The sequence below is a fragment of the Puntigrus tetrazona genome, chromosome 7, assembly GCF_018831695.1.
Source record: "Puntigrus tetrazona isolate hp1 chromosome 7, ASM1883169v1, whole genome shotgun sequence".
NCBI classification, from domain to species: Eukaryota; Metazoa; Chordata; class Actinopteri; order Cypriniformes; family Cyprinidae; genus Puntigrus; species Puntigrus tetrazona.
This window is the reverse complement of record NC_056705.1, coordinates 11,518,474-11,579,421: the sequence shown is the minus strand read 5'-3', so window position 1 is coordinate 11,579,421 and position 60,948 is coordinate 11,518,474. Positions and strand designations below refer to the sequence as shown.

General features: G+C 37.5%; 1 protein-coding gene across 1 annotated transcript; it reads right to left on the bottom strand.

The window, feature by feature from the left end:
* Nucleotides 1-1,028: 1,028 nt before the first annotated feature.
* Nucleotides 1,029-49,439, bottom strand: mpped2a (metallophosphoesterase domain containing 2a). The gene is given in 8 exon segments (XM_043245844.1): nt 1,029-2,290; nt 3,824-3,937; nt 5,003-5,118; nt 27,232-27,457; nt 35,015-35,074; nt 35,077-35,195; nt 45,838-46,098; nt 48,364-49,439. Coding segments are annotated over 7 exon segments (882 nt in total). The 5' UTR covers nt 45,966-46,098; nt 48,364-49,439; the 3' UTR covers nt 1,029-2,171.
* Between the last annotated feature and the right edge of the window lie 11,509 nt (nt 49,440-60,948).

The window sequence follows — 60,948 nt, the reverse complement described above, 5'->3', positions numbered from 1 at the left end:
AGGGTTATACTAATATGATTATGTGGATTATGCCAACGAGCTGGTCTGGGGCTATATTTCATGCTCTCGTTTGGGGGAAGTGTTAATTGGTTTGGAGCCTTTGATGTGACTGCTGGTAAGCTGGATGGGGGAGGGTGAATATGAGACTGTGGAAAAGTGTGTTTTTGTGGCCTTGGAGGGATTCAGATTGACGAAAAGAGATCCCACTTTGACTCCAAGGCCAGAGCGCTGCTGGTTTCCTTTCTCTTAACGTACCGCTGGCTCATGTGTATCTCAAATTGGATTACAAAGAGATAAATGTGAATGAGTTTTCTGTGAACGTGAAAACTTACATTCACCGGAGGTCTTTTTAGGAGACGACCGCTTGGATCTTTTGAGGTTTCGTATTGAGGAATGTGGTTGAATTATATCTCGGAGACATTAAATGACAAATAACCTCTGACCTCAATTGAAAAAAGATGCAGAGGGCAGTATGTATAGTTGACTCAGGAAAAAGGCAAATCAAAGATATGAAAATGTGAAAAATGCATTAAAAGAATGTTAGAGTTCTTTCGATTGCATTCATTTATATTTAAATATTTAAATTCTGAGCTACTGGATTTTGAGCATAGTTTCCAAGGTATTACTCCAATTTGCTCTTTTAGGTAAAATGAAAATAAATAAAGTGATGAATGCAATAAAAACAGACCTGTTTAGCTGTTCGTTTGACTATTGCAGTCTGGTATAATTATTTGCTCAGAGACAAAAAGTGACTGACCAATTACGTTTCTGAGACTCTATACATAAAAAAATAAATAAATATTATATATATATATATATATATATATATATATATATATATATATATATATATATATAAAATATATTCTATAAAGTATTAATACTCCAAATACTGAAAGCACCACTAATACTAGAAATAAAAATTTCAGACAAATTTCAAAAATCACAAAATCCCCTTCAAAGACTTTATTACTTTCTAACAAGCCACAGCTGTATAGCTAGACTATAAGAATGAACCAAACAAAATGTTTAGAAGTAAAAATCTTGCAATTTTATTTGCATATAAAGGCAGCTAAATATATCACAATGAAACCTGAAGAAAAAATAAAGAGAGAGAAGAAACGTATCTAAACCTTTCCAGGAATGAGACTGTAACCGAAAAAAGAAAAGCTGAGAGGCATTTACAGTGGCAAGAGTTGAAACAATTATTGGCATAATTTTTTTTTTGTGCTAGCAAGACTGCATTTACACAGTGCAAAATTACAAAAAAAAAAAAGGAGAAAAACAAAAACTATCATACGCAAGATACCAAAGGACAACTAAACCTGGTTTCAGCAGGTTCAAAGAAAAAAAAACAAAAACAACCTTTGAGATTGTACATTAAAATAATTTCAACTCGATTACTCGTTTATTGTATGGAACAATACGCCGTAAAGTAGGCAACACTGAATGAGCTTCAGAGGAACATTTCATAAAAACAGAAAAGAGCATGTGTGCGACTGACGCACTTTAAGTCATCACTTACAGGCAAAATGATATTCTTCAAGAGGCTTAGAACAAACACAATTTTAGTTAGAGATTTTACAGCTTACACACATACATATAGATATACTCATATTTTAAGACATTTTCCAATTTCTATGCAGACTGAGGCGCTCCAGAATATACATGAGTTAAAATGCATCCATGTCTTCCCTGCGCTTGTAAGAAAGTGTTCTTTGAATGCAAAAAAAAGAAAAGAAAAAAAAAGAAATCCCCTTAGTTTTGGATAAAAAAAACCCAATAAATATGACGCTTTCTCTTGGCTAGCAGAAAGAAGGGGCTCCAGCCGGGGGAACTTAAAGCTAGTTTAAGGCATTATCCCTGTCAGCTAAAAGAAAGCTTAATTATCCTGAAAAAAAAAGAATATACAAACTGAACAATGGCGTCCCATACCAACATACTGACAAAAAAAAAAGAGACAATTTTACAAATTCACAAAGCTTATTATCTTACAGATTTAATCAGATCTTTTCATAAGATTGTTCACCACTTCTGTACGAGACGACTGCATGACCCCCGTCCGTCATAGGAAACTTCCCGGCCGTTCGAAAAGAAACATTCAACTATTTTTTTCTTTCAAAATACTGTTAGAAAACATAAGGAGAATACGGCCGACGTTGGCGGGAGTCTCAAGAGCTGGGGGGGTTCGGGAGGTCGAACACGATGGGGGGGTTTGTGGGCTGAAAGCTGACTGTACAGGTAGAGGCGTTGATGAATGTTGTGTACCCATCGGTCATAATGCCGTAACCTGGAGGAAACCAGAGAGAGTTCACGTACCAAACTTTTTAAACCCGTGTCTTTTCTTTAGTTAAACACGCATTGCACTTTTAAATGATGCACAAAAGATCAAAAGCATTATTTAAGTATCTGAAACTCACCAAAACTACAGTAAAAATGGTTCTTTCGCAGAATTTTATTACGGTTTAATCTAACCGTTTAATATTTTAATGTGTACTTCATTACCGTGAAGCAAAGCTGAATTTTCAGCATCGCTGCCGTTTCATGTCAGCGTCACATGACCCTTCAGAAATCAATGTGATATGCTGAATTAATGCTCAAAAAACGTTTCTTATTAATAATGTAAAAATTTTAAATAATTAATAATTAGCTTGTGGAAACTAAGATTTGCTTGGCTTTTCAGGAATGTCTGATGAGGAATGTCAAAAGAACAGCATTTATTTGCAGAAAAGAATCTTTCATAAAATTATTGATGCCTTTACTGTCACTTTTGATCTGTTTTAGTATGTTCTAAATAAAAGTATTAATTTCCACCAAAAATATATAACTGACACAAAACCTGTGAATGTTTTCTATTATTAAATGTTATTTAATTTCACACTTTTCAAGAATATATGTGTGTGTGTGTGTGTGTGTGTGTATGAATGAGCATTTTAAATAATCTATATTCACAAAAGGGAACTATGCGACTCTGTGTGTGTGTGTGTGTGTGTGTGTGTGTTTGTGTGAGTGTGTGTGCGTGTGCATACAAACACACTGAGTAAACAAAATAAAGCGCACAAGGTCTTTCCTCAAGTGGAGCACTTGTCCAAATTAGCCCCTGGGCTCAGAAACCCTTCTCTGTCTTAAACATGTTTAATTAAAAATATAATAATAATGAAAAGCCCCGAAAGCTGGAGGGAGGAAGCGAGAGGATGCAGCACATCTGGTGAACAGAGTCTGAAGCTGAACCCAAAGGCAGATCTCTCTGATCCCTCTTCCCTCAGCCCTGGCTTCAACTTGTAGCCAAATCTGGTGTTAAAACTCAACCCATATCCGTATATATTTATACCCTAGACTGCTTATTGGGTTTATGTTTGTGCTGATGCAGCTAATGTTGTTCTGAGACTCTAAATCTCTAAAGGATGGAACAAGCTGTTACAAATACTTTATTATTCGAAACCGATTTCTCAAATGAACACTGTTCTTTTGAACTTTCCGTTGAAAAAATGTATCATAGCTTACACAAAAATATTAACCAGCACAACCGTTTTCATTGATAATAATAAGAAATGCTTTCTTGATCAACAAATCAGCATATTAGAATAATTTGTTCATTGGTAATGATGCTGATAATTCAGCTTTATCACCGAAGGATGAAAACATTACAGGATAGAATTAGAAAATATTCAAATAGAATACAATTATTTTTAAACTATAACAATATTTCACAGTATTGCTGTTTTTACCTTTTGATCAAATGAATGCTTGGTGACCATAAAACCCCTTGGATTATGGAGATCATTGTAGTGCACAGTGACCCATGTCTTTTTTTTTTACTCACCTTCATGAATTCCCCCGAAGACGTGGAGCTTGGGCCGGACTCTCCTCTGGACTGTATTTAACAGCTCAACACAACCAACTCTTTGCAGCTCCTTCGGTACCCAGTCCCTAAAACCTACACACACACACACACACACACACACACACACACACACACACACACACACACACACAATAAATCAGTTCAGAGGAAAAACATGACTCGTGTTAAACTATTTTTCCTTTTGAAACATCAGGATAATGAGTGAGAAAACAGCTCCGAGGCATTTTACAAATGTGTTTACTATCATTACTATACTATTATAGGTTTTATAAATATTTTGAATTTATTTATTTATTTTTATTAAAAATATTTTGTAATATAGACTTTGGCAATAGTCAAATGTACAGCTAAACAGATCTGTTTTTACTTTATTCACCTGCTTATTTTTTTTTTTTGTAATTTTTATTGGTTTTCTTTTTAATATGTTTTCAAGGGTTTTTTTTTGCAATAATAGTCTTAATAATAACATCAGATTTTAGTTAAAAATTGTATTCATTTAGTTGGAAGGTTATTTATTTTTGTTATTACTATTACTGTTGATTCTATATAGTTGATATAGTTTTGGAGTTGTTTTAGTAAAGCAAACTAAACAAAAATAAGAAATGTTTCAACTAGCTGCAATCAAACTTTTTCTTAATATTTCATTTGATTTCAGGTCCTTTTAATTTCAAACAATGAAATCGTATTTTTGTGGTTCTTAGATTTTGAGTTAATGTTAGCTAATATATATATATATATATATATATATATATATATATATATATATATATATATATATATATTTTTTTTTTTTTATATTGCTCTGAGGCTACATTTTAGTTAATGTTTTGGTGACTTTGTCGCATAATTTTGTCTTATTTATTAGTTTTTGTGCGTGTGTATGCGTGCATGTATAAATACGTGTAGATAGTTTTACTTTTAACAACTTCAACCCGACTGAAAAACCTGAAACATTGCTCCGAGGACAGATATTACTTAATGCATGCCAGAAATGTCACTCTTTCCTTCTCGTATAACTTCGTATGACGGGTTTCTTGACAAGCATGACAACAGGCTTCACGCAAACGCCATTTAATGTATTCCGGAGAATCTGAATAATTGGATGGAACTCCATTAGGATTGGTTAATTGAACTCACCGAGGGGCGGCCCATGGGTCATGAGAATATCGATGCCCTCTGGGATGAGGTTCCACTTATCGAGCAGGGACTGTCCCCTGGGCAGGTTAAAACCCCAGCCATTAAACCACGGCGTCCTGCGGGGGAGACACAGAAAAACACATTCATAAGCACCGCGCATGCATCCGTCCACGCGGCGGGACAGAGACGTTTAAAATGACAGCTGACGGCAGATGTGGAGAAACAATCTCAACCTGTCAAAGTGATCTTCTTTCCTCCATCCATCCCTGGAGGAAGCTTCAAAGTGTGAAATGAGAAGGGCTTCGCTGCAGGCTGCCATAATAAATGCAAATGCTGCGGGAGATGCAGCCGCAGAGAGCAAACAGCCCCCCCCCCCTCCTATCGCTGCTATAGATTGATAGCTCAAATAAAGCCACGGGGTTAATGTAGGTACGACGCCCAAATGAAATAATGTGAAAAACGAGCGCGCGCTCGTATGCGGCCGTATTTATGCGTCTATATGTTTGTGTCAAGCTGAGGGCCCGATGGTGATGAAGAATTGAGCGTCCATTTGTCCCGGGTCTGGTGAAAAACACTAATCGCTGTCTGTGGAAATCACCAAAACAGAAAGTCTAGCACTCTTTATAGAAAATTACAGACGGCGCTGGGCACGTTTTCTGACGAAAAGCTTTTAGCAAAGCCAAAAAAGCGCTGCACATTTGGGCTGGCAGTATGATTAGGGATGCAGGTAAACTGATGGAGATTGTGCTGTAGTTTTTTTTCTTCTTTTTTAACCGTAATAGATATATTTATGCAGATACTGCACAACTATCTTCATGTTATTTGTATGTGATGGCAACACAGAAATGTGGAGCAATGTGAAAAAATATTTTACTAAAAAAAACAACCTATATTAATTTAAATATTATAATATTATATTATAACACATATATTATATGTAAATAAACAATATGTGTATTTTATAGATATTTCTTACATATTTATACACATGCACACTTACAAACAGTTAATTAATACAACTGTAATATTTTTATGAATATATTTTAAATGTTTTATATTTATATGTGTTTTCTGTGTATATTTATTATTTATAATGTGTAAATACATACACATACAATATATAAGTACAAGTATTTACATGTCTATATTTATACTCGCATAATGTATATTAAAAATATATACAATATAGAAATATAATTTTTTCCCCATAAATATTTACATGCATGTGTGTGTATTTATATATACATAATAAATATATACAGATAGATATAGTATGCATTAAAAACCAAAAAACATTTTGGAAGTGATTAATCGTTTGAAAGCACTAGTATATTATAAACATACAAATTAAGATAATGTCTATGTGTGTGTTTGTATATATGTAACACACACACACACACACACACACACACACACACATATATATACATACATATGGAATCAATATGTTATTGATATATGCATGTAAATACATCAATTGCCTCAAAATATGTGTACTTCACACACACATCTAACATCACATGTTTTATATTTACATATAATCATAACACCTCGTGATGTATAATGTAAATTCTTGTTAATCCAAGGTATTTTATAAGCAATATTTTATAAGGAAATTTTACGATTGTAAACAAGTTCACAATTTTACAAGAGAGCCTCAGAACAGGAAAGACAGGTGCCATTTCCGACTTATTTAGCTGCAGCGTTTTTCGTATTGAATTTGACCGGAGGGGGGTGAGAATCGGGGCTCAGAAACGTCAATAAGGTTTGTTACAGTCAGAGGCCTCCACAGCGACAGCCACGAATGATTATCGAACAGCGTTCGGGCAGAGGGGAGACCTGACACATATAAAACGCTTCCTGCAGTCGTTCAATCTCTACAGGAAGACAAAAATTACAGAGTGGGGAGAAAGAGAGAGAGAATACACAGAGGTCTTAAGGTGTTGTTTCTTTAACGAGGAACCCAACTCCGCAACAAAGTGAACAGATTTATACAAATTTGTCAAGAAACGTGTAGGAAAACGAGTACGTTAAGCTGACAAGGCTGTATTGCGTTTCATCCCCGTGGTGAGGATAAGCAGAAATGTGTCTAGAGGGGGGGGGGGTACAACTCTTAAACGGCTCTGACTTGACATAACTCATAGCGAACCAGGCCGTTCTGCGCTGCAGCGGCAATTTGTCACAGAGACGCTGCACAAAATGGAGCTTTCGTGAAAAAAAAGCTCCCGCAATATTGTCTTTTAAAAACGAGAAAAAGAACGAGACGCGGCGAGGAGCAGATAGTGCGGCGTAAATCCAACCCGTATCTCATGACCCGAGCGTATTTCAACTAATCTTCTCAAATAAATATATTGTACAGAAAACGCAACGTTCGTTCATATCACGCGGTGAATGGTAGGAATGCTAAGGTACGGACACCGGAAGTTCAGTCTGCACAATGGCCCAATTGTTAAAGTCCGTGAATGAAATACACCTTCCATGCGAGTGCATTTGTTAACCTCCATAAAGATTAATGACATCCCGGTCATATAAAGGAAAGCTTGTTTCCTCTAAGGACCCAAGCACATAGGTCTTATTATACTGTATAGAGGTGTGTGTTGTGTGTGTGTGAGATGAGAGGACGGGATGTGATCCGGCTACACCGACGCAGCAGATTAGATAGTCCTCTCCCTGATCTACCATCTGCCAAATGTCAGTTTTGATGCGCGCAGACCAAAGCTATTCCGCTATTTTTCCATTGTGCTCAAAATATACTGGAGATTTGAGCTCAAATCAAAGTCGCAAATCAAGTTCAGATCTAATAATGTATAAATAAAGAACTAAAACGAAATGATAGACGTTTTAACAAATTAAAAGTTTTATGATGTAAAATGATGAAACAATCAAGTATTTGTCACGCTGTTCTCTACATCTGTTTGTTATAAAACCATAATGATACGTATAATATTGTTAAGACTATTTAATCTTTAAAATATAATATCAAAATTGCAGCATTAAGATGTAGATATCTTGCTACACTTTGACTATTGACAAAAAAAACAAAACAAAAAAAACACCCACCCACCGACACACATATATATACACATTAACAATATATTATACTAATATATAAATTCTGTAGAAATAGCTACAATAATTATGCAGCTACAATAATTTATTCGTTATTTTCTATTCTTTTCCTAACAATTCTATGGATTCTTAAGCATACTATATATATATATATATATATATATATATATATATATATATATATATATATATATATATAGCTTAATATTAACACAATGGCTTTTAAATCAAGTATTATTTATATTATTCCTATTTTGTTTAAAACAAAAAAGTATGCTCAAGAATCCATATAATCGGTAGAAAAAAAGAATAGAAAATAATGAATAAATTATTATAGCTGCACAATTATTGTAGCCATTTCTACAGAATTTATATATTAGTATAATGCCACATTAATGATGATTTCAAACTTTTAAAGTTTCAATTATCAGTACAGCGTTCAATGAAGCATTCATGAGTGTACTTTAAAATGATTTTGTATTGCAAAAAAGAAATTACGCGTCAACTTCAATGGATATTACTTGCAACGCGGGCCACATTTAAATACTGATTGAGACTGAGATGAAATATAGTACTGAAACAGGTGTGAACCTGCCCTGTTTACACAACAAGCGGAGCGAATACGGTCAGTATGATTAACTTCCAGGTTTACTAAAACTGACAGTGTTCTTCAAAAATGAACCAGTATTTCATATATAAATGTTAGCACTTTAGCGCCGTGAGAAGGTCATTTAATGCGCCATATTTTGTCCTTGTCCGTTCTCAGATGGCTTTCCGTCAACCCCAGTGAGCTCGATCATCACACACAGCCTCTCTGTCCCCTCATATACTGCCCTGTGTTCATGTGTGATGAACGGATGGAGTATTACTAGCTCCAGCTGTCAGGCAGCAGGACATTACACACCGAGCAATGCAAAGGTCAGAGGCCTGCGAATATAATAGACAAAACAAACACAGAGAGAGAGAGGGGGAGCGAGATAACATTAAACTCTCAATACACAGAGCTCCTCTGACCCGCGGCACAGCGCCACGGAGCAAAATCACAGACTTCCTGAATGTTTACCTCCTCCACCATTACAAAGGAAAGTCCATAGAGCTTATGAACACAAACACTCCACCCACACTCAGCACGAGCTCGCGCTTGAACCGGTTACACTATTAAAAAGTCCACCAGGGTTTGAGGTCTGACCCTGCCGTGGCCTAAGAAACGGCGCTGTTTAAACGACGTCTGCCGCCGGAATGAGAAAATAGTCGCGGTTTGCCGAAGCCGAGCCCGTGCGTTTCAGGCGTAATGCTTTGATTCTCGCGTTCGAGGCGAGACGTTCGTTTTTGTGGATTATAGCGTGTTATGAAAGGGTCGAGTTCAGGTCAGGGGTGAAATCTGCCTTCCTCTCGTGCTGTAAGAGAATCTGATGTTATTCAGAGATAGACCTGGAGGTGAATGTGGGAGAATGTGTATTCACTCGATGCGTGCAGGTTCACGTGGCTTTTGTTCGGCCGCGTGGAGCGCTGCGATAAGATCAGAAACCTAAGTGTGATATACATCTGAGACACCATTAATCTGCTCTACAATGGAAGAGCATCCAGGAGGGAATACCGGTGGAAGAAAGAAGAGACGTGTGTGAGAAAGAGAGAATGAGATGAAGAACTGCTGGAGGTAGACAAAAGGGAAGAGAGAACTAAAGCAAGGGAGAAATGAATGAGAGAAGATTAATGATGAATGAAAGTAGGAGGGAAGCATGAAGCAAAAGGTCGAAGAAAGGGAGGAAAGGGGAAGAATGACAGAAAGGGAAGGTGGGAAAGGTGCCAGGATGAGTGGGGGAATGAAGGAACGGAAGAAAACGAAGGAATGAGGAGGAAAAGGACAGAAGCATGGAGTAGGAAGAATGCACACAAGAGGGAAAGTAAGAAAAGAGGGAAGATGGGTAGAAAAGAGGGATTGTAGGAAGGAAGGAAGAAGATACTAAGGTAAAGAAAAGTGAACGAACAGGAATGAAGAGGGAAAGGAGAGAAGAAGGGAGGAAGAAGCACAAAAAAGTAGGGATTGATGGGAATTTACAATGAAGAGAAATTAGAGAGGTGGAAGAAAGGGAAGGAAACAGAAAAGAAAGAAAAGTATGGAAGAATCAAAAAAAAGGAAGTGTAGCGATTAAGAGAAAAGAAAAATCAAAACGAAGGAAGGAAGGAAGGAAGGAAATAAGGAAGAAACTCACAGAGGAAGGAAGGGAAAAGACAGGTGACAGGTGATAGAAAGAAAGGATGAAGGAGTACAAGAAAGAGAGAAAATGAGGAGTGGGAAGAAAGGAAGACAAAGAATAAAATGAATGTTGAATTAAAACTTACAATGAAGAGAAATTAAGAGAGGTGGAAGAAAGGAAGGAAACAGAAAAGAAGAAAAGTATGGAAGAATCAAAAAAAGGAAGGAATGTTGAAAAATGTGGCAGTGATAGTGGAGCGAATGAAAGAACAGAACAGAAAAAGAAAGAAATAATGAGAGGCGGGAAGAAGAACAAGAAAGTTGATGAATGGCTGAATGAAGTACGAAATCAAAGAAGCTGAAAAAATTAAGAAGGGAAGTATGGAAGGAAGAAGGAAAAGGAAGGGAAAAACAAAACGGAATGCTGGGAGGAAGGAGATATAGAAAGAAAGAAAAACTGAAGAGATAAGAGACGGCGAGAGAGAGAGAGAAATAAAGAAAGAAAGAAAGAAAGAAAAGGTGCAGGGTCACTGGAGAAGTCAATTAAGAAAGAAAAAAGGATGGACAGAAAAAAGGATGGGAAGAAAGGATGAACATGGGATATAAAACCAAAAGCAAGGAAGATATAATTGAAAGGAAGGAAGGAGGGAACAGACATCGCAGAAGGAGGTAGGAGCAGAGGGAAAAGAGCGAGAGGAAAGTAAAGAAAGGAAGGAAGCAGGGAAGGAAGGAAAGGAAAAAGGGGGAAAAGTGTGTAAGCACTGAGAGCTGCAGGAAGTGTGAGGAAGTGAAAGACGGGTGATCATGTGACAGTGATCCAGCACAGAGCAGCACACTACAGTCCCCAGAGACCGAGTCCGGTGACCGCTCCATTCATCTGCTCCCTCACCTCACTGTCACTGCAGCACACAGGTCACCTAAACACCCGCCTAATTGATTCGCCTGTCAGACACAATGAAGGGTTGGATGTTAATAGGGGTTTTATTTGTCCCGAGGGGGGCCGACCCGACTGCCACAGGACAGTATATTTATCTATCCCCTCACACGTGTAATGCTCGGTTTCAAAGTGCTCATCTCCAGTTTATCAAGCACCCCGAGTCCCGCCGTAATGATACCCAACGCTCCGAGCCCTGATAAATGACCTCTAGGCCCAAGGCCGCTCGCAGGTTAACATAGGGGAGGAGACGAGGGCCGGTAAACAGGGGGTTTGTCTCTGTTTGGAACGCTGATATTGACCCGAGCTGGACTGTAACGGATGGATGTGGGCAGAGGGCGAGAGAACGACCCAGTTTATAGGGGTCCTGGAGGACAACAGGAGTAAAGAAGGAGAGATGCTTAACTGTGCGGCAATGAGACAGTGCTGTCCTCAGGGAGAGGACACCAAATAATAAACCCTAAACATAAATCCTCTCTATTTAAAATATTATTAACACTGTAATTAAAACAGCATCTTTTGATATTGCCCTGGGGTCTATAAAATTTTGTATATATAAATATATAAATATATATGTATATAAAAATAAATGTATATATGTATATATAAATAAAATGTATATATATATATATATATATATATATATATATATATATATATATATATATATATATATATATATATATATACACACACACACACACACATATATATATATATATATATATATATATATATATATATATATATATATATATATATATATATAAATATATAAATATATATATATATATATATATTTATTAATAGTTTTTTAAAGTACAGTATATATACACACACACACATATATTTTATATTAATATTTATTTATTAATTATGTTACCATTTATAAACTCTGCCCACCATACGGCTGAACTCAAGACACATTGGATCACACCTGTATTTTTGAGCTGCTGAATTGTGATTGGATCACCCGAGACGGATGTTAATACCAGGTGCAATCACAGTCTTTGTAACATGATCTCCAAATTCAACGTGTTTTGCAAAACAGTGTTGACTACATGTCTCAACATTTTGGAAATGAAAGGTACATCAGGGATGAAAGGTAAAAACACGGTTACAGGGGGGAGGGAAATTGAACAGGTGAAGAACGCAGGAACTGAACACCCGCATTTTTGACTCTGAATATACCGGTTGTGGGTTTTCAGGAGAAGTGAAAGAAAAAACAGCCCCAGACACGACTCAGCTGTAGTTTTCACCAAAAAAAAAAAAAAAAAAAGTGCCTCATTAAAACGCATCCGACACATATGCACGTGTGTGCGGACACACACACACACACACACACACACACACACACACACACACACACACACACACACACACACACACACACGTCCCCCGAGAGCTCCTCCTGCAGAGCGCCATGAAGGATTAAAGCAGGCATCAAAGGGCACGGTGTGCCAGTGAAATATTCAGCAGTCTCTGCGGGAAGAGGGAGCTCCGGTGCATGTGTGTCTTGCACACGCACACAAAAGTCAAAGCCGAGGGATTCAGTACCTGAACCCTGTACAGAGAAAGTGTCAGACACATATTAAATATTTAACCAGCTCAACAGCGCTGGAAATGACTTCACACTACGCATATGAGCTCCACAGCTGAGGTGAGAGACGTGAAAAACCTCACGAGGAGATAAAAAGGTCTAGGAACTTCAGCGGAATTATTGGAGTAATTAATGATCATTCAGCAGGGAAAACATTTTGTTCTGCGCGGAATATAAAAAGAGTTCAAGACCAGGCAGCAAATAATTTCTCAGCGAACCTCACGGAGTCACAAAAAAAAAAAAAAAAAAAAAAAAGTTGAAAAAAGGTTCTGCACACCTCTGCCATAAGGTTTCAAATGTTTGCTTTTTTCCCCCCAATAATAATTATTCACAATATTAATGATATACAGACCTTTTTCAAGTATTTAACAAATTACAGGAGTGCATTTCCACTTTTTTTGTTTTTAAATATTTGTAATTTTTCATTGAATATATTTTCATGAAAACTAGTTTCGTCTCGTCACTTCTTCAGTTTCGTTTACCATAAGTGAAAGTTTAGAAAAAAAACACAATATTATATATTAAAAAAATAGTAATAAAAAGAAAAAAAACCCTCACATTACTTCAATTAATTTCTTGTTAAGTTTTAATTTAAATTAGCATAAATTTGAGGCAGTTTAGCAAAGACTACCATGACTAACATACATTTTATAAATGATATTTATCCTTTTTTTTTGCTGCATTTAAGTAATTATTTTTCCCCCATTAAGGTAATGAGAATTTGAGCGGAAAGTGAAAAAAAATCATGAAAAAAAAAAAAACAATGTCACAAAGGCAAAAATTCTCAATGGCCCTTTGCAATATATAATCTTATTTTTGCCTTTTGATTTCGGGCTGAAATACGACCCTGGCCTATTTTTGACAGATTTAGCGAGTAAGAGACGCTTACATCAATATTCACAAGGACACAAAAGATCAACCATCTACAGCGGAGTTATTCGAATAATTAATGTTCATCCAGGAAGGAAAACATATTGTGCAGTGCAATATAAAGAACAGTTCAAGAGCACCCGGGGTAGATAAATGTCTCGACGTGACAGAGAGAACATGTGTGTGTGCGTGTGAATACACAGACTGTGTGTTTTTCGGGTCACATAACAAAGAGCAAGTGTGCTCTTTCCAAGCCCGTACGCTTCCATCTTGCTCCTTTTCGTCCCTCTTGGCAGGTATAAAAAGCCTCGCGGAAAAGAAAATGAAGACCTGTGCATTCACACATCAACGCAGGACGACGTGACTTTGAAATATGGATCATTTCAGGAAGCCAAAGAGTAATGAGAGCCCTCTCTGATAGACAGATGGAGAGACACAGTTAGCCCCATTCACCCACCTCAACCCTATTCACACACTAAAGCCCTTTCACACACACAAAAGAGCCACAGAGACCCCGGACTACGCTCTGTTTAACTAAAGGAGGGCCAGAGGTGCGGTAAGGTTACCTGACCCATCACACATGATACGCAGGCACAGAAAAATAAGGTGAAGGAGCAGGGTGGAGATCTGGAGCGTCTTACAAATTTGATAATGGTCAAAGTTTACTACGTGAAACTTTTAGCGGTGCGATTTACAGTAAACTTACAATATAAGAACAAAAGCCCTGGAGCAATCTGGGGTCAAATGTCACGCGTCTTTTACAAAAAAAATAAAAAAATTAAAAAAACCACACACACATGACCGAAAAGCATTGCTTGCTAAACAGGACTGTCCTGTACAAAAAAAGGAATGTATTCTTTTAACTTATTTTGAAAATAATGTCATGGTTTTCATATAAATATGAAGTAGTGCGACTGTTTTTAAAATTGATAATAATGTGCTAGAAATTGAGTTTTGCATCACAGGAATCGATTACATTTTAAAATAGATCAAACAGAAAAAAGAGAAACAAAAGTGCATAATTTAATAATAAAAAAAAGTTATATATAGTTAGTGTTGTCAACCAATTATTCATTATTAAATCGCAAGCAAAATAAAAGTTTTTATTTACATAATATATGTTTATGTACTGTATATATTAATTATATATAAGAGCACACATGTATTTATAAAACTACATATTATATAATATATTGCAATATAATATATTATAATATAATAATTTGTGCATGTACAGTAATCCTGAAATCAAGAAATGTCATTAGAATAAACCTTTGGTACATTTTACTGTATTAGTATGCCATGCAACCCTAATTCACTTACATTTAAATTTATAAATGTCACAAAAACATTCACTGAATGTTGTTTTACATTCAACAGGGAACGTTTTAGGAGACACCTTGCAAATATTTTCCCTAACATTTTTTCCATCACGTGCACATCTAACAGACGCCTGTTCTGTGTACGTGTGCGATCATAGCTACGGTATGGAGACTACGCTTACTATGCTAAATCTTGTGTGGGTTAGTAGCACATCGGTGTTTCAATGGTTGCAGGGTTGAAACTTGCCAAACGAGGTTATAACATTTTATAGACTGTAGATGTTAAATCAACAGCATAAAGAAGTAAGAGTAACCGCTGTCTGATTCTCTCCAGAGCTATGCTTAAGCGTGATGCATTTTACAGAGATGCTTCTCTATGTACCCGTTTCAAATATTCAGAAGAAAAACATTCGCTTGTCCTTCAAAGAGAAAAGAGATATATAATAAAGATGTGAAACGCTGGAAGCCACCCAAAAGGATCACTCTCAGATATAAAATCTTGATGTTTTAATGAAGATCTTGAATCTGAGGTGAACGTAAATCTTCAGAAGCAGGTAAAGGTCTCCTTCTCATTCCTATGGGCTGAATGCATTGTTCCAATCACGGAAAGGTTTCGGGGAGACTTTGGAAAGAGCCCAATAGAAATCCCTATTTTCATTCTCCTACTGTAAGCCAAAGATCAAAAAGAGGAGGATGAAAAAAAAGATTACAGAGGAAGATGAGAAAGAGAGCGGCTCACAGGCTGTACCAATTAGCGTTTTGGCATCTGTTTCCCTTTATCGACCTGAGCTTGTGTACTCTACCTCCTTCACCATACCAGTGAGTTACTGTTCAGAGCGGATTCAGAAACCCGAACAAACCTACGCCGCTGAAAAACACAAAGATATTTTTCCCGAGGAAGTTCAGAGGGCTGACAGAACATAAGAGAAAAGACAAAAAAAGACCATGTTTGTTCAACTAGCTTAATTGCAACTGCGTTTATAATAGAAAATGTGGTTATTTATAATGCTTAGAAACTCTATTTAAACTTGAAGAGAGAAAGAGACGAACAGAGCAACTCAATCCCAATTTGCTTGCTTGTCTTAGTTGCTACACGAGCGTTCAGGAATTTCAGTGCATTTTTGAAAAAAAGGAATTAATGAGAATTAAAAAGAACGCACTGATTTGTTCAAACGTGACCGTGAATACATTTGTAATGCTACATTTTTTTTTAAATCAAAAAATCCTGCAAAAATGCATAACGGCTTTCACAACATGCCATCACATGAATATATTACAGAGAGATTTTTGAGTTTTTATAACCGATACCAATATAGATTTAATTATACTTTCAATTATTATCTTTTAACCATCTTAACAGCCCATAAAGTTTATTCGAATCATATAGTATATCAGATCATGGAAAATGCTTAAATATCGGTAAAACCAATTACCGGACAACAGATAGGCCTACTGTTTTCATTGTATTTTTGACCACATAAATGCAATCTTGTGCATCTTTTTCAAGAAACAAATACCTTACGGACCCCAAAGCTCTAAAAACACAATATGTAAGATTTTTGTAATAAAATATCCAACAACCACCTGCACATTTTATGCATTTATACGTTTTCTAATGATGCAACATCCACACTATCCTCGGGTTTCTGCCTATGAATACTATGGCAACACAAAAAAACCAACTGAGACGACAAGGTATTGGAACAAACACAAAAATAAAAGTACAATAAATATTGGCGTGGTGTTTCCAAAATGGAGAGAGCCTTGTGAAAACCTTGAACTAAAGAGACTCCACCATCAAGTGCGTTTTGACAGACAGGTAAGTAAATATATATTATTTATTGTGCAAGTAATAGTCATGTACAGGTGATTATGTGATTAAATAGATACGAATGAGCTTTAGTTTCCGCATTATTGTACATATTGTGCCTTTAGAAGACAGTAACCTTTTTTTTTTATTGTAGTATAAATATTAATATTTTACTTTAAGAAACGACTGGCTAAAATGTCTGCAGAAATTCTACCAGAAGCACAGAACGTGAATGCTAACATACCATTTTAAATGCATCATGATTTGAAATGCTCTAATTATTATCTATTTCTACTATGCTGTCTTTAGTCATATATTACCGATTATGCCCAGTACAAAAGAAAAACTGTAAAACTGTAGACCTGGGCATTTAGGAGAATTCATGGCAGAAATGTACTGCTCAATTTATAATTTTGTTTTTAGTAAAACTCAGTGGGAAATGTAATTTAGTTAATTTCATTTAGTCGAGCTAAACGAGTCATGCTCTCAAGGCACACTTTATCGCTACTCTTTATCATGCGCACAGACTAAATGGTCAACATTCACAACTACTTATCGTGATCAATAACTGTGATCTTTAATTGACAAGCATCCTCTTTGGAAACTTTTGCGAAAAGAAAGACTACATCTTCACAGCGATGTTGATGCGCACTCATTCTACCATGACTTGAACACACCAACAGATAAAGCATCAATTAAACGCCTAATGTGCGTCTTTCACTCTTCATTCTGTTGTATTAGCACCACCACTAAAAGCTAGCGCTAAAAGCTTCCCCGTCTTCAGCAGGAAGCGAGAAAGAAACACAAAATTGCCATTTTTCTGACCAAAATCACTCCTTAACTCTTAAGTAGGATCTTGAAGGAAGGCAGCGCTATTCACACACAGGTCTCCATTCAGTCTGCCAGAAGAAGTAGCTGCTGGGAGGGAAGAGATTAGAATCAGCTGCAGCCTGAGAGGAGGGTGGGCGACACCGCGATCCACTGAGCTGTGCACCTTATATCGCTTGTAAGGAGTCTAGGGCAAAGGTTTTAGTAGTCAACAGGAAAAGGAGGTAAGTGAATAAATGCCCATGTGAGTGAGAAAGAAAGCCAGGGTGATAAAGGCTATTGTCTTAACCTTTCTATATTGGGTGTTGCCGGGGTCAAAGAGAATAGGAACTTACAATGGACAGGATGTCATATAAACGGGCAGTTTGTTTTTTTTGTTTTTTTTTCCTTCTGAGCCTCGTGGATATGAGCAAAAGTAGCAAGAACAAGTGAAACAAGCATACGCAGTTAAAAAAAACAAAAAAAAAAAGTTTTTCCACACAGTGAGGAATTTCCGTCTCTCTCTCCTATATATATATATATATATATATATATATATATATATATATATATATATATATATATATATATATATATATATATATATAGATTAGAAATCATACAGAAACGATGCTTACAAAATAGGGAAAAGAAAGAGCTGGCCAATGATTACTTGCAATTAACTGTATCCACACACACACACAAAACAATATGCATACATATATACACACACACACATAAATATAATTAATATATATTATAAAAAAATTACTTTATTATCTGTCTTGTTTTGCCGCTGTCAGTCAGTTTGTACTGTGGAAGCTTGCATCATCAAAACAAATTTGAAAAAGATTAGATTACTTATCCACAGAAAAAGCTAAGTAAGGCATTACTGTTCATTTTTATGCAATTTCAATAGTTTTGTGTGCGCCGGTGCATTCACTTTCAGTTTTTCCTGATTCACAAAGAAACCAAGACTAAAAATCAATCGAATGTAGAAATATATCTATACAAAGCTAATTAGTTAAATTAGTAAACTAATTTAAATGCAATACTGATGATGTAATTAGTAATTGTAATGAACTACTTTTTAAAGTAACTACTTTTTAAAGCAATAAAGCTCGTTCTGATTCTGATATGTATTAAATGAAGTGTTTCACACGGCTTAAATGTAATGCCATCCACATACCTAAATCCACGAACTTACCTCAGGACCATTGCTACTCAAAAAAAACGCCACTGAAATCTAATAAACATAATGAACGGGTGAGTCATGCGAGGTCACGACAGTGCGTGGCGTCTCGTGTTTGCATTGTGCATGTAAATCCCTGGTGTGTGCGGCCAACAACGGCCCGGCCAACAGCAGAACCACTATGTTGCTTGTTTCACGGGTAATTAGATTCATGCAACTGTCCTAGTTCTCATTATAGCTAATTCTCTCTCTCTCTCTCTCTCTGGCTGCTTGGACCCAAGACTGATGGATTGAGGGGGGCTGCGGTGTGGTATGTAACTCGTGGCCCGGTGCGGGGAAGGTTAGCGCTTAACATATGTGCGTACACGTAAACAAACACCGGCTCGGTTTGACGTCCTGTCAGCGCAGAGCTCCGTCTTTCTAATCGCAGATCATCGATGTCTGCCATATGTTCCCCTTCACCTTTTCAGAACGATGCTAAGCAGCTCTTTGCAACATTTATGCGGTTTAAACTGGAAGAAAGAAGGCGGGAGACGTAGAAACGCGTTTTTTAAGAACAATTAGCAGAGCGCGGCTACACGATGACCTCTGACACGAAAGGAGAAAAGAGTCATTCAAAGCCGAGAGGGGGCCGTCACCCGCCCGCCGCTGTGGGTCTGTCTGTCTGACGGTCATGGCCGAGGGTCTGTGGAACATACCCAGACATGGGCCGCTAATTAATGTTGACAAGCCGCCACTCCCTCCGGTCAAGGGTCACCTTGCAATCACTGACAAGTGCAGGTAGTGTCTGCCCCTGGAAAGACGACACAAAGATTCCCAGACGACCTCCTCCGAGCCTCCCTCTCCTGTTGGGCCGCTCCTCCCCCTCCTCCAGCACTCGCAGTGATTTCAACCCCCATAACCGCCCCCCATCTCCTCCTTCCACAGAGGGCGAAGTGGTTTTGTTCTTTCACTCTGCGTCTTAAACACGCAGAGCGGACTCCATCCCATTCATGCACTCAATGAAAGGAGGAAGTACAAAAAAGGGGATATAAAGAAAAGTATGTGTGTGATATATTTGAATACGGTGTAAATACGTTCCCCTTATACGACTACAATTATCAGCAGATCTCCAAACTTAAATTCAATGACTTATTTTTAACTATTTATTTTATATCTCTAGCAAATAAGGAGCTGTAGACACCGATGACATGCCTGAGCTCTCTTAATGACGTCTTTCCAGGGTTAAAACGCTACTTGCGCAATAGGGGTGAGATGTGATTCATGTATATTTTGCGTTAAAAGTACTAAACTCTGCAAGCCTCCCAGAACTGATGCGTTAACTAGAGAACTAGTACATGTGGTGATATGTCGCACCACATCAAAGAGCGTCAAAACAACATTTATTGCAAAAATCAATCAATCTCTCTAATAATATATAAAAATAAAAAATTTGTGACCACAAACGCATGAAAATGTATTTACAAAAGAAAAGAAATATGATGGAAATGGAAATAGTTCTATTCGGGTTTTACAGACGTTTAAAGGGAGTCAGAGAGCGGGAGACCTAATGGAAAACAACCAACTAACACAGAATTAATAAAGATTATAATTTGGCACAAAAAAAAAACCCTCAAGTAAGCGCATTTCCAGCAAATCCTAATTATCCCTGAAGAAAACCAAACAGTAAGACCCATTTATTGGTGGCTAAATAATTAATGCATGAAGAAATACAAACAAACAAATGCAAAGCCCGATTCTGAAACGTGCCTGACCAGACGCTGGTGGATAAATGTGTATGTGGAGGTATAATGGGTAAAACCTTCTTTTGTGGACAACTTAAAGGTAAATATAATCATAAATAAAGTAAAAAAAATGACGTATTTAGTCATTACAGTTAGCTTTCTGTGAAACTATAGTCATCTGTCTGTCTGTCTGTCTGTGTGTGTGTGTGTGTGTGTGTGTGTATGTGTGTGTGTATGTATGTGTGTGTGTATGTATGTGTGTGTGTGTGTGTGTGTGTGTGTGTGTGTGTGTGTGTGTGTGTGTGTGTGTGGTGTGTGACGGGAGGATCTCAAACAGTAGCTGCTGTCACGACCCTTCGCCCGACGGAGAGAATGTGACGGAGGAGTAACCGCGGAGAGCAGGGGGTCGGATGATGAGCCAATGATGGAAGAATGGAGTGTGGAGCGTATACGTGAGAAGGGCTGCGGGAGGTTTTTGAGGGGGAGCTCTGCATCCCGTCACACTCCGTGGGGCAAAGGTGATGACAAATGCGCCATTTAAAACTCACTCAGTCAACCGAGCGACTCAGCCTGGGAAAGCCATTCACGCACACACACACACACAGATATAGAAACCCTCCCCCTCAGCCTGTAGGCTCCATAAAGTCTGTATGAAGTCCGACTGCCTAAATCCCCCAGTATCAGTAACCTGACTACATTATGAGCCCCGCTTTAAGCCCACGGCTCAGTCGGGGAACCGTAGAGCGCTGGGACTGCAAGTCCAACACCTGGTGCCACCATTTCAAAGTTCCCTAAACTAAAATTACCAAATCACTGGGGACACATAACCCTCGCACCTTCTCATTTCAACAGTTCGCTCACAGTAGGAGCCCAAAATCTGAGCACAAAGCCAGTGGACCTGCTATAGTCGCTGTTAGTGTACAGCAGAATGTGAAGCTAAATATATTATTAAACCTTGATGTGTAGCTCATTCTGGGACATTCATGATATGGACGTGGATTGCAACTGAAATCAGGATTTTTATGTAATGGAAAACAAAACAGGTTAAAAGTGGAGGGATGGGAGTCAAGTAGGACCGAGTATGTTTTATGATGTTTTAATTGATGTTTAGTTTTCTGATAATATAATCAGTTAAAATGTGCTAAAAAGTAATAGTTTTAATAATAATTATTATTACTAAATAAAATAAAGAACAAATACTATATAAATGTGATATTATAAACATTACTACTGTCATTTTCTCTGTAACATAATAATATTAATGTAATTAAAAAATAAAAAAATTAAGTTTTTTTTTACAGTACAACTAGTGCAACTATAAAAATTCAACAATATTTATTAGTGCTGTAAAACGATTAAATCACCACCAAAATAAAAGTTTTCGCTTGCATAATATAAGCATGTGTACTCTGTATATGTATTGTTATATTATAAATACAAACCCATGCATGCATTTCCGAAAAAATGTATAAATATAAAAATGCATATACATGTAAATATTTTCAAAATACGTTGTTTGGGTGCAAATGCAAATTTAGTTTAAGATTAAGAACGACTTTTCTTAGTGTGAAGAATATTTAAAATTAAAAAATCAGATAAAACCTTTTTTTCCCACTATAAAAAAACTTCTATTCTAAGTTCTATGGATGCCAATAAAAAAAATTCTTAAGCGTGTATGATGATTCTGGTAAAGACAAACTGTTGTAAGGGTTAGGGTCCTGCTCAACTGTCAGTTTGTGAAATTACGATGAAGCTACAATATGCAAGGAATGTCAGTATGCTTAAAATAACGGGATTGGATGTCTCGAATTCAATATTTTCCAGCAGTTATCACACGCATGCAATAATCTGGAAGTGCTAGAGAGAAGCGATCATTTCTCTCTGGTTCTGTGAGGTCTTTTTCCACACGCTATCAATCACTTCATGCTCAGATAAGGGCTGAGGGAGACAGATATTATGAACGGCTCAGGATTACTCTCACAGCATTTAAGAACAGTGGAAGAGGATAAGTGTCTGTGAGCGAGTGTAAGAGAGAGCGCCGGAGCAAGTGCCTGTGGACGGAGGGGGATTTTCACATTATCGTACAGAACTGGACGTGGGCTGAGGGCGCTGGGCCAACACAAACGAGAGAAGAGCCTGGCGCCTGCACCACCAGCCCGCTTGAGCCACAGAGAAATATTTACCCAACACAGCCAAACTCTCACAGCATCCAGACGAGCGCTGAATACACTCGAGTAAATTCATTCAAGATCAGGATCATAGCTATCTAGCTATTTTGTCTATTTTTGCTGCACATCTACCTCTAACATTGGCTTCATGAGATTTTCTGAATTTTTTTTAATATATATTCAGTATATTTATATTGATTAATTATTAATAATAAAGTGTAAATAAACTAAATAACTAAAATAAAAATCTTTAAAATAAAAGAAAATTTTACAATACGTGAAAACAGTAAAAATATTTATTAGGATATACTTGCCATGTCAACATATTCTCAAAAAAAAAAAAATATGACATAATAAATGGTATATATATATATATATATATATATATATATATATATATATATATATATATATATATATATATATATATATATATATATATATGCGTATATATAAAGCAATTAATATTTACATATATACACTCAAAAAATTATTTGCCAATTACCATCATAACTTTGAACATAACTTTTGAAGGAATAAGCAACGATGAAGACCACTTTTTTTTTATAAACTGCAAAATCGGTCATAGCTTGGCATCTTCCAGGCAAATATTTATTGTGCCCACAAAAACATGCTTGAAATATTCTTCTGAAGTTTAAAGGGATTGAATCTCATAAGAGAGTATAAGAGTATGCCTTAACCCCTGGGGAGTGGCGCTGGTCTTACGCCCAGATTGACTAGCAGAAGGGCTCACCCCATCTGAACTGCATCACGTGACCAGACGGGTCAGGCCTTCGGGGAGATTACTGCAAGCATGGAGCTTTAAAAAGCCAGACAGACACCCCCAACCTTCTCCTTAAAACCCAAACCTGAGTACCACGACCCCTCACACGACTGAAGCCATTCATCAATCCTTCAAACTCCATAAACACCAGCGGCTTGGTAAACGTTTGTTCTGAAATGGCTTAAAGTTAAATTCTACCCGAAAATGGAAGCGTTTAGAGTTTCTTAGGTTTCAATTTGCATACTAAAGTCACCAGCATCTAAACATAAGGATCTTCAAAAGCCCATGCATGTGTCAGCTGCTGAGTCTTTTTTTATCTCACTTCGTTTTTCTTGTCCTTTCATTTCAAAGGGTTTTATCGTGTTGTGTGAGTTTGTTTGTGGAAGTGGCTCTCTGAGGTCAGGCCAGGGTCTGATCTCGTGGAGCAGACAAAAGCACCAGGATGTTCCTGAACAAAAGGCCACTTCCTGAAAGATGTCTGGGTACTCTGTCGCTATGCAAACAGTAGCTGGCAAAAAAACGACAGCATTTAAACCTTTATCGTTAGATCTGTATTCGGTACTTAGCTATAATAAGTATATAAAAGTCAAGTACACTTTGGTTCAAACGTTGGTAAGAGATTATTTTTTATATCACTGACCGATAGATTGAATGAAAAAATGGAGTAATGTGTGTTAAAATCTCAGCTTTGCTATAAAATGAATACATTTCATTTTGAGATGTATTGAAACAGAAATCAGCTATTTTAAATTGTAATAATATTTGACAATACTCCTGTTTTTACTATACTTTGTTATTTGATGTTTTTGTGTAGCCTTGATGTTTTCTTTCAAAGACATTTGATAAACCTTATCGACCCCAAACTTTTAAAATGGTAGCTTACCACCTTTTCTGAAATATGCATTTTCAAAGACTTTTAAAGAGTAGGGCTGCTAACTTCGACATCTCAACACGCGTCACCCTGGACTGAAGACAAGTGCGTTTAACGTTGGTACATGTCAAACTGATCATTTCAAGTGGCTGATATAGAAGAATTAGCCTGGAAAGCTGGTCTAGTGTTGAGATGCACGTTCTGGCCTAGACGTTCTTGACCTATGGACTGTTTCACGCTCTTTGTTGATGATAAATTCATATCAGTCAAACGCACTCAAACTCACAAGCAGATATACATAGTTCATCATCGAGAAAAAAAGTATTAAAAAAATAAATTAACATGATAGGACTAATCTATATTAATTGTGAAATGAAATGGAATTTTATATGGTATGATTTTATTTTCAGTAAAATGGCTAAAATTTTTATTTTAATTTATATAGAATTATAAAAAAAATACAAAAATTCTTAAAATTAAAGTGCGATCTAAAAATATCAAAGCTAATTCAAATAAATAATACCAAAGTATCATTGATTTGCTAATAAAACGTTCATGAAAGGAACTGTGTGAAGATCATTCCAAATATCTTGGGAAAAATATATGTTTGGGATGAAATGGAAGTTACATTAATAACTTTTTTTGGTGGACTAAGTAAGCAATATTACTTAACACATATGCAATATGTATTTCTATAACATGATGCATATCTGATTTTCACTATATGAACAAAACTAAAAAATAAATTTTGTTATTCAAAATTTCAACGCTATTTAAACTTAATGCTTACTAAGTAAATGTTATTGCTTGTATAAAAATAATGATTTTTATTAAACAAACAAGAGGAAAAGATGCTGAAAACAGTCAGCTGCGCATCTTATTTTTTGGTGAACAGACTTGATGCAGAGCTACAATACATAAAATCCTCTTTTTTTAATATCTCAGTGACCATTTCAAGTAAAAAAAGAAGATCCTGGTGTGAAGAGGAGTTTGATTCCCAGAGCGTGTCTGCGCATGATGTGTTCCCATCAGTACAGCCACCGCCATGTCTATCTGCATCACCGCTTTCTGATTTCTTTATGCATTTCTCCTCTTTTTCTGACACTCGTCCTCTCGCCGTCTCGGCCCTTCCTCTGTCACCGTTTGTCTCCTCGTCTCAAAGTGTGCCATTACTGTCTCCATCTGTCCATCAAGATAGCTTTATGGATATCTTTCTTTTCTTTCAGACCTCTTTCTCTCCGTTTTCACTCTCGGGAATGAGTCAGCAGCGCTCGAGGCGAACGGTCGGTCTGCCGTCACCATATTCAGCGAGCGGCTTGACTTATGTTACACATTCGGTGGTGTGACAATATGGTAATACAAATTAGCCGGCTTCTTGAATTTCTTGGCCAGATGAGGCACATGCCACACCAAGGCCACCCAAATGCTTTAATAGCGGGACCTAACGCTGTCGGTCAGACTGACCACCCCACGGCCATCTGTGTGTGTGTCGAGTTATCAGTATCCACCCGCCGGGCCCCTCCTCCCCGTTTCCCACAAGACCCCACGCTGTCACAACAGACATTTAGCGGCTTTCACGCTAAAGGGCCACGGGGGGTTTCCTTCCTTCCTTCCTTGTCCACTTCCTCCCTCTGTTTTCCGCTTCCCCGCTGTCTGTTTCTCTACATTTTGCGGGATGCCCTCTACAACGCCCTCTTTAACTTCATTTCGCCGCTAATTATAGAGAAAAACAAGAGGTGAATCTCACAATGGCTCTTAAGAGGAGAAAAAACACACAGGAAAACAGAGTCTGAGGGGCAGGACTTAAAAATAGAAAATGCCAGGAAGCATTAAAGATGTTGTGCGGGATAATTATAGTTCAGGGCCATTTTATCTTTTTAGATGGATGCTAGGAAAACAGGAAGTAGGGCAGAGGTGCAGCTAAATGGGCTGCCCAATAGAGCGCGAGGCGAGCCGTTCCCACAGCGGCGCTAGAAAAACACGCAGGTTCCAAGAGGATCAGAGCATCCGAGGAAACTCAAACACACACGGGGATGGGGTATGGGAATGACGCGGAGGTGCTTTCTCAGGCCGCTCGCTCACTAGTGCGCGGTGGCACAGAAATGACATCACCAGAGCTTTATGAAAGCTACTTCAGAATCTCATAATTAAAGTATTTTAACTATTAACTTTATAACAAGATTTAGATTACATTAAGATTTCTATTTAAAATTCAACTTGTTCTTTTGGGAAAAAAAAGTAGTCCACAAAAATATTAAATGGCGCGCAACTGTTTTCAAACCTGATGTTGACAAGAAATGTTTAAATGAGCATATGATTTTTTTGAAGGGTCATGTGACAGTAAAGACTGGAGTAATTATGCTGAAAATTCAGCTTTGCCATCGCATTAAAAAACCCCACAAACAAATCAATTGTAACTGTTTTATAAATTGCAGCCTTGATAAAAAACTTCTCTTTTAGACAGCTTTTCCCATATAGATGTGTGTGTATAGATCAGCTGTTTTTTAAAGTTATTCTCTAACCTTGTCAAAATAACCCAAATGCAGAATCAGACCATAATAACTAAATCGAATACCAATGGAATCAAACTCTGTGCTCCACTATTACCCATTGAGAAATAGTCACATTACAGAAGTTAATGGTGTTATGAACGCCGTCGTGTTTTAAAGCAAATCTGCAAAATCTAGTCTGTTAACGTATGCCCATCTAGTCTATTGTAAATGCAAACCTGGAAAAAGACTAAATCATTGAAGCAAATTCTTTTAGTCGGTTAAAAGAGAAAACACTCTGACCATCGAATGACAATATGCAATTCCAATGAAAGTCAATGATCTTAAAATGTAAAAACACACACAAAAAGAAAAATGCACGAGGAACTTACCATGGTGCACCATATATTCGAAAGCCCTTGACGGTGACGTCAGAGTCCTGCAGGTAAACACAGTTTGTCAGGAGAGACTGAACATTGTCAAAGTCCTCGGGTTTCAACTTGGACACGGAGGGAAAGCGATAGTAATCCTGCTTGACCAGCTCCGTCATGAAATCCTTATCGAAGGTCAGCTCGTGATTCCCAGCGATCACCACTTTAAACTCGTACGGCAGGCTGCCTGCAACGCCACAGAAAAACACACACATTAAAACAGAACAGATTTCCATATTCAACAAATAATGGCAGCTGACGTGCCGACTTAGAAGAACTGTGACAATAAGTTGACATTTTTACAATAGTACACTGCATGCTAAACATCAGATATCTTATGGGCGGACGCTAGTTTGCATTCACCGCTGGCAGACATATTCTCGCCAATGGAAATGGGGCCGGTCACATCTGAATTTATCACAAAAAATACTCTGTTGCAGTTCACGTGAGGTCACTGCGATCCCGAGGAAAAGTCTGATAATGAAAAACAGGACTCTGCCAGTAGAAACAGGCCATTTAACAAAACATACACCAAAGCGTCTTTCTGTACGTCTCTATTCAGGCTACTGTCTATTCGCAAAAAACTTCATGGCTGGATATCGACTACAACAACCTAAAGCTAAAACTTTTTAGAAAGACTTTCGGTCAAGGATAAAAGTACTGTCTGTGTCTTTCAATCCACTATGGCCTTTTATTTCCCCTTCTAAAGAAAGTGCACTAAAACTCGACGGCCATCAAATGTTTATTAAAGTCACGGCCACCTCTTTTCCTTTTTCTCTTCCTTACTTTAGCCTCCATCGTCACAGCAAAGCTCTTTTGTGCTGGTGCATCAGGATAATGCAACAGGGGAAGTTGTTCTTCACAGAACCCACACAAAAAGAGCGACTCTCTCTATATATGCCAATCCTTAGACAGGAAAACACACAGACCGTCTCTCAGTGGATTGCATAACGCATATGGAACGCCTCAAATGCGGAGTGAGTTAGAGAACAAAACAAATCACAATTTTTCACCTACCAAAACAGATGAAACGAGGCTCTTTTCAAAGCAAAATGGGACTAAAAACGAAAAAGCAAAGACATAATAAAAGTCAAAATCTGGTGTGATCAGAAGCTCTATTAAATATGTCTGAAGGTGTTTTTTCCAGGCCATTATTTGTTCTCTTTTATAAAAGAGAACAGTGGGAAATAGCCAGTTTAATAAAGGCTATTCACAATTTGAATTGGAAGTGTGTCTTTTTGGGAAAACAATAAAAACCAATTAAATCTTGAACTGTAAAGGCATCAGAAAGGAGCAAAACGCTTGACCGAAAGTGTGAAGAAAATAAAAAGATAACCCGATTTAAAAGTAAACACTTTCCCAGCAGTTTAATTTACTTTCTTGGTCCGAACGTGCGCTCGGCACTATATAGACTGGGATATATCATAAATCCCAGTCTAATCTAATAACAGGAGCCCATCTCTCAGCTCCGCGGGCCGCAGTCAGCCAAACGCCATCACGGATCCATTTACATGGAGCTTTCCCGTCGCACAAAACCGAATCACAAACCCCCGGTGGACGAGCTTCGTGCCAGCCTCTCTATGGCGGAAAAAGGCCTAGAATGCAATTACCTCCCCACCGACTGCATCTTCTGCGTCCCCGCAGGGATTTTTACAACATTTTATTGCCATCAAAATGTATTTTTCGAAGAGGACTGCGGATATAAACTCTGTTTATTACTTTGAAGAAGCTACGGAGGAATATATATGGGAAGGTATGCGGCGTATGGGAAAGCGCTTACAGTCAAGGAGATTTGGGTTTAGCCCTCCGTGTTTGAGTCTGATTTACATCAGAGGACCGACGCGGGCCACGGTTTGGCAATCGCTGTGCGTAATGAATGTAAATCAAATTAGTGAAAATAAACTACACACCGTAAACATCTGAAACTGAAGGATGACTAGTAGGGAACATGTGTATTTTGTTGAAAACAGTGCGGCGCAATCACATTCGTCAAGTTTTTCCAACCGCTGCGCCAAAAAAAAAAAAAAAAAAAAAAACATGTGGGATTTGATGAATAGAATTAAAAACAAAGAGCACATGGCACCAGAAACCCCGACAGCACAAATCACCCAACGCTCAATCATAAATTAAAGCAATAGTTCGGCCAAAAACGTTTTTTCCATACTAGTATGACGTCATTTCTTCTTTCATGTTAACGCAAAAGATTTATTATTATTTTTTTTTGGATTTCGTATAAATCAAAAAAATTGGGGGTGCCACTTTCCAAAAAAAGGTCAAAAAGCATTACAAACGTATCACAAAAATGGTCTGCGTGACAATCTTCTTTGTGAATGAAACCGTACGTAAGATAAGAACTCCAAGTAAGATATTTACAATAAATCGATTTATTTGATTCGCAATACCTGTTTGAAAGATTTGTTTTCATGAATCTGGCCAATCCACAAAACAATGTACGACAGGTAAAAGATTTAGTAGAGATAAATGACATTTTAATTTGGTGCCACAGTTCTGCTATTTTGCATATTTAGATTTTTAGTAATCAATCTACAATCATTAAAGATTGTAGATTGATTGCATTATTACAGGTTGTATAAATGCATTTTTAAAATTATAAATAAATAATTATTTGACAAAAATGTAATGTTCTTGAGAGAAACGCCAATGGGTGATCTACGAGCCAAATGTTTACACTATATCGCTTCAGTTGGTGCACAATACCTGTATGAATGATTCATTCATAAATCTAAATGATTTGATTCAAGTTTTCAATATTCTCTGCGGTTATCATGTCACTCGAGAAGAAGATTTTTAGCAAATAAGAACTCCACTTAAGGCAAGTTTCATGCATCACACGGACAAATTTAAGACAGTTTAATGGGTTTTTTATGTCCTTTAAGAGTCCTATTGTAAAGAGCAGGATATTCTTAAAAAATAAACCTTTCCTGTTTAATACAAGAGCATAAGTCACACAGGTTTGCAATGACATGAGAGTAAGTGAATAATAACCGGCATATCATTTTAAGCCAAGGTATCCATTTAAAAAAAAACCATGCAAATATTTTCCACCCTCACAACATTGCAAAACAAAGGAACAAAGCTAATCTATTGGACATTGGAGTTATCGGCTGTCCTGCATTGATCAAAGAAATAACCAGTGAACTCAGACAAACGAAGTCAAGACCCAGAAAAGCTCCTTATTTATGGTGCACAGATCCATGTTTGCATCCGTGAATCCCGCATGGAGAAGTACAGGTCAGATCTCACGGGCAAGATATCGAGCAGAACTGAACTTTAGCAAAGAAACCTCATTCCCACCGAACGATTCCTGTGAATCGACCCCACTTATCAACAAAAACCATGATCAATGACAACGATTAGCGGCTGGGCTTTCTGTGCCAGAAAAACAAACAAAAGTGAGCTTCGCCGAAAATGCATAGTGAATGAGGCGAATGCAAAAGAGAGAGAGGAAGAGGAACGAAACAACCGGCAGTATTTAAAAGGTCTAAAATAAACAACACCAATTGCAAGCTTAATTTATGGAGGCCTTTTATGTTTTTTTTTCTCCTGTATCATTTAGCCCCTACTGCTAAAGAACAAAGGAGCGACCTTGGAAAGAAACGCAAGCATTTATGTTGCGGAACTCTCCAGAAAATATAACCGGAATGCTTTGGCTCCGACAATGAAAACACAAAGATCCTTTTTCCCGAAGATCCACTTCAGCTTTCTCATAGAGTTCGTCGAATGCTTATATAAACTTCTCAATCATCGAGTCGTGTTCGAGGGAATGATTTGTTTTAAACTGACTAAACTCTTCTCTCCAAACATGCTTTTTGACAGAAGACAGCTTTCAGCCATCATGAGACTACCTATCAGCGCCCAGCTGTGTGTTTACAATAAAAAGCGATGATGTGAAAAATAATTTCATCGTCAGGTTTCCTTTGGGACGTGAATAATAAGAAAGTCGGAGCGTTCTCTGGCCACCAGGCACTTCAAAAAGCTGCCGGGGTGTCACATGCCAGACACAAAAAAAGGGTGGCGTCGAGTACATTGATAGATTGAGGGATGGAAAGATTGCTGACAGCTCTCTCCGTTTCTTCTCTTCTGAAGCACTATTTCAACCGTGTGACACGGGAGTATGCATGGATGGAATGACGAAGGTGCGAAGGACAAACTAAGAGCCTGCCACATCAAAAATCAGGCTCCTGCAAAAACAAGTGTCACAGAAACTACTGTGTAGTTAAATACTTGTTATTGAAATGACCGTATATTGCTATTGGTCGGTCATCTATTCTATAAGCTATAAAGTAATTATAAGGACAACGTAAATTAAAAATGAAACAGAAATACCAATTACATAAAACCAAAAAACTGCAATGAAAACACTGACATGAATCCCAGAATTAAAACGAACCAATTCAATGAAATCACACCGCTCAAACAAGTCAGGCTGCAAAAACGCTGAGCAAAAATCTCTCTAAAAACTGCTGAAGAGTAGCTGAGATGAAAAAAATAGAGGACAGTTTATGCAAATGTTTAGTTTTACGGCTACTGTGGCATCTATGCTATTTTCACAGTGTTTAAAACCTGTGTACTTGTGTACTCGCAATAAAATTAGATGCAAAAAATTAACTACTGTCATGCAAACATGCAAATAAAGAAAAACTAAATTTAAATAAACTGGATTGAGGTCCACGTGAAATGAAAATTTGCAACCAATTTCCAAAATTTCCACATTTTGAAGCACTTCTGAGAGAAACAGAATTCTGAATGAGGAAAATAAAGGCCGTGGCTTGTTTTATTTTTCTACCAGGAATTGATTGGATGTAATAAAGTAGGCGTTTTATTCTTACAGTTGGAGGGGCGTGGTTAATGATGTCACGCTCATGCCCAAGCCGTCTAACTGACATCATCAGAGAAGGCCTGTCATTTTAGAGGGGAGGAGCATTTTCAGAGTTTGATTAAAGATTATGTTAATTTTTAATTTCACGCGAACTTTAAACTTTAAAAGGAGTTCTGTGCGCTAAATAATAAATACTGATTAAACGATGCATTGAAAACAATGACAATAATACTACCAGTTCTGGTCACCCCATGGCCATAAAGCAATTATGAACAACATAGAGTTTGTATAGTTGAAAGAGTCGGTATTCATGTACTTGCGACAGTAATCGCAATACAGCACAACACAAAAATGTTTCGAAATGCTAATGTTAATACTTTTTACTTATATTTAGTTCTACTCTAACACTGAATATTGCTTGTGGCGCACGGCTTATGTAGAGAGGCCACATGGCATGGATACACATACAAACAGTATGACAATACACCAGATTCGCTGGTCTGAAGGTCAGCAGTGTGAGCGGCTTCATGGGTCAGTGTGATCTCTTTATGACTGCGTCAGATGCCAACATCCCAAACCCTCGGCCTGGGACTCCCTGGCGCCAACAGAGCTCTGGATGTCAGAGTCGGCAAGCGTTTGATTTAATCACACGTGTTTTGATCCATACCTCAACCAAAGTACAGGATCAAACAGGACTTGAGGTGCAGGATTTACTACATACATGATCGGACCAATACAGAAATTTCTTAAACTGCATTACTAACAACAGAATTGTCAAAAAATAAAAAATAAAAAATAAATAAAAATATGGACATGAACTATATTTTTAATAGTTAGGTTAGTATTAATTATTATTAATTAGTATTTAATCTTTATTTCTTTCAGTCAAGGTCAGCAAACAAAATACCCTATGAAAGAAATATATGAACAAAATACACATATATTGTTAACAAAATAGCATAAAAAGGCTAAATATAAACTCAAATAACCCTCAGTTCAAATACCAAGAACTTTATGACTTTCTAACTGAAATGACAACACATTAAAAGCCAAGCCTTATGCAAATTACAAACTCTGTGCATGCTAACATACACGGCATAACAGATTGTGTGTGTGTGTGTGTGTGTGTGTGTGTGTGTGTGTGTGTTTGTGTTATACTCACACTGTACTACAGCTCAAACTAATGAGAGCACGTCACGCATCAAGGGCTTCCAAACAGATATATTAACAAGAGTTATGGAAGTCAGGACTGATGTTTCAATCTCAAATCTATCAATCCCTGACGGTCATGTGCTGCAAGCAGACTATGATCTGGGGCTCTTTGTCATAAACGAACTATACTTTTTTTGTCTGGAAATGTACTTTTTTTAATAGCTACTGACAACTGGTTATCAAATATACTGCTAATATACTCCTAAAACCTAACATTTAATACCAATTTGTGTAAAATGTTAACAAAACCTTTATTCTTTCCTCTAGATAAAACAAGCAAAAAAAAGCTGACAATTGTGATATTCGAAATTTTCAGCTTTCTCTTCATCTGTATTCTACATATTTTTTCTCAGAGGATTGTTCCTACACATAAAATCATGTTGAATTTAACCCTACATAAATAAGCATAATTAGCTGCTAATGAAGTTCCATTGCTCCCCTATGAATCTGTAATTAGAATGTCTTGTAGAAAATACTAAATAATTCTTACGCCATGTCTACACCAGATAAAAAGACAAAAATAGATCTCACCGATAATAAGCAGAGCTCTCTAGACTGAAAATGTTTCTCCTGCCGCATTATTATTTTATTTTAATTGGATTTATTTACTAATACAAACATTTTTAATCATTCAATCTGTGCATTTAAACGACTTATTTCTGTTAAATCAAAGCCACATTTAAATGTTGCTATTCTCTTGTCTACTAATTGAGACTTCTGTCATACACATAGCATTGTAAAAATTACAAAAAAAGGATAAAATCTAAGGATTCTGGATTATTAATATGCATTAATCAATCATTTGATTAATACAGTAGCACTACCATTCGAAAGTCTGGAGTTAAGTTTTATAAAAAAAGATTAAAAGAGGCAAATTACACTGAATTTACGATAAATTTATTTGATCAAAAATAGACTAAGAACAGTAATAATGTGTAAAAAGTATTTTGAAAAGCCATTTTCAATTTAAAGCTTTCTTTAAAATATAAATTATTCCTCATTACTCCGGCCTTCAGTGTCACATGATGTTTCAGAAATCAATATAATATGCTGATTTGCTGCTTAGAACAAAAAAAAGAAGGAAAAAACATTTTTTTTAGATATATAGTCAATGATAAAAATAAAGGAACATTTTTGTGAAAACCCTGAATTTCTGGATCAATAGAGAATTCATCAGAACAGAACAGCATTTTTTCTTAGAAATCTTTTCTAGCAAAACCTTTACTTTAACTTTTAATCTGCCCTTGCTGAACAAAGTATTGATTAAAAAAAAAAAATCTTACTGACCACAAACTTTTGAACGCTTAGATAAGCACATTTGGTTTTAGAAGAGAAATACTTCCATACATCCGAATCCAAAGTTACAAAAGTTCAGGAAAAATTAAACCACAATTCCAAAATCCCAAAGCCAGCATAAAAAAAAAATCTGTCAAAATGACTCGGAGTACCCAGAATTCCTCGCTGAACAGAAAAAAATAAAATCAGAAATGACACTCAAAGCCCGCTGAACACCTTCTGTTATTATAACAGATGCTGTAAGGAGAAACCCAGCCTCTCTTGACCATTAGCTTCAGTCACTAAAACCTGTCACCACCACTTCACACGTCACTAAACTCCACGTGTGTGTGTGTGTGTGTGTGAGGGTCAGCTGTGATGCAAGGGGTTAAACGGTGGTTAATCGCAGCTCTTTACCTAACCAGTCGTTAAACTTCTTGACCTCCGAGGGCAGGCCCAGCTCGGTGAAGTCCCCGTGTGCAGCAGAACGTCCCCGTAAGGCATCTGGATGCCATCTGTCCGAGAATGTGTGTCCGACACACACACAAAACGCGTGTGGCCACTCGGCTTGGGACTGTCGTACGAGATGGGGTCCACCCTGAGAGCGAGAGTCAGCCACAGAGAGACAGATGGAGGGAGAGAAAGAGAAGGAGGGTATTTTATGAGCATGAAAATCAGTAGAAATAACTATACACAATTGCTAGCCGGCTAGTTGCGTAAGTGCATGAGCTCAAAGACGTGCTTAAAATCAGTCCGTTATCGCTATGCTCCGAACATGAAATAAAGCCAATCTGAATGAAGTATCTGTAGTGCAAAAACTTTATAATAGGCCCATGTGTGACGGAAACATTAAGGAACTGGATTCATTAAATGATGGTATTGGAAATTACCACAATTGAAATGTAAAATTTACAGTTTTTTTTACACAAAACTGGCAGCTGTGGTTGCCAGAATTCTACTGTAAAAAATATGTTAACAACATTTTTGGCTGTAAGGGTTTAAGATAAATTTACAGTTGAATACCGTAATTTCATTAACTGTTATAAATGTTAATATACCAACCTGAGCACCAAACCAAGTACTGAAATCTGTTTTGTACCTTTGAAATACACAGATAACCACCTAAAGAAGCCGGTAGTGAGAAAGTCATGTGATGAACCAAAGCCCAAACCAAAGCAGCTTTTAAATATGAACATTTATAGAAAGTCACCATCATGGTGAGACTCATTAAACTGAAATGTAACAACATTAGATGTAAAATTAATTGTGATTAAAGTCTGGGTTTGGTAAAATTTTGTAAAAACTATTTTGGGTTGTTTGTGAAATGAATCCTGTTCCAATAGTGCGTAAAGCATTATTTTTCTTTAAAAAAAAAAAAAAAAAAAAAGAGAAAGATTTATATAAATAATACATATATATTTTACCCCAAACTTTTGACTGACGGTTTATACGTTGTAAATATTCTTGTACTAATTATAAACGTACCTAAATATATACAAAAACAAACATAAATTATATCCTTGTTATATAAATCTCAAATACAGCCATTTACTTCACATGCATAAGTAAAAAGGTAGGCCGACAAAAATAACTACGCATTGATGGATAAACGGACGAATGGAAAGACAGATATTTTGGAATTGGAATGCAAAAAAAAAATTGTAGTTGCGGAAACATTTTCCCATTTGCATTCATAGCTTTTGTGGAAAAGTGAAAACTAGAGCAGAATCTTTTGTTGCAGAAGCTCTGAAAATGGAAGCAGCCTTCAGAAATTCTCACATTTGATGTCTATTTAAGAGAATCACTCTCTTCATGTCTGAACATCCTTTTATTTATTTTCCCAAAGATAGTTTGGGGGGAGAAGTGGGGGGTGGGTGGAAGAAATTCTCCTCTATAACTCAAAAGGAATGAAAAAAGGATCTTGGCTGTAATTGAAGTCAGAAATGTGCAATAAGCCGCACTTTTCCCCCCCACTATTATTTCATTACTAAAAGGGTTGTCAGTCGACAAAAAGCCCTCGGCTCTCTAATTAACACTTACATCTCCTGTCCGACTAAAAATATAAAGGACCTTAGGAAGGGAGGTGGGCCGTTGTGCACAACAACACACATGCTCTCTGTGTCTCTCTCTCTCTCTCTCACACACACACACACACACAATTCTATTAAAGAAAACAAGTATGTTAAGCAGTTGTACACAAAACAGAATACACTCAAAATAGGGAGTTGACAAAAAAAGATGACAGACAGAAAAAGAAGAAATATACAGACACATAAGAACAAACACAATAAAGTAAAATGAAAGAATGAAGAAAAAGAAGGAAAGAAATGTGCCCATTTTCCATCGTCACTGGCTCGTGCATTTGTCTGAATTGTGATTACATTTATATGACCGAGTCATATCTGAAATGAACCACCTGCACGGAAAATCATGACACTTTAAAAACGAGAGAGAGAGAGAAACAGGCGGACAGAAAATAATATTTGTTATTGATCACAATGCAGTAAATAAAAGCAGGCCCGCGCACTCTCTCTCTCTCTCTCTCTCTCTCTCACACACACACACACACACACACACACACACACAAGTATTGATTAAATGTGGTCTGTTGTGGTCAGGCCAGCCACGGAGATATAAAAGACTCGACAGATCTAGTTATGGAAGCGGCTGGCGTGCTGAACTCTGTGGCCCACACACACACACACACACACACACACACACACACGGTCATATGAATCTATTAGAGTCAACAAGGTTTTTCCACATGGAAACAGAGCCGTGTATCTGATCGGCTCGCTGTCACCTGAACACACGACTCACGGGATTCGTTTTACAAACATTTTATTGCCATTTTTATAATAAAAATGACATTTGCTTTCCTAATATACTTCTTAACGTGTCTTGAGAATGATATTCCGAGGCACATTTAAACAAAATAAATAAATAATTATACATGAAAATCAAACCAGTGAGCGTGAAGCCGGAGAAACGGTATTCGTGACCCTTAAAAACTGATTGATTCATTGATTTTTAATAATATTTTCACTTAAACAAAACCAATTTATTTACACCTGACAAAACAGGTGAAAATTCTAAAAGAGAACGGCAGCCACAAATGCAGCGAGTATGACCGGACGGAGCCTTTTGAATATTTGCTCATTGTTTTAAATATTCACCCAGTCTTTTAAATATTCATTAGGCGGGGGGAGAATAGAAAGGATTATTCGGACCAGGGGCTTATGGAGCCACTGAAATTGCATTAGAGCAAAACTGGAGTGCGTGTGTGTGTGTGTGTGAGAGAGAGAGCAAGAGAGATTCAGAGTGTGTGACACTGAAAAAGGAAAGATATATCTTAGGGGACTGAGCGAATAAAGACAGAGTAAAAGTGTAGTAAAAACAACGCTTGGATATGAGAAGCACACAGTTCCCCGTGCCAGGAAAAGACCTTTATAAAACACGCACGTTTAGACTCCGGATGCGCCGCGGCTCTTTTATTGGATACATGTGTCATATTGCACAGGAAAGCGGTTTGATTTCTGTTCAAAGATACTCTATTTGACAGCGCTCACTTGATTCTTTAACCTTCAGGAACAACAAACGATTGAACTGTATCAAAGCTTCAAAAACAGCCACAGTTCGTCTACTTCAGAGAGCCGAACACACACATGCTATTTGTGGATCTCTCTTCCTTCCTTTAGCTTTTGTTACGAGAACTAACCTAAAATTTGTAAATAGCAGCCACAATTGTTTGTAAGGTCAAAAATGGGGTAGGGAACAATTAGCTGCTTTCTATTTAGGCTTTTTTCCCTTTATAGCGCGGTTAACATCACGCCCTCGGCCCTCAAGGGAAGAAATAAAGTGACGGTTGATTAAAAATATCCGATAAAAGGCATATTTGCCATACAAATCATAGTTTGTGTGTCAATCAAGTCAGAATCGGGGCTAAAAATTTATTGCATTTTGTAGTTTGCTTTGTTTCTATTTCTGTATGCCGTGCCGGTAGCTCCGCCCACCGCACTCTCTCATTGGTCAAAAATCCTGCTCCGCTTACCGATACTTGTTATTATTGGCTGTTTTGCATCAAACAAATGACCCTTTAACTCATCATTTCTAAGTCTATACGAGAATGTTGCACCCATTATGAGCACAAAATGTGATTAAAATTCAGTGTTAATCTTCTTTTTTTCAACCAGGCTCTTTCCATCAACATCTATATAGTTAGATTTACACTGTGATCCCAACCGCTCTTCGTAACCGACAGAGGAAAATGTTAGTCAATGCGCTTTACGGCACAGAGACACCTGCTGTACGAAGAGAAGAAAGAATAATTATGTTAGATCCTCCGTCCCCCACCCCGGTACTCATTATGACATAATGATTGTCCGGTCAATGGGCGGTTAATTTAGAGTCTGACCTCTGGTCTACGGGTTTAAAGGCACTGCTCCAACTGCTAATTAACATCAGATGCCCATTATCTGAGTTCTTATGTTGGGCAGAAACATTCGTTTCACTAATATTATGCTTTGCAAATGTAAAATAATTCATTATCGAATTACAAAACGGAGACACATCCAGACAAACAATTAATCTTAGATCAATATAACTGGTAAGGGAGATGGTATCGGTTTTTAAGGTCAAAATCTATCAAAATTAATAAATCACTATGCATATTTTTTTTGCATTTTTTGCGTAGTTGTTTATTGCATTTATCATAAAAATAAATAAACCCAAATTAAATGTAATTATAAACAAATTATCCTGGAATTAAAAATAACAAGCTGTTTTAAGGTTGATCCATTAATATTGAAATTATCAGAAATATTATGGATAGATGATAAAAAAAAATATATATATATATATATATATATATATATATATATATATATGTGTGTGTGTGTGTGTGTGTGTGTGTGTGTGTGTGTGTGTGTGTGTGTGTGTGTGTTTTTAAACAAATTTTTAAACAAAATTATAGTTACTTCACAAGACGACTTCACAAATATGATGGACAGACAGATATTATATCAAATCTAAAACTAAGCCAAAAAAAAAAAAATATTACAGCCATTAAAAGAAGACGTTTTTTTTCATAGAGGGATAAATCAGAGCTCTGCACAGGCTACAAGGAAATATTTCGCATTTCTCTCCCGCCATGGAAAGATTCCTTCTTTAATGTAGGAATTTGGTGAGAGAGTGACCGAGAGAAAGAGCCGGAGTGAGAGATTGAACCCTGTGTGTACAGTATGAATATTTCAGAGGGCCGTGTTTTGTAGATGTGGGGCACAGGGCTGTGAAAAGAGTGCCCTGCAGTCAAGCCTTTGATGCGGATAGCACCGCCACTGCACTGATCTGCAGCAGGAAATGGACTTTTCAGGCTTATCTGCCTCACTCAGGGCCACGTGCGTGTGTGTGTGTGTGTGTGTGTAAGACAAGCAGGGGCAGGAAGCTCCATGAACCAGGGCCAAAGAATAAAAATTATAATGATAATCATCAAGAGGAGCCAAATATTTACTGGCTTTTCCACTCATGCGGTTCGGCTTGTACTGCTATTGGTGAAGAAACATCAAGCCGTACGTGCAGTCCACCACCTTCCCTCATACATAGCAATGAAATCCATTTCAGACAGAGAGACACAGCGTTTCTATCTTATCTTGTGCTTCTCAGCTGTCGGCGCTAATTCAATAAACTTCAGACTAACACAGAGAGCAGAAAGTGAGAGAAAGCAAAGAGAGAGAGCAGAGAGAGAGAGAGAGAGAGAGAGAGAGAGAGAGAGAGAGAGAGAGAGAGAGAGAGAGAGACAGAGAGAGACAGAGAGAGAGAGACAGAGACAGAGAGAGAGACACAGAGAGAGAGAGAGAGACACAGAGAGAGAGAGAGAGAGACACAGAGAGAGAGAGAGAGAGACAGAGAGAGAGAGAGAGAGAGAGAGAGAGAGAGAGAGAGAGAGAGAGAGAGAGAGAGAGAGAGAGAGAGAGAGAGAGCTGGAAAGGATGAGGATGGATGAGGAAACACTTCATGAACAAACATTTCATTTAGAATATGACAATATGTAGCCCTTTTAGAAACTACTGTTTTTTCACAGGTTGTCTTATTCAAAAACCTGTTGTATTGTAAGACTAAAATCTATTTAAAATAAAAATCACTGATTCATTTCATATATTGCCAACCTCTCGACTGTTTTGATGTCATTTTCATCCGAAATGTAATTCAGATCCACCACTGACAAGATGAAAAATGGGTAAAATTAAACAACAAGGCAAATGACGTTATTAGACAGGATGTGAAGTGTGGTAAAATGACTATATTGCACAGCTTTAATTGCTTCTATAAAAATGGAGACAATACCATACTGTATCATAAAAATGAACTATAGATTATTATACTTTCTAGTGTTGATTAACTGTGATTTATTTGCATCCAAAAAGTTTTTGGTTTAAATAATATGTATGTGTGTACTATGTATATATGTATATATTCATACAAATGATCTAATATAATATATATTTAATATATAAACAAAACATTTTTATTAAATATATACATGCATTTGCATTTGGATGCAATTATTCGTTTAACAGCACTAATGCTGACTCAAATAGTGCATGTTGGTTAAACTTAAAAATACACGTCGCAATTATCAATAACTAACATTCAAAACTTTGCAGTCTGTAAGATTTAGCTAAAGATAGAATACTTTTATTCAGTTAGAATGCTTTAAATTGATCAAAAATGACACATAGCTGTATCATCATAACAAATCAGCATACTGGAATGATTTCTGTCATGTGACACTGGACTACCGATGCTGAAAATTCAGCTTTGCCACCATTTTCACATTTTACTGATTAATAGTACATTTTCCGTGATTCTGGATGTCTTTAACACTGCAGACTTCAGAGCTGAAACAGTTAATCCTGAAGTGGCTGTTATAAAGCAGATTCCTTCAATCCTACAGAATCAATTGAAGGAAAAGTTACAGAGCATGCAATGCAGTCCACCGTAACATCTAAAGCGGAGTACGAGGCCAGTCTAATCTTAACGAATAATCTATTCAGAACCAGCAAGTCAGACGTCCTTTATCTGCGACAGAAGTGGGGAAACTTCAGCCAATCGATTTAGCAGGATCTTCCGTACAGGCCGCGGAGACGTTTGTCTGGAAGGGAAGTGCATGGTCGCCTGCGCTGAAATTTTTAAAAAAATAAATAAATGAAACTTCAAACGTACGGACCTGCCCAATGTCAATTGTCACTTGACCCCCGTGACCTTGTGCAGTGGCTGCCTCGGCGGACAGGAGCTGTGCGAGTTTAATCAAGGGTTCTCCCATTTCAAAGGCCTCTGGAAGTCCTGTGCAACCCTCCCGCACACACACACACGCACACACACACGCACGCTCAAGCTAAAACAGATCCCCCCGAAAGAAAGATTTCAGGCCTTTCGGAGGAACCGCCGGAATGAGAGAGGGTTGATTTAATTCTGCGGGACATCTGCATTACGAAGGCCGGCTAGAGTGCTTACTGCAATTACGGTCCACGCAAAGCCCCGCTAGTTCCGATATTTTCAATCCCATGCACTTCCATTACACGCATCGCACACGGATGCGCACACACAGCCCTCGATTCCTGTCGTTTGTCACTCACTCGCTTTAAAAAGACAGCGTAAATGTGCCAAACATAAATCTCTAAAGACACGAGCGGTAAAACCTGCCCGTACACACAGCACGTCAATGCATCCCAACCAGCCAAGTCACTTCTCTCTTCGGAAGAGGAATTTTCTTCATGCCTTTCATCAATGGAGAAGAAAAAAAAAAAAAAGCAACGATTTTTTTTTTTTCAAACGAACAGAGAAAGAGACTTCGTAAAGCAACAATATTCTTCTTTCTCCTGTCCGGCGACCAGATAAATACGTGACGTAATTCAAACAGCACTGAATTCAAAGCGGATACAAAAGTCTGTGGTTTGTTTGTGCGCTGGAAAGCAAGCTGCATTCGTTTTGCTCGATACGAACGCCCTCTTCTTCCCCCGTGGCTGGGATGAAACGAGCGGCGAGCTGAAATTCTTAAACGCTTCGCACTTTTATGAGCGTTTTAATTATTCAAAGGTTGAGAAATTAACAAGGCTAAAGGAAGCCGGTCAGAGCCGCACAATGAAAAAAAAAAAAGAGAGAGAGAGGGGAAAAGAGGGATAATTCGGTCTTGCAGACTTCCAAAACGAAGTGCACAATATTGCAATTGCAATCCTAGCAAAACTTATTTATCATTTTTCTGTTAATTGATCGTGTTAGTAATTAATTAAGTACACTAAATTTGCTTCATTTCGAGTTCAGTAGGGAACAACTCTTTTTTTGAATGATTCATTAACACTGGTCAATTTTGATTTGTTTTGCTTTACAAAAAAAATGAATCGGCTCATAAGAGTCATATGCTTGTGAATCGGACTACATTGGACATGCTGCAAATTCACATTCGCTACTTAAAGCATTATCCCATTGATGAATCTATCAATAACAGGACTACTGTTTTTTTGTTTTTTTTTACCGTTTTCCTTTTGCGATTTTACAATCGGTCTACTTTGTATTAAACAGCCTAGTATTTTTAGGTTGGCATCCGTTCAGGCCCGAACACGCACACATTAAAGTGCAGGGCAACGGAGCCAAAGATCAATTACACTCTTATTAAAGAGGGCTGGAGAAATAAAGGCACGGGAGCTGCAGGGCCGTGCTCGGTTATTTCTGTTAGATCAGGTTAAAAAGAAAAAAAAAAAGGCAACAACCAATTTCAGGTGGAAGGTGGCTATGGGGAGGAGGGGTAATGAGGGAGCAGGTGAACAACCGATTTCAATCACGAAGAAGATAGAGAGAGAGAACAAATAAAAAAGGATGTAGGGAAGAAAAAATATATAACTAGACTAGACTAGCAGTGCTTACAAGGCAGCGAAGGAATAGACCCAAGCGTTGGGTTTGCATAAATGCTGCATCAGATATTTGCCATTGAGAATAAACATATAACTTAACATTAATTTCAGTGCAAAGCCAGCAGTGTGCTTAAATAGATGTATATGCAATTAAACACAAGAAAGAAGACCAATAGCGATGCAGTATGCAAATAAACTCAAGAAAGATCAAATCTCAACTCAGCATTTCAGATTCCGACACACTTTGACATATTAAAGCAAAATAAGGCAAATCTGAGGCCGAAAGAATCTACTCAAAAACTCTGCGGATGAGAAGGGGAGATTTCATCGACTGCTGCCTTTTAAACACTTTCAATTAAACTTACCCAAAAAATTGTCAGCTTTAGATATCGCTAAACGATGTGCCTAGCATTTGCTTTCTAGAAATCGTCCCCAAACTCACACAAGCTCCACTAGTTGACACGACATGACTGGCGCTAGAGCATATGCTTTCTGTTGCTGTGAATTTGTTCCATGCAAACGACAAAACACACACACACACACGTACCTAAAAGGAAGGGGAGGGAACCAAAACTGACAAACGTGCAGTTCTTGGCCAGAGTGCCGCACAAAAGAAAAAACGTTTCTTCGTGAGTCTTCCTCCGACTCCTGAGGTCACGTTGGCAAGCCTTAACGAGGGTAATTGCTGTCGATGCACAGGGGCCATGTGCATAACTGGGTCACGTCCACGATCGTCTGAACACACAACGTCTACAGTGTAGCGTAACAAAATTCCCCGCTAAACCACCTACACGACGGCTACATGAAGTCACCGTGAAATCCACACTGAGCCGGTTTGTTAAAGCATGTTCCTGGTGCGCCGATTCATCTATATTATTTTATCTGGCATAAATTTACTGCAAACTCTAGCGTGGAACGGCCACTCCGGCGGACAACAGCAAACGCTACCTATGTTTTTGTTGCTCCCATTCACGAAGAATTATGTTACTGATACAAAACAGGTTTTGAATGTCAGTTCACACCATAAAGAAATAGTTTTCCTAGTATTCTAAACATTTAATGTTAAAATTAACAAAACGATCTTAATTAACGGTAAAAAGTTCCCTTACTCCATACTGTAAAGCTGTGATAGCTCTAATGGGATATTTCATGTAATTTACAGTAAAATACTGTTTTTTGGAGTCATCTTAAAATTTACAGTGAAAAAAATACATTTTACAAAAAAAAGTTTTACTGTAAAATTGCTGCCGTTTTTTTTACCCATAAAATTTCACCCGCTTTTTATTTATTTAATATTTTTTTTACGGGCTTTAAGGGCCCGTAAAAAAAGGTCGATGCAGCTTTAAAGCAAAGCAAATCACAGTGCATGCTGACTATAAACCCAAAACATGGCCTTTTCTAAACGTCCTCGCGTTTCTTCAAGCAAATGTGCAGTTGTGTGTGTTTATGTCCAGCAACGCTAGCCTCTGGTAAACACGATCATTATCTCCCCAATCTAAACAAGCCTTTGCCTTCCCAGAACACACTGCTCTATAAGCAAGGAGGTGATTAAGGAGAAAGCGGTGAACGAAGCATAGCCGATACTAGAAAGGAATAACAGGCCTCGGTACGTTAAACCACGGGTGATGCAAACACCAGCGGCTTTAAATAATGATGCAGCCTTTTTAATCTTCATCATGTTACAGCTCAAAAACACCGGCTGCGTTAAAGCGGCTCGGTTTATACTGTAACTGAACGGATGGTGCAAAATTATCAGCCTATCGAACGAATAAGAATGGCAATTATGTAATAGCTTTTGTAATAACACCAGAAGTAATTTCATCATCATCATCATATTCAACAGTCTGGAAGGCCGTACGCAAAAATGAATAATGCTCAAACAGCACGTCTGCAGTAAAGACTTTTTCCTCCAAACCACAAACCGCTACACGTGGAGCGAACAGCCCGGTTTTAAATTGCACATAATGCAGTGCGCAAAAAACGCATTTGACAAAGAGCCCCGGTGTACGTTTCACCTGAAATATGTAATATTGTGCCACAGCTGAGGTCGATATAAAAGCCAAGAGCCTGAAAAGCGTAATCGTAACTATCTATTTCTGTCTGACCCGCGTAGACCATTAAGCTATTAGAGGTATCTCGTGTCTGACGCGGTCCAAACCTATTACAAAGTTTGCTTATTCAAGAACAAACACCGCGTTAGACATATAAGGCTTTGCGATACCGGGAATGAAGTATGAACCGATGCATTTCTTAATTTCGAATATAAACGGGATGCATAAGAAAAAAAAAAAGCAAACAGAACTGTGTTTCTGTGCATTGTCCCTTGTTACTCACATATGCACGTGTGGCGGTTGAAAGCGGCTCTGGTTAATGTTGTAGTGGGTGAAGGCCTGCGTGGGGTTGGAGCTGTACTCGTCCACCGAGATGGTCACTTTGCCTTGTGACGGCATTCCGTGGGCCATTCTTTCTCCACGTGACACATGAGACACTTCACCAGGACCCTGGAGCGACCCACGCAGTCGGCATCCTTCAGAACCACCACTTAAACGCTGAAAAGAACCCTTGAAAGCGCCGAGATGCTGGACGAGATGCTATCTGTAAAGACAGAGCGACAGAAAAAGAGATTACGATGTGAAATCAATGGCATAACGTGACTTTATGAGTAATACTTAGGAAAAATGTAGATGGTAAAACAATGGAAGTTACTAAATCACTGCAGTATTGCGGAATACTTAAATTATGTACAATATTTCCTTGTTTGAACGTCTGCTATCATACTTAAGTGTTTTATATTCTTTATATGAATGTAAAGAGTCACTCACTGAAAAAAAGGACAAATCAAGTCTTATTAAATTATATTTAAGTCTTGTAAAAAACAAACAAACTTAAATTTAGATGTCACCACAGTTATTTTTTTCATTTTATTTTATAAAACACATCTGGCTAAATATTTAAAGCATTTAATTATTACAATTTATAATCGTATCCGCTGTAAATTCCAAATTAAATTTATTAAAACAACTTTAAACTAATAGATTCTACAAAAAAACTCCACAATGCAAACGCGAGCTGCACACTTTAACACCGTGTCTGATCGATATAACGTTATTACGATCCAAACCTCAGCTGAACTGGCTAATCAAACCGACGACAAAATCTGAGCAAAAGTGTTGAAAAACAAAACTTAACAGAAAAAGCTGAGGAACAGCAAGGTGAGCAGCGAGAGGGACGGTTAACCTCAACCAACTGCAAAATCTAAACCTCCCCAAACAACTTTCACTGACTCACTTAAAAGAAGGTAGTAACTTATTTATTGTAAAAACTATATAGCATGTTGCTGTCACTATGCATATATTCTTCACAAAAGAAAATAATACATATATATATATATTGGGGGGGGGGATTACTACGACCGTTATAATATATACTGTTCAAATAAATGCATAAATAATAATCACTCATTCTGCACAGGAGTATGTTTTTTGGGGTTTCTGATTAAATACTGGTTTACCGCACTAGATTTCGCTTTGACACCTTTGACACTAGACATCATTTAATGAGGCAACCCATAATCGTAAATTGCAAAAATTGAGTAAAGGGTGCTCTCTCTCTCCATGTCATCAATGGTACCAGGCAGGTGTGTGTGTGTGTGTGTGTGTGTGTGTGTGTGTGTGTGTGTGAAAATCAGATTATTTAACTAAGTACAACATATGCAAATGTGTACAAGACTGCAGGAATTTAAAATGTGATGCAAATTAATTGCGAATTCTCGCATTTTGTTCAGTAGATTTGGACATGCAAGAATTAGTGGGTAGTATTCTGTCAATCAATTCAATGTTTTTCGGTTGTGCTTTTTTTTTTTTTTTTTTTTTAATTGATGAATAATTTATGAGCCTTGTCTAATTTATGAATCTCGTTTCCCGTCCCCTCTTCAATATTTCTGCAGCTTTGCTTCACACCATTATTAACACAAGAATTATTTAGCAAAAGTCTTAAAGTCGTTTTTTTTTTTTTTTTTTGTACTCGGCTGTAACGCGCTATAGTTAGTCATGCTTACTGTATTTAAATCTACGGTACAGTACCAGTGACATACCACTGACAGCCATAATTATAACTACATTGAAATGAACTTAATTTTAAAGTACTATCATGCACGACATTATACGATATGTTGCATACAGTTTAACGTCATCTGTCACCAAGTTATCTTTTCATATCAAGTCCAACTCTTTCGGTAAATTACAAATAACTCCACAGGTGACATAATTTGTTTAACGTAAATAAAACAGTTTTGCTTTTTTTAAAAAAAGCTCGATATCTGCATAAAACAACATTCATCTTCATTAACCCCCGTATTCTGCAAATAAATCGCTTTCCTCACCTCAGCTAGCTAGCGAGCACTAGCATAGCTGCGTAAAAAAACCCGCCGTTGCGTTTAATATATAACGTCTATATCCCCGCGTGATATTTATTTGCGCACAACTCTACCGCTTCCGGCTGAACAATGCGAGGGAACGATCAAAATAAAGGCTGCAAATCGCGCTTCAAGTGCGGACTACACTCTTCGGAGAGAGCGCAAGAGATCAAGTTGAACCTACATCACCCCAGACTACAACATCCCCGACATTTCTTGTTAAAAACACGCAAAGTCGCGAGTAAACGTGTCCAACACGCCCGCCGCGAAGGGTGATCGTTCCCCGGGTGAGTGGCCGCGCTGACACCGCCGCTCAATGACAAGCCACCTCTAACCCTTTTGTGTCTTATTTTTTTCCCCCTCGCTCCCTGTCTAAGCGTACGTTCATTTCCAGGCTGCATAACGCAGCCGAAGAGGTCGGAAGACCCTCTTTCGCTCTCGCCCACCTCTAAAGATGTTGCTCCATGCGCGCCGGGGAATGCAGATGTCGGTAGCCGAAGAGGTGGCACTCGGAGCCGGCCAGGGGCAGGACCCTCGACCCTGGGAGACCCTCCGGCGAAGCTGGCGGCGAGACGCGGGAAAAGCGGCGCAGGCAGGCGGCGAGAGCCTCGCTCTGACTGGCGGAGAGGGGGAGTGAGTCTAGACCGCAGTAGAGGAAGAAAGGACTGCCACTGGGGTCAGAGAGCAGCGACGAGAGCATAGCCTCCGTACTAGCATGGCGGAGCGAGTGTGTGTGTGTGTGTGTGTAAATGTGTGTGTGTGGTTACTCCTCCCCTCCCTCAGAAGAGTCTGCCATGATATGCGTTCACACGTGGAGAGGAGAGACCCTCTTCTGCTGCTTATTTTCGTGTCTTTCTGCAGTGTCCTTTGTTGCATTTTAGTACATAGATTTAATCAGACCTGAGAGGACCTAAAGTACCTGGAGGAAGTGCTTATTTGGGTTGCTTTTTAACCGAGATTTACTTCACACTGTGTGTGAGAGAAAGAGCACTGGGTCTTTGTTACTGTCAAAATGAAGTGATGTTTGCAAAGTTTTCTATGTACACTAAGTGAAAGGTAAAATTAGCTTTTTTTCTTTTGTAAATTCAGGTTTTCTGTCATTTTAGGTTGAACGTATGCAACAAAACAATGTCAGAAATCCCAGCTACTTTCTTCATAGAAAACACAAAACAAAATTGTAAACAAGGAAACAAACCCTCCTGCCCTTGAACATTATTCCTGATTTAATTTGAACTAGATATCACGTTATAGTAAATGCATTATGGCGCACCAATTAAAAGTGTTATGTGAGTGATAGATTCAGTTCAGACTGACTGCGTTTGACTTGTGGGCGTCAAAATAAGAATAATACATATCATAACATTAAAAAGCAACTTTTTTTGTGTGTGTAGGTGCATGTGTGAGAGACCAATTAGGTTAGTGCTCTAAAGAATAATTGCATTTATCATAAACAATATAGACACTCAAAAAGACAATTTTATTTCTTTTTTTAATTGTAATTTTGTGCAGCTGTGCTTTTTGTTTAACTGAAAGCCAAATTAACACAAGTGTGAGTTTCTGTGTGTGTGTGTGTGTGTATTATGGATAATGCATTCTTACAATATACTAAAATTAAATTTGATTGCTTTAAAGAGTTAAATAGAAATAGGAAGGCAAATGTTATAATTATTTGCAGCGATTACAAAATACGGTTCATACATGTGACGACTTTTACGAAGTTGTGTTGAAAATCATGACAGGGCTAATTGAGAAATGTTAATTTTCTAACATTGCTTTTCGTTTCATCATCCATGCATTTAGTTTTGCGTTTCCTTTCAGTCTCTCAAAGCTAAAATCGCACTAAAATCCACGCTAAGTGAAATGATGGCATCGCACTCTAGCTGTTTTCATTACTGCTACGTGATGCAAGCAAGAAGGTGAATCTCTGAAATGTGTATTTTTCACCGACACGTTTCAATTTTCACAAACCCACGCGCGCGCGCTCGCACACTAATACACGCAAACCACACACATTTCTATTTGACTTTTCTCTTATCTCTGGAAAATGTGTTTTCATCGACTAGCCAGCGGGCAATAATGTGAAGGCAGAGTAGGAATTTTATTCGCGGAGGCCGCCGTTAAACACCGCACCATCATTTGTCCCCCTGCCTGCGCCGGCGAGCGAGAGAGAGAGAGAGAGAAAGAGCGATGATAGATACAGCTTCAAATGTCACTGAAGAAATGGCCTCTGACATGAATGTTTTATTCAGTCTCCTTCCCCTGATCACATCTATACAATAGAAAATGTAAATGTTATGCAGAATGCTTAAAAAATTCACTATATATTTTATGACCTTCTATAAAAGAGGGGCAAAATGACTCCATGAAAATGGAAATGGAATAAAAGCCATATTAACCAGGAGGGTGGGATAGAGTCTGTGTGACGAGTGGTGGGTGATTTTCACTTAACCCAAATCTAGCAGCGGGGGCACGAGGGCCTCTCAGACAGATAGAAGCGCATAGACACACACACACACACACAGTTCATGTCGATCACACATATTGTCACTTTGAAAATCAAGACTATAGGGAACGAGAGGAGAAGAAAAAAATGTAATTGGATTTCATATAATATTGCACTCCATGGCTGACTGAATTAATTTAAGTCAAAAGGATTTATTTTATAAATCCGCATCATAAAGTATTCAATTCTAAACAAGTAGTAATACCTGGAAATTTATATCTGAGAACGTTCACCTTAATGCCGATGAAAATGCATAACCTTCACTCTGCTGGGTTAAATACAACACGATGCTGGGTGAAATATGGACAAACCCGGTGTTCGGGTTAAATGTTTAACCCAACCATCTGGATAGTAACCCAAACACTGGGTCAAAGCAACCCATCCACATTTTACTCAGAGCTGAGTTGCGTTTCAGCCAGCATTTGCTCACGCACGGTTTTTGAGCCAATCACGCGAGCTATAAAATGTAATTTGATTAATTTTTCTAGGGTAAAATGACACCATGATGCTGATTGACTGATGCCAGAAAGGACACAAACCTATCCTAAATGTGATGTCAAAGGCTTCTGACAGCATTTAGCATTCTCCAAAAAACAGCCCAGCTCTTGTAAAACATCTACCATACAGCAAAACGATTTCAATACATATGTGGCTTGCAAAAAATGACTTCTTCATAACACACCAGCTAATTCTGAATTGCCTCCAGTAGAGAAACCAAACGGTGTAGTTGCGAGATCTACCAGCAGAGGCTGACTGCCGATTCTAAGCAGCCAGATACCTAACCTGCCTGATATCCATCCAATTTGAGGGCCCAAATTCACACCTTGACATTTTCAGTGTCAACATTTCGCAGACACTAATCCAAAACAACTTGAGGCTGAAAAACACCACACAATTTTGAAGTCATTCAACATAACAAGCTCACGGAAACATGAAAACGTCTGTGGAGAGGCAAGACTTCGTAAAATGTTATGAAAATTGACAATAACAAGTTTGAGAGCTATGAATGGATTGAATCATAGCCTAAAGCTGATATCACATACCATATGATTTCCTGTAAAATCAACTACTGAAAATCTTCAGACTGACTCAGGACTTGTAGCAACTAGCATCGACTCATATACAAAGCAAAGCCTTGGATTGTATTGCAGTATTTATAAAAGCTGAACATAAATAATCTTTATAGTTTAAAACTACATTATATATATATATATATATATATATATATATATATATATATATATATATATATATATATATATATATATATATATGAATTATGCTAAGTGTCATGAAACGGCATTTACAACTTTCAGACGTTTTGAATCCATCTTTTTAAAGAAAATCGTACAAAAAACTAAACTAAATTGATTTAAAGCAACAGTAAAGATAACAGTAAAGGCAGTTCTCATGAATAAAAAGAATCCTGTAAAAATATACCATGGTTTCCATAAAAAAAAAAAAAAAAGTAGCACATATGTTTTTAGTATTGATAATGATAAGAAATGTTTCTTAAGCAGCAAATCAGCACATTCAATAGATTTCTGATGGATGCTGAGAATTCAGCTTCACCATCACAGAAATAAATTGCACTTCAACATGCACAACCTGATTTTACCAGCACTTTCCCAACCAATTCATATGTATTTTACGAGGTGGCTAATTTGTACGACCTCACTCAGATTTGTCTAAACCCCAGTGGCGGTATATCTCGGGGTTAGGTGTAGGTTATTTGCACAAATTCATACGAACTGGCAACTCGCAAAATATGTTTGATTTGGCAAAAAATCATATGAATTTGGATGTGGTTGTACAAATTAACCACCTTGTATAATCTGTACAAATGGCTGTGAGATTGGGCTAATTAACTAATTAACTAATCAGATTTAGAGAACCAGTTTATAGTCTTTGTGAAGTTTAGACTTACAATCAGTGTGGTGCTTGTAGATCATTCATCTATCATTTCCATTGATTTTAGGGATTACTCATGGTTAAGTTAGGTGTAGAGATATGGCCAAAACTACATTTTGTTGTTCAGGGGTCAACGATATGCCGACCTAAGAACACATCTAACTCAGGACATGCCTTTAAAACACATTTAAATTGAAAACAGTCATATCGTTATGTAGCCTATGTGAGAAAAGAGACTTCTTTCAAACCCCCCAAATGTTTGAGTAGTAGAGTATATCTGTAAAATATCAGGTTGCATTTGAAAACTTTAACCCAGTGTTTTGTTCATTGTGGTTTTGACAGCTCCGTGCCTGTGGGTCCAAGGGTGTGCGCTACACGTATTGCCTTTCGGAAGTCATGGAGAAATGGAGCACTGATCATGGTGAGAACTCACAGCGTCACAATGCTGCTTCTACCAAACGTGGAATGGCCTCTTGTCATGTTTTGACAGGGATTACAAAGGTCTGTTTTGTAACAGCACATCTCATAGAGACACCTCAATCGCCACTGAAGTTGCTCTTTCGCTAAGGTGCAACTGGCATTCAAACAGAACAACTTAACCCCTAAACACAATAGAATGACAGATAGATAGATAGATAGATAGATAGATAGATAGATAGATAGATAGATAGATAGATAGATAGATAGATAGATAGATAGATAGATAGATGTAAAATTCCTTGAATCCATCTATCTCTGAAAAAATAGGAAAGTTGGAGTGTCGACCCTCTCTTCACCTCTGACTTTTAAAGTCTTTGAGTGTCTGTGTTTGAGAATTCAGAATCCAGAGTGAAGTTGACTCTCTTCAGAGAGACTGAACTCTCAATCCCGTATCTCCTCTCGGCTAATGCTAAACCGCAGAGATGGATCAATCACTCTTCCCTCTCTCTCCCCATCGGCTCTGAAAGTGTGACAATAAAACAAGGAACAGCAGAAAACAGGTTTATTGTAGAGATGGGGTATTGATGGTAACTGCAGTGTGAAACAACAACTGCTTGACATGTTTGTGAGGGTCACATGCATGGCAGCGAAAGCAAGAAGCGAAAGCAAGATTAGGTTACAGAAGAAAATATAGAACAAAGTCTATTGAGTTGAAGGTCTGTGGCAAATGTGTACCCATTTAATGCATTAAAATAAAGATTTAATTAAAAAAATATATATTTGATATGGATATATATATATATATATATATATATATATATATATATATATATAAAAACAATAAATTACATTATAAAAAATAGGAACAGCAGAAAACAAAATAATAACATTTTGTGTATATATATATATATATATATAATATATAGTGAATATGCATGAACAAACAATAGTTTTTTTTTTTTTTAAATCAGCAATATATCAGCAATATATCTCCCAAAATGCATGTAAATGCATGTTTTAGTCCCTATGTCCTCTTATGAGGACATGTATAAAATCAATGTCCTGTTTCATAACAGAACGTCATATTTTGATTTGAAACCCCAAAACATTTTCCTGAGATGTTGATTCATGACACACAATTTAAAATTTAAACAGATTTAAATGATAATTACAAAATATGATAATATTTCCATAAGAGTGTCACTATTTTCTTTTCAGAAAAAGAAGAGAGGGAGTGGTCATGGTCAAACATCCAATCATTTGGTATCTCTGAAAAGCCCTGAATGTGCTCTGTACAGGACATCCATAAGTAAAACTGACATGTGTAGTGTCAGAGATTTTCACTAAAATATGTCCTCATATGAGGATGCAGGTTCTAAGGAGGATTAGCTTATTTGAAAAACATGTATGTTTATTTGAACAACAATAAAACAAAAATAATACGACATTTATGACATTAAAACAAACAGCGACATCTGCTGACGCACATTGCGTTGCGTTTGTTGTCACAGGACCATCCAGCTGAAGATAATGAGGAAATTACATTGCCCCCTTTGACAAGTGCATTCCAAACGACTAAATAATGACACACACGTGCTCTGCTCGCTCAAGTATCTACTAACAAGGCGATAGGGATAATCACTATGATTTGGAAAATATGCATGAATCGACCGATACATGACACGCGCATCGTTGCACCCCTAATATATAACACAAATCGTGTATAAAATAAATAGGGGGAACTGGTGACTTCATTGTGGGGTGATGTTCGTGACGGAAGTGTTGTAGAGGAAGTGTTGAGGTATAGGGTTGAGTCCGACGGCCGCATTCGCTCCCCTCTCAGGATTGGGACTTGAATGGCGACGACTACTTCGGCGGCTTCGCCTTGCTTGGCCCACACAGTGCTCTGTGGGATAAATGGCAGTGGTGATGAGGCATTATGCCCATCACATGTCGTTTCTGCACCCCTCCTCTCACACACACACACACACTCCCGCCAGGAGCTTGGGAAAGGGCGGCGAATAAGGGACAGGGTGGCGATGATAATGGAGCCTTTTCACACGACGGCACTCAACTTCCGTTCTGACTCGAAGCAGGGTATTCTTACTTCCGCTAACACAGTAAAACGCTATCGCTACCAGCGTGGAGTTCACCCTGATGCTTATGCTTATCTGCCACAAATACGAAGGATAAAGGATGACTGCAGCTTTATACTTTTTTTACACTGCTTTGCGGAAAAGCAGAAGTTAGCTGTCGTTATTGTGAAAAGGGCCAATTAGTGGCCAGTTTACACCGGAGGCAGCATATATACTGCTCAAGAAAACCTTTGTGAAGTTTGCCAGTGAACATTTTAATGATTTAGAGGAGAAATGGGTGAAATTGTTGAGGTCAGATGAGACCAAAATCAAGCTCTTTGGCATCAGCTGCTGCCTATGAGCCCGACAACATCATTCCCAACGTCAAACGTGGAGGTGGAATTATTATGCTTTGGGGGTTTTTTAATGCTAAGGGGACAGGACATATGCACCACATCAAAGGGACGATGGACGGGGCCGTGTACCGTCTGGGCCAAGACACTGAAGCCAGTTGTGGCATTGAAATTGGGTTGTGGATGGGTATTCCAGTACGACAATGACCCAAAACACACAGCCAAGGCAACAACGAACTGTCTCAAGAAAAAGGTAATTAAGGTCCTGGAGTGACCTAGCCAGTCTCCAGACCTTAAGCCCACAGAAATTCAGTGAAAGTTTGGGCTGCCAAAAGTCAGCATCCAAACCTTAATGACTAGGTGGCCAACTACAAGAAATGTCTGATAGCCAACAAGGGTTTTGACATTAAATACTAAATCATGTTTAATGAATTAAATACTCATTTGACTCTTTAAAATGCTATTTTTTACTTTTTGTTGATTTTGCTCTGTCTCTCACTGTTACATTAAACCTACCATTAAAAATTATAATCATTTTTTATGGTGCAAACGTCCTAAATCAGCAGTGAATCAAATATATTTTTCCTCACTGTATATATGTATATATAATTACACACACACAATACATTTAGAAAATACAAAACAACGAAAATTAATTAAATATAATTAGACAAATGCATGTATTTAAATGCAAACTTTTCTTTAGAATTTCTGCATCATTGAAGCAATTTATTCTGATATTTATTTATATAAAATGTAGTGTTTTAATTTAATTTAAAGTATTTAAATTTTTTTATTAAAAAAGTTCTATATTGAAAGGAAGTTACATTTTAATAAAGAATTATTTTACATGATATAGAATAGTGTTCTTGACAAATTTGGATAAAAGTGTATGTGGTATCACGCTGGCATGTAAACATTAATTTTAGTCAGCTGTGAACCAACCGCACTTTTACTACACGATGGCCATATATACACTCGCAATAATGCATTTAGACTTTATGGCCTCCGATATACCACATCAAATGGTCTCTCATGTGAATAATGCATGTGAATCATGAATATATGTATATATTGTTTAGCTTTAGATAGTGTGATATATCTGGACCATGAAGTCTGTCCGTCTCAGACGAAATAACAGTTTCATTGCTTTCCACCCTGCTGTGGTTGTTGATGATGTTTTGCTCTGAGAATTGTTGTGAGCGAGTGAGCGAGTATGTGTGTGGCAGGCGATGTTTGTCTCTATAGCATCTTTATTTCACTCTTTGTCAAACATTCATTCTCATCCCTCTCAATCACTCAACAGGCCTGCAATGAAACACAAGGCTGACGTCTTCTTTGTCCCCAGTAATCAAATAAATCAGACTGCAGGCCCATGCACTCCATGATTGCACATTATATTTTGAAAGGAACAAATATGAAAACCAATTTGATTTAGAACGTATTGATTACATTTTTATAGTCTCCCCATATTCAACGAGAAAAGAGAAATCATGGGTGCCGTTAAGCTTATCGAGAGGTTTGATGTTCTCGGGCTTTTGGTTCTAATGAAATTTCAGACTCATTTGGAATGAAAGCAAACAAACCGCGCTGTTTAATTTCTTGAAAGCTCGGAGCTCTCAGTTGTTTGGATGCATGTTAGGCCAAACGCACACTGCGGTGACAAGGTTTGGCAGTGATAACCGGAGCGAATCCCTTAAATTATGAATGTTTTGTCATGTGGCCTGAAACAATATGCTTTGTGTGGAAACATTGAAATGAACAGATTTTATTCCAGCAAGAAAAAACTCACGTCATGCGTCGAGTCAGAAGTCAACAACGGGAGCGGGAACTCAGCGCTCGCGTGAAAGAAATGGAAGTCAGTTTTTTGCATTAGAATTGGAAAACGAGCAATATTTGTGTTACAAAAACCCATCGATCTGCTTCAGAGGACTTGTGATAACCCGTATAGGCGTATAGGATTAGTTTCGGATATATAATGGCCGCTATCCACAAGCATTACCAAACTTGAAAGAGCCGGGATACGTTTTTTAAAAACTCAGACTGCGTTCGTCTGAAAGAAGAAAGTCAGATACACCTTGGCGGTGAGTAAAATGTCGTAATTTTCATTTTTGGGTAAACTGTTCCTTTCATTTTAACACTGTTGTCATTACCTGATATTTTTAGGAGTGAATTCGGTTATAGAATGGGGAACGGAGTTACTTCCTGTGTGGGATACTCACTCTGCTTCTGCTTCCTCTATGTGTCCATTTACCCATCGCTCTGTCTCTGCACATCCGTCTATCTCTCCTTCCCTTCCCCCATCCTTCCTCTCTTCCCACTTCCATTTAACTCTCTATTCCATCTCGAGAGGAGATGGTAGATGGTCTCTTCATTATGTGGAACACAGACAGCATGATTGTGTGTGTGTGTGTGTGTGTGTGTGTGTGTGTGTGTGTGTGTGTGTGTGTGGAATGAGTGAGAGCCACCCGAGTACATGCAATGTTTTATATCCTGTCAATGGCATTCCTAGTTGCTGTCCCGCGGTCATGATTTACCATGTTTTAGCCAAGTCCTCAATGCAGAAAATGAAAGAGCTGTTTTCCGCCCCTCTCAGCCTGCTTCCAATTCATCTCTCTTTCTCTTTCTCTCTCTGTCTGTCATATTTTACGGATAGAAGGCTGTTCGTAGCACTTTCATAAAAGCATTCCTGGGTCATTCTTGCCATGCAGGAACTGTAAGAAATAATCATGCTTGTATTTTAAGTATGTATTTCTAATAAAGGGTGTTCAGACTTCAGGGATTTTTTTAAATTGATAAATTACTTACATAATAGCAGGAAATTTAATGGAGGTCTACCAGGACTGAAACAGCTAAAAGTTAACCATCGATAAATGAAGGATTGACTTTTAGATGTCTTTACATTCTTTTGAAATGCGGATATCATATAGATTTGTATAATATTATCAGCAGAAATGTGAAATACCAATTAATGTTAAAAAACAACAACAACAACATCATATTAATCACAAACAGGTTTTAGTACCAAAATGATGTCACTATTGCAGAAGCCTATTAATGGGAATTTAAATTTAATTAATGAAACAATCACTTTTTTAACAGTAATAATAACAATAATAATAAGTAAATTGTAAGGAATAAAGGCTAATAAATATATTAACTAATAAATAACTTACTAGTAAATTGTTATGTATTAAAAATGTAGTTTTATTAAGTTTAGGATTGGTAACATTTTGTGTTTTTTTATAAAGTGCTTATCAATGCACTTGGTAAAAAAAGTATTTTGAAAAATGATGTTTAGATATTTTTAAATATTTTTGAATATGTAATTCATGTGATGCAAAGCTAAATATTTGGCATCATTACTCCGGTCTTCAGTGTCACATGATCCTTCAGAAATCATTCTATTATGTTGATTTGCTGCTCATTACATGTTTTTTTTCAGAAGCGACTTGCTTATACGGGAATGCTATTTTCAAGTAATATCTCTGAATATTATACCTGACCTATCATGATGAATTTACTGAAGATGTGAAAACGTACTGTCCAGTGGGAATGATCCATCTCGTCGGTTCAGTCCAATCAGATCTCCTACTGGACTCTGAGAACAGATCGCTGAAATATATGAAAAGCCCGTTCGTGATTTATGAATAACGCAAAGCTACTCGCGTGCGCAGTCGAATAAATGAAAGGGAAAGAGAGCTCTGATGAGGTGCGGGGATGTGTTTGGGTCTGAGAGCGGGAAGAAAAAGAAACGGACAAATAAAATCTGTCTGTTAAATTGATGACCTCATGTATCTGTGGCACACACCTCTCCGGCGTCTCACAACCTCAGGGCCATCACACACAATCAAATCTTGCCGCTCGCTGATGTGTTACATCTGGCTTCGTGTAGCGCCGCACTGCCTCTCTCTCTCTCTCTGGAAACAAATGTAGTCTGTTCAAACAGTCAAAATAAATACAGATGACATGAAAGAATCACAGAGACAAGCAAAGGACTGCACGCATGTGTGTATATATAGTTTACGATATTATTTACCTTGTAATGTAGCTGCAGTTCATGTTTCCAATCACTCACTCGGCTGGGAGTCTTACAATAGTATGATTTTTAGCTTGATGTGGGAGGCTGCAGCTTTGCTTATGGATTGCATTTTTTTTTTCTTTTCCACTTAAGAGTTTCAGTTCAGAGGAAATAAAACACACGGGGAGGTCCTGTCTTATGATACATATGTGAATTTTTGAATACATGTATATTTTACACACACACACACACACACACACACACACACACACACACACACACAGGGTGTATGTATTTTGCTGTGAATATAATATGAATTATGTATACGGAAGGGTAAGCAGATCATACAAAAATATGCAAATTACATTTTAGGATTTAATTTAAATCAGCCAAACGTTTGCCACAAACTCAACTAAAACTAAAGAAAAATTGCCTAAAAGTTTGCGCTGATATACAAATACCGGTCAGAAATTTGGGTTGGTAAGAGTTCTCCCCTTATTGCTCGCCAAGGCTGAATTTATTTGATCATAAATACAGCAAACGTGATGTTTTGAAATATGATTAAAATTTAAAACAAATTGCGAATGTTATCCATTTGGATATATTTAAAAATGTCACTTATTTCTGTGATGCAAAGGTGAATTGCCAGGGTCGCCGTCAATGCTGTGCTGTTTAATTTTTCTTTTTCAGTGGAAACCGCTAGATATGCTTAAAATGCTTGTCATTGCATTATAAAGCAATAATGTCTTTATTGTAAAGTGAGATACAGGCACACTTTCAACAGATCAATAAAGAAGCTTGTTATGGTTTAAATGATAAAACAATACCGTAAGATTGTATATGGACATCCTAGAGAACTGACTTCATATAGTGCTTCAGTTAATAAACCTTGACACCACTGGTGAAAGGTCAGAACAAATGATTCAGAAAAGTAAAGTCGTGAAATTCAGACATTATGAGCGCCCAAATACATTTTGGAGTTAAAAAGCTCAATTCAGCAGGCTTTTCTTGTAACTTGCTGAAAAGAACCATTGAAAAGCTCCGATCAATAATTTCATTTAAGAGTAAAAACAGTAATAAAAGCAAAACCGAAGCAAGATGCATAGTGATACAAGCTTAAAGTATTTATCGCTTTGTGAAGGCTGAATTAAAATGGGTTTCATGTCAAAGTGCTACCAGACCTCTCTGAATCAAAAACACCTGCTCATTCGACACAAACCGTCATAGTAATTCCTCTCTTTATACAAATAATTATAGTTTATCTGGTGAGAACTCAATTTTACAAACTGCTCACGTTTAACCGATTCACATTTTTCAATGAAGCGGTTAGATTACGTTTTTTTTTAATGATGCGCATTATGAAATGAAATATAAATAAAACAAACGATACTGCATTTGTGCACTGGTTTATTTAAAGTTAGCTTTACGTCATCTGTTGTACGTTTTAACTGGAAACCGCAGTGGTGCATACGCAGTGGTACATTTCTTTCAGTTTTTTCAGCAGTTCAACAGCCAAAATAATAAAAGTAAGAAGAAAGAAAGACATTTCAGAGAATTCTGAGAAGATAAGTCTTAATTGTGAGATATAACTCAGAATTTTGAGATAAAAAGTAACTTTTCTTTTTAATTCCGTGGTCTCATTTTTAGATTTTTGACCAAAATGTATTACTTTTCTGAACACAAGCCCAGCATTAATGACATATTTAACTTCCAGAAATCCATATTTCCCCACCTCAGGCATCAAATCC